This window comes from Hyla sarda, chromosome 2 (assembly GCF_029499605.1).
Source record: "Hyla sarda isolate aHylSar1 chromosome 2, aHylSar1.hap1, whole genome shotgun sequence".
Lineage (NCBI taxonomy): Eukaryota > Metazoa > Chordata > Amphibia > Anura > Hylidae > Hyla > Hyla sarda.
This window is the reverse complement of record NC_079190.1, coordinates 216,170,776-216,242,864: the sequence shown is the minus strand read 5'-3', so window position 1 is coordinate 216,242,864 and position 72,089 is coordinate 216,170,776.

Sequence of the window (72,089 nt, the reverse complement as noted above, 5' to 3'; positions counted from 1 at the left end):
CAAAATCTTCATTTTTTACACTCGCATGTTCTTGTAGACCCAGTTTTTGAATTTTTACAAGGGGTAATAGATGAAAAATCCCCCCAAAATTTGTAACCCAATTTCTCTCGAGTAAGGAAATACCTCATATGTGTATGTCAAGTGTTCGGCGGGTGCACTAGAGGGCTCAGAAGGGAAGGAGCGACAATAGGATTTTGGAGAGGGAATTTTGCTGAAATGGTTTTTGGGGGGCATGTCACATTTAGGAAGCCCCTATGGTGCCAGAACAGCAGAAAACCCCAACATGGCATACCATTTTGGAAACTAGACCCCTCAAGGCACGTAACAAGGGGTCCAGTGAGCCTTAACACCCCACAGGTGTTTGACGACTTTTCGTTAAAATCGGATGTGTAAATGAAAAAAAAAAATTTTTCACTAAAGTGCAGTTTTTCCCCCAAATTTACAATTTTTACAAAGGGTAATGGGAGAAAATGCCCCCCCAAATTTGTAACCCCATCTCTTCTGAGTATGGAAATACCCCATGTTAGGATGTAAAATGCTTTGCGGGCAAACTACAATGCTCAGAAGAGAAGGAGTCACATTTGGCTTTTTGAAAGCAACTTTTGCTGAAATGTTTTTTTGGGGGCATGTTGCATTTAGGAAGCCCCTGTGGTGCCAGAACAGCAAAAAATACCCACATGGCATACTATTTTGGAAACTACACCCCTCAAGGAACGTAACAAGGGGTCCGCTGAGCCTTAACACCCCACAGGTGTTTGACGACTTTTCGTTAAATTTGGATGTGTAAATGAAAAATTATTTTTTTTTAACTAAAATGCAGTTTTTCCCCAAAATTTTACATTTTTACAAGGGGTAATAGGAGAAAATGACCCCCAAAATGTGTAACCCCATTTCTTCTGAGTATGGAAATACCCCATGTTAGGACGTAAAATGCTCTGCTGGCGAACTACAATGCTCAGAAGAGGAGGAGCGCCATTGAGCTTTTGGAAAGAGAATTAGTTTGGAATGGTAGTCAGGGGCCATGTGCGTTTACAAAGCCCCCCGTGGTGCCAGAACAGTGGAACCCCCCACATGTGACCCCATTTTGGAAACTACACCCCTCACAGAATTTAATAAGGGGTGCAGTGAGTATTTACACCCCACAGATCTTTGGAACAGTGGGCTGTGTAAATGAAAAAGTTTATTTTTCATTTTTACGGACCACTGTTCCAAAAATCTGTCAGACATCTGTGGGGCGTAAATTCTCAATGTACCCCTTATTACATTACGTGAGGGGTGTAGTTTCCAAAATGGGGTCACATGTGTCGGGGGTCCATTGTTCTGGCACTATGGGGGCTTTGTAAACACATGTGGCCTTCAATGCCGGACAAATTTGTTCTACAAAATCCCAATGGCGCTCCTTCTCTTCTGAGCATTGTAGTTCGCCCGCAGAGCACTTTAAATTCACATATGGGGTATGTTCTTACTCAGAAGAGATGGGTTTACAAATTTGGGGGGGCTTTTTTCCTATTTCCCGATGTGAAAATGAAAAATTTAGGGTAACACCAGCATTTTAGTGAAAAAATATAATTTTTTTCATTTTCCCATCCAACTTTAATGAAAATTCGTCAAACACCTGTGGGGTGTTCAGGCTCACTATACCCCTTGTCACGTTCGGTGAGGGATGTAGTTTCCAAAATGGGGTCACATGTGGGTATTATTTTTTTTTTGCGTTTGTCAGAACCGCTGTAAAATCAGCCACCCCTGTGCAAATCACCAATTTAGGCCTCAAATGTACATGGTGCACTCTCACTCCTGAGCCTTGTTGTGTGCCCGCAGAGCATTTTACGCCCACATCTGGGGTATTTCTGTACTCAGGAGAAATTGCGTTACAAATTTTGGGGGTCTTTTTTTCCTTTTACCGCTTGTGGAAATAAAAAGTATGGGGCAACACCAGCATGTTAGTGTAAAAAAATAAAAAATTTTTACACTAACAGGCTGGTGTAGCCCCCAACTTTTCCTTTTCACAAGCGGTAAAAGGAAAAAAAGCCCCCCAAAATTTGTAGTGTAATTTCTCCCGAGTACGGAGATACCCCATATGTGGCCCTAAACTGTTTCCTTGAAATACGACAGGGCTCCGAAGTAAGAGAGCACCATGCGCATTTGAGGACTAAATTAGGGATTGCATAGGGGTATTCTACGCCACTGATTCCCAAACAGGGTGCCTCCAGCTGTTGCTAAACTCCCAGCATGCCTGGACAGTCAGTGGCTGTCCAGAAATGCTGGGAGTTGTTGTTTTGCAACAGCTGGAGGCTCCGTTTTGGAAACCCTGCCGTACAAGACGTTTTAAATTGTTTATTGGGGGGGGGGGACAGTGTAAGGGGTGTATATGTAGTGTTTTACCCTTTATTAGGTGTTAGTGTAGTGTAGTGTTTTTAGGGTACAATCACACTGGCGGGTTACGGTGAATTTCCCGCTAGGAGTTTGCACTGCGGCAAAAAATTTGACGCAGCCCAAACTTGAAGCAGGAAATTTACTGTAAACCCACCTATGTGAATGTACCCTGTACGTTCACATGGGGGGGGGGGGGGGGCAAACCTCCAGCTGTTTCAAAACTACAACTCCCAGCATGTACTGACAGACCGTGCATGCTGGGAGTTGTAGTTTTGCAACAGCTGGAGGCACACTGGTTGGAAAACCTTCAGTTAGGTTCTGTTACCTAACTTAATATTTTCCAACCAGTGTGCCTCCAGCTGTTGCAAAACTACAACTCCCAGCATGTACTAATCACCGAAGGGCATGCTGGGAGATGTAGTTATGCAATAGCTGGAGGTACCCAACTACAACTCCCAGCATGCCGAGACAGCTGTTTGCTTTCTGGGCATGCTGGGAATTGCAGTTTTGCAACATCTGGAGAGCTACAGTTTTTAGACCACTGCACAGTGATCTCCAAACTGTGGACCTCCAGATGTTGCAAAACTACAACTCCCAGCATGTCCAGACAACAAACAGCTATGTGGGCATGCTAGGAGTTGTAGTTTTGCAACATCTGGAGGGATATAGTTGAGAGACCACTATATAGTGGTCTCAAACTGCAGCCCTCCAGCTGTTGCAAAACTACATATTCCAGCATGCCCAAACAGCTGTCTGGGCATGCTGGGAGTTGTAGTTTTGCAACATCTGGAGGGCTATAGTTAGAGACCACGGTCTCAGACTGTAGCCCTCCAGATCTACTTACCGGCTTCCGTAGGATCCCGGCAGCCGTCCTCTTCAGACGCACGTGACGCCTCCCGCCGATCAACGTCGCCGCAGCCTCCGGACGGGTAAGTGGACGTCGGCGCCCGGTCCCCTTCGGTTCCCCGTTCTGCCCCGCCTATTGTGGGAGGGCAGGACGGGGAAAACGAAAGTTAACCCCCCCGCCCCCGGTCTGCTATTGGTCGTCGCCTCTGACGATCAATAGCAGTCCAATAGCAGGGATAGGAGGGGTGGCCCCCCTGTCACCTCACTCCTATGCCTACAGGGGGATCGTGGGTGTCTTGGACAACCGCGATCCCCCTTCTATTCCGGGTCACCGGGTCACAATAGACCCCTATGACCCGGAATCGGCGCAAATCGCAAGTGTGAATTCACTTGCGATTTGCGCCGATCGCCGACGTGGGGGGGTCTGATGACCCCCCTGGGCATTTGCACGGGCTGCCTGCTGATAGATATCAGCAGTCACCCCGGCCCGGTCCCCACCCGGCGCGCGGCGGGGACCGAAATTCCCACGGGCGTATGGATACGCCCTGGGTCCTTAAGTACCAGGACGTCAAGGCGTATCCATACGCCCTAGGTCCTTAAGTGGTTAAGGACGGACCACTGTGTCTAGGAAATTCACCTTTTCTTGACTTTCTGACATTGTCAATTTCAACTCGGGTCTTACATCATTTTTCATCCCCAACAACATAGGATTGACAAAATCATAAGAGAATACTGGCCGATCTTACAAAAATCGTACCCTAATATAGAGGAATTTAAAACACCCCCGCTCATATGCAATTAAAGACCACCTAATTTAAGAGATCATCTAGTAAGAGCCAACGTGGGCAGTAATAAAAAGATACAGAAACAACATTTTCTGAAATGCCAAAAACATGGGACATTCCCATGCTTACAGTGTGGCCAATGTAGCAATGTTGCTAGGGGAGATTACATCTCCCATCCACATACAGGTAAGAAGATAGCAATTAAGGGTTTTTTCACCTGTAAAAGCCGGAATGTCATTTATGTTATAAAATGTCCATGCGGTCTCCTGTACGTTGGAGAAACGGTACAATGTATAGGAGACCGCATAAACCGTCACAAGTCCACGATCCGCTGCGAAAATCTTCTTTTTCCTATACCAGCACATTTTAAAAATTGGGGTCATAATATATCGCAATTGAAATTTCAGGTGGTAGAGGAAGTCCATTTACCCAGAAGGGGAGGTAACATAAAAAGATTATTACGTAAGAGAGAGGCCGCATGGATTCACAAATTAAACACACTGGAACCGAAAGGTTTAAACAGGGATTATGAGTTGACAAGTTTTCTGACATAATTTATAATATAATTTTTTACTGCTTCACTTTTTGTTTCATATACCGCCGTATAGTATCTGCTCACATATTGTCATATTATGCTCTCATATTTACTTACACATAGCTGCATTTAAATATTCATATATCGTCATATTGTAATAACACTTTATATCTTTTTTGCATTTCAGATACATAGTACAATTACATAGTACGGGGCTTGCGGAAGTCTAACAGGTCATCCACGTGTACTTCAGTCTTTTGTTTTTATTTACATTTGTATCTATTGGTTTGTACACCTGTCAATCATAATTTAGCTCAGCTGATGTCCGTGAGACAGGAAGTGACACTATATAAGATTGTATTTGCTCAGTATGGTTTATGCAACTGAAAAAGGCTAAGCAGCCGAAACGCGTCTTGGGTTTATAAGTTATATGCACAATAAAGCATTTGAAAAGAAGCCGGTGCCGGGAGTTTTTCTACGACTAAATCTAGAAATTAAACTTTCCTGCTTTATTAGGTGGTTATATGTTGCAATAAAATAGTACATAAGGCGAATAACTCATCAATGGGTTTATTTTAATAATTAAATATTTTTTACAAATAAAGAAAAATATAATTAAAGAGGTGAGTATACTTACTTCTTTGAAGAAGCTTGTGCGAAACTTACATTGAGGGCGTGGTCCTCTTGGTCGGTAATGATATTCGTTTAACCCCTTAACGACCACAGATGTATATTTACGTCCATGGCCACCTCCCGTTATGTGAAACATGCTCAGGAGCTGAGCACGATTCATACCCAGCAGGTCCCGGTTGCTAACAGCAACCAGGACCCGCGGCTAATACCGGACATCGCCGATCGGGCTGATGTCCGGTATTAACCCTCAAAAATTGGATGAAATCACTGCCGGTTAGCTCAGCGTAGCTGTTCGGGACCGCCGCAGTGAAATTGTGGTGTCTCAAACAGAGTACAGTGGGAGGGTGCTTACCTTCCTTCCCGCTGTCCGATCTTCACTCTATTGCTCCAAGCCTAAGATCCAGGCTTGAGCAATCGAGCACAGATAACACTGATCAATGCTATGCTATGGCATAAAATGCTTTCCACCGGAGTACCCCTTTAAAACTGTGCTGAAGACCTGTTAAGGCGTGATCATAGGGATTGCTATTGTTTCAATACAGATCTCTAACTTAATGAATCATCTTTTTCATTAAAGAAAATAGATAGATATTTCTGCAACTGAACATCAATATCATTAATCTTAAATTATTTTGGTGGCAAGCACATGGATTTCGCCAAGCACTTCTACCCTTACATTTTTTTTACATTCTGGTAAACTGGTTATTAATTCTATTTCTTTTTACTGTGTTTTTTTCAGAAGGCATATGCTGAAATTCAGATAGGGTATTATCTCTATTACTTAGAGCAGCTCTAAAGGGGCAAGCAAAATATCCAGATATAAACCAGGCAACTGAATGGGTGTATGCTGCAGTTCAAGAGAAGTACAGAGACCAAAACTAGTGTTGCTCGCGAATATTCGCAATGCGAATTTTATTTGCGAATATCGCATATTCGCGAATTCACAAATATTCGCAAATATAGCACTATATATTCGAAATTAAAAATATTCGTTTTTTTTTCTTTTCACAGTACACATCACAGTGATCACCCCTCTCTGCTTCCAGCTTGTGTGGTGTAAAGAAGGCTCTAATACTACTGTGTGAGACTGGCGTGTGAATTTTCGCATATGCAAATTTTCGGTAATGCTAATTTTTGTGTATGCTAATTTTCGCATATGCTAATTTTCACATACACGAATTTTCGCATAAGCGAAAATAAAACGCGAATATTACGAATATGCGAATTTAGCGAATATAGGGCGAATATTCGTCCATATATTCGCAAAATATCGCAAATTCGTATATGGCCTATGCCGCTCAACACTAACCAGAACCCCACCATTTAGAATGTTATAGAATGTCCTAGCTATATGTTATAACATCTCAGAAGGGAAGACCCCTCTAAGATATTTAAAAAAAAACACACAAAAAAGGCAATTAAGTACAAATGCAAAGGCAGTGCTAATAAAGGGGTTATCCAAAGATAGAAAGTTATTCCCTATTCCCAAGATAAGGGATAACAAGTTGACAGGTGGTGCTCCTAAGGCCCCACCAATTATGACAATGGATGTCCCATGTCCCCTGAATAAATACAGCAAAAGCATGCATGCTCAGACACTGATACATATACTATCAGCGTACACAAGTCCAATAGAGAATGAATAGAGGGTCAAGTGAGTAGGCATGCTGATGCTTCATTCACTCACTGACCTCCGTTCTTCTTGTATCTCCGTCTCTCCCATAGAGATACATGGAGGGGCATGTCGCCCACTGCTTCGTGCCATGGTTGACAGTAATCCATGCATGGAGCAGAGGTCGCTCCATGCATGGAGAGAGCTGCGGTGCAGGTAGGAGATTGTGGGTGGTCCCAATGGTCAGACCCCACTCAGATCAGCTAGTTATCTCCTCTCCTGTGGATAGGGGATAACCTTTATTTTTGTTATAAACTCTTTAACCTCTTAAGACCTAAGCCCATTATGGATTATGGAGAGAAAAAGGAGGCCCTTAGGTCCGGCGCTGCTTGGTCCTCTCTCCATTTTTTTCTCTCTCTCTACTTTAAGCCCATTATGACCTTGAAGGGGAACTCCACTGGAAAACATTTTTTTTTTATCAACTGGTGCCAAAAAGTTAAACAGATTTTTAAATTACAACTATTAAAAAAACTTTATCCTTCCAGTACTTTTCAGCTTCTGTTATGATTCACAGGAAGTTCTTTTCTTTTTTAATTTCCTTTCTGCTTGACCACAGTGCTCTCTGCTGACACCTCTGTCCATTTTAATAACTGTCCAGAGTAGGAGCAAATCACCATAGACAATCTATCCTGCTCTGGACAGTTCCTAAAATGGACAGAAAGCACTGTGGTAAGGCAGAAAGGAAATTCAAAAAGAAAAGAACTTCCTGTGGATCATAACAGCAGCTGATAAGTACTGGAAGGATTACGATTTGTTTAATAGAAGTAATTTACAAATCTGTTTAACTTTCTGTCACCAGTTGATTTAAAAATTTTTTTTTTAGTGGAGTACCCCTTTAATGACCAGAGGATTAGTGGTAAGTTTTTGCCGATACTTGCATCATTTCTTGGTGAAAAATTCCCAAATTTCATAAAAAATTTGAAAATGTAGCATTTTTCTAACTTTGAAGCTCTCTGTTTGTAAGGAAAATAGACACACCAAATAAATGATATATTGAGTCACATATACAATATGTCTACTTTTTGTTTGCATCATAAAGTTGACATGTTTTAACTTTTTGAAGACATCAGAGGGCTTCAAAGTTTAGCTGCAATTTTCAAATTTTTCAAGTATGTTTCAAAATCTGAATTTTTCAGGGACCAGTTCAGTTTTGAAGTGAATGTGAGGGTCTTTATGTTAGAAATCCCCCAAAAATGAACCCATTTTGAAAACTGCAACCCTCAAAGTATTCAAAATGACATTCAGAAAGCGTGTTAACCCTTTAGGTGTTTCATAGGAATAGCAGCAAAGTGGAGTCGAAAATTCTAAATCTTCATTTTTTTTACACTAACATGTTCTTGTAGACCCATTTTTTTCCATTTTACAAGGGTTAAAAGGAGAAAAAGCCCCCAAAAATGTGTAACCCAATTTCTCTTGAGTAAGGAAATACCTCATATGTGGATGTAAAGTGCTCTGTGGATGTACTAGAGGGCTCAGAAGGGAAGGAGCGACAATGGGATTTTAGAGAGTGAATTTTGCTGAAATGGTTTTTGAGGGGCATATTGCATTTAGGAAGCCCCCATGGTGCCAGAACAGCAAAAAAAAAAAAAAACTGGCACACTATTTGGGAAACTACACCCCTCAAGGAACATAACAAGGGGTAGAGAGAGCGCCTTAACACCCTATAGGTCATTGATGAACTTTCGCTAAGTGTGACATAAAAATTAAGCAAAATGCTGGTGTTACCCCAAATTTTTCATTTTCAAAAATGTCCCCTAAAAACTAAATTTTTTTCACAAAAATGCTGGTGTTACCCCATTTTTTTAATTTTCACAAGGGGTAATAGGAAAAAATGTCCCCTAAAATTTGGAACCCCATTTCTCTCGAGTAAGGAAATACCTCATATGTGGATGTAAAGTGCTCTGTGGGTGCAAGGGAAGGAGCGACAATGGGATTTTGGAGAGTGAATTTTGCTGAAATGGTTATTGGGGGGCATATCACATTTAGGAAGCCCCCATGGTAACAGAAAAAAAAAATGGCACACTATTTGGGAGACTACACCCCTCAAGAAATGTAACAAGGGGTACAGTGAACCTTAACACCTCACAGGTGTGTAATGAATTTGCAGTGAAAATTTCTCATTTTCACAAGGGGAAATAAGAGAAAAAGCCCCCCAAAATTTGTAACACCAAGTATGGAAATACCCCATATGTGAATGTAAAGTGCTCTGCGGGCGCACTACAACGCTCCGAAGAGAAGGAGCCGCATTGGGATTTTGGAGAGAGAATTTGGTTGGAATGGAAGTCTAGGGCCATGTGCGTTTATAAAGCCCCCATGGTGCCAGTGGAAAAGTGGGCTGTGTAAATGAAAAATATTTTTTTTCATTTTCACAGACCACTGTTCCAAAAATCAGTCAAACACCTGTGGGGTGTAAATACTCACTGCAACCCTTATTACATTCCATGAGGGGTGTAGTTTACAAAAAGGGGTCACATGTGGGGGTGGGTCCACTGTTCTGGAACCACGGGGGCTTTGTAAACGCACATGGCCTTCAATTCCAGACAAATTTTCTCTCCAAAAGCCCAATGGCACTCCCTCTCTTCTAAGCCCTGTAGTGTCCCCACAGAGCACTTTACATCCACATATGAGGTATTCCCATCAGCCACCCCTGTGCCAATCACCAATTTAGGCCTTAAATGTACATGGTGCGCTCTCACTCCTGAGCCCTGTTGTGCGCCCACAGAGCACTTTACGTCCACATATGGGGTATTTCCGTACTCAGGAAAATTGTGTTACAAATTTAGGGGGTCTTTTTTTCCTTTTACCTCTTGAGAAAATGAAAAGCATGGAGCAACACCAGCATGTTAGTGTAAAACATTTTTATTTTTTACACTAACATGCTGTATAGACCCTAACTTTACCTTTTCATAAGGGGTAAATGGAGAAAAAGCCCACCAAAATTTGTAACGCAATATCTCCTGAATACGGAAATACCCCATATGTGGCCCTAAACTGTTGCCTTGAAATATGACAAGGCTCCCAAGTCATAGAGCACCATGAGCATTTGATGCCTAAATTAGGGATCTTCATAGGGGTGAACCCGGATGCAAGCATGGCACTTGCCTCCTCCACCAAAAATAGCCTATGACAGTATTTCCCAAACAGGGTGCCTCCAGCTGTTGTAAAACCCCCAGCATGCCTGGACAGTCAATGGCTGTCCGGCAATACTGGGAGTTGTTGTTTTGCAACAGCTGGAGACTCCGTTTTGGAAATAGTGCGTTTCCAATTTTTATGGGGGGGGGGGGGTTACTGTATTATGTAAGGGTGTGTGTATGTAGTGTTTTACTCTTAATTTTGTGTAGTATAGTATAGTTTTTTTAGGGTACATTCACATGGGCAAGGGTTCCCAGTGAGTTTTTCCCGCTGGGAGGTTTGAGCTACAACGGAAAATTTGCCACAGCTCAAACTTGAAGCGGGAAACTAGCTGTAAACCCCCGCCCATGTACATTCACATGGGGGGGGGGGGGCAAACCTCCAGCTGCAGCAAAACTACAACTCCCAGCATCCACTGTCTGTCAGTGCCTGCTGAGAGTTGTAGTTTTGCAACAGCTGGAGGCTAATTGGTTGTGCCTTGTTAGGTAACAAACATGTGCCCTGTTAGGTAACAAACCCTAACCGAGTGTTTCACAACCAGTGTGCCTTCAGCTGTTGCAAAACTAAAAATCTCAGCATGCACTGACTGCCGAAGGGCATGCTGGGAGTTGTAGTTGTGCCTGTAGTTGTAGTTCTAATTCATCGACGATTAGGACAATCGTGAGGTGGCACCAGTGCCACCTCATTCCTGCTGGTAAAGGGTGATAGATGTTGTCTCGGACAGCACCTATGATAGGGTAATAGATGCTGTCTCAAACAGCACCTATCACCCTTTTTTTCGATTGATCTGGAATCGCCGCACATTTGCGGTGATCACCAACATTGGGGGGTCTCAGGTCTGCCCCAGGGGTTTTCACGGGGTTCCTACTGAATGATTTCAGCAGGCATCCCGTTCCGTTCACCGCTGGATTAAGTAAACGGTGAACGGAAATGCCAAGGGGGCGGACATGTACGCCCTTGGTCCTTAAGTCCCAGGATGCAAGGGCATACCTGTACTCCCTTGGTCCTGGTGGGGTTAAGATTTGTTATACTATTGATCAAGAGAGGCTGTAGTGCCAATCCATCTTTATGTTCAGAAGAGTAAAACAACATTTATAAAGAAATGTTGCTGAGAACTACAGCACTTATTCACAAGGATCTATGGGATCTTGGCTTTATGCTTTGCTCTACAACACTGTTTTTCTAATACATTCTAATGTCTTAAGGACTTGCAGGTGTTGAAACAAGCTAACAAAGCTAACAAAACTATTTCCTTGCATCATTTGCTTCATGATGGGCTATGAAATGAAGAACTAGGAATGCAAATTCCAAGCCGCTTACAAAAATAACATTTATGAATATATTCCAAAGTAGAAACATGTACATTTTTTCTTAGAGCTGGGCGGTATGACCAAAAATGTGTATGGCAGGATTTTTGTAAGTTATGGCGGTTCAACGGTATTTCCCTCCCATCATGTGACCCGTGGTAGCCGGCCGGCTCCTTACATGACAGTGCGCTCAGCCTATCACTGGCCGAGGCGGGACATTGCTGCGGCCGGTGAAAGGATGACGGCTCTGTGACGTTCCCATCCCTAGCGTGAGGCGGATACCAGAGCAACGTATTCAGAAGGTCTGATAAAAGCAGGAAGACAAAAGGCAGATAAGAGAGAAAGAGGGGAATTGTTGGTAAACAAAGAGCATAATGTAAAGAAAAAAGAAAGAAGATTTACATTTACGTTCAATAATTCACAGATGAACAGAATCATAGAACAAGCGATTAGAAAGAACTGGTATATAATAGAAAGTGATGAAGACCTGAGTTTAATAGCAAAAAGAAAAATAAGACAATAAGTGACATCCTTAAAAGTAATAAGAAAAATCATGAAAAGGAGAATGAATCATGGATAGCTAAGATGATACCTAAGGGAAACGTACAGTGTAAGTCATGTAACTTTTGTAAATTTAATCTGAATGCCAAAACCCTGAGGATAGGAGGGATTTCCCCTACAGTGAATGAGTTGATTACATGCCACTCAAAATATATTGTATATGCAATTTTTTGCCCATGTGGGTATTATTACGTGGGCAAGACGACATGGCAATTAAGGATCTGAGAGCATTTTTATTCTTTCCGAACAGGAAAGGGGTCACCTCGCCTCTTTTCCCACTTGAATGATACCCATGGAGGGTATCCTGAAATACTCAGGTTTGTCGGTCTCGAACAGGTGTGTGCCAGCCCAGACACACAAAGAAATGGCTGCAGAAAGAAATGAGCTCGATCCTGAAGAATGAAGACTAGGGTTAAGCGATCGTGTGGACTTGAGTTCCTTTGTTTGAGACCTACCTCTTAGTCATTACGTCTTTTAGTCATATGAGGTCTAACTAATGGTAATTGGTTTATTTGTTAATGAACACCTGTCTTATGTGTACCTTCTTTCCTCACTGAACTAGAGGCCAGTTGAAGCATGCAAGAGTGCAAAACAGTGCTGTCGCCTTGTGGAAGCCCCCCCCCCCCCCCCCCGCTTGTCATCCTGTCCTGCATGATATGTGAGTATTTCGGAACAAAAGGAGATACTCTGAAGACGTGGTGAGTGCCGACTTTCTTTTTTCCTTCTAATTTCTACATGTGAAGTTTTGCCACATACTGTCAGAGCACCATGAAACGTTTCGTACTTTGAAGGTATACTGTCGAGCGTGAGCAAACTACGAGTCCCATTGTTGCAGCAGTGCCGAACTTCAACTCTTTTTGTATATGTTTGTAAACATTGTTGTACCTATGGCTAAGTATGGAGCTCCAAGTCATCTGCTGGCTCTGGCAAACAGATCTTTCCCTAATTTGGTATATGGGACTGAGCTGTAGTAAGCTGCAGTAGCAGGCAGTGCCAAGGCAAGTGCTAAGACACTATAATAAGCTGATTGCTGGGGGTGGACGAAGTCGAATGAGCACACTGACTTTACTGACTAAAAAACCCTTTATTGATGAAGGGGGTCATTTTCATTCATATTTTATAAAATTTTTATTCTAATTATGGGTTTTAAATTCATAATATTTAAATGCACATTTATTAAATAAAATACTATATGTAAGCTTTGTTTTAAGTATTCTTATTGAAACTGTTTCATTAATTGGTGCTCAGCATTAGATACCGTATTTATCGGGGTATACCACGCACCGGCCTATAACACGCACCCTCATTTTATCAAGGATATTTGGGTGAAAAAAGTTTTTTACCCAAATATCCTTGGTAAAATGAGGGTGCGTGGGTGTGCATGTGTTTACCCCGATACACTGTTTCTGACCCCGCAGAAGCCCCCAGGAACGGCAGGGGGAGAGAGACAATCGCTGCCCGCTTCTCTCCCCATGCCTTTCCTGGGGTCTAGAGCCCTACTGCCGCTGCTTCTCTCCCCCTGGCTATCAGCGCTGCTGCCCTATTGCCTCCCCCCATCCACGGTTGTATAATTACCTGTTGCCGGGGTCGGGCCCACGCTGCTTCTGGCTCCAGTGCCAGTCTCCTGTGTCGTTGCTATGCGCGGTGCAGCGTAATGACGAGTGACGTCTTCAATGCGACGTCACTCGTCATTACGCCGCGCTGCGCATAGCAACGACGCAGGAGACTGGCACCGGAGCCAGAAGCAGCGCGGACCCGACCCCGGCAACAGGTAATTATACAACCGGGGATGGGGGGAGGCAATGGGGCAGTGGCGCCGGCAGTCTCTGGACCCCAGGATAGGCAGAGGCAGAGAAGCCGGCAGCGACGGCAGTTCTCTGGACCTGCAAAAGCCACTGCAGTTCATTGATTTAAAGCGCCCGCTTTAAATCATTGAACTGCAGCGGTTTATCGGCGTATAGACTTTAGGCTAAAAATTTGAGCCTAAAAATGCGTGTTATACTCCGATAAATACGGTATGTTTATGCTGGAAATAAAGAATTTAAACCGCTGGATTCACATTTATTAATTGTGTTATGTACGGTATTTTACACCAGCAAAATTATAACCTCTTAAGGACTCCGGGCGTACCTGTACGCCCTAAGCCCGATCCCGGTGTTTAAAACCGTGACCCCACATCACACCGGGTCGGTCCCGGCTGCTATTCATAGCCGGGACCCTGGGCTAACAGCGCGCGGCACAAATCATTGTGCCGCGTGATATTAACCCTTCAGACGCGGCGATCAAAGTGGACCGCCGCTTCTGAAAGTGAAAGTAAATGCTTCCCGGCAGCTCAGTCGGGCTGATCGGGACATTGCGATAAAATCGTGATGTCCCAATCAGCTAGGACGCGAGCGGAGACACCCTTACCTTGCTCCGTCGCGTCCGATCTGGGTTTGATTGCTCCAAGCCTGAGCTATTGGCTTGAGCAATCGAGCCCCTATCTCGCTGATCCATGCAAAGCTATGGCTTTTCAGGGATCAACATCAGAGATCAGTGTGTGCAGTGTTATAGGTCCCTATGGGAGCTATAGCACTGCAAAAAGAAAGTGAAAAAAAAAAAAAAGGTTAACAAAGGTCATTTAACCCCTTCCCTAATAAAAGTTTGAATCACCTTTTCCCATAAAAAAAAAATCTGTGTAAATAAAAATAAACATATGTGGTATCGCGGCGTGTGGAAATGTCCAAACTATAAAAATATATTGTTAATAAGTCTCACGGTCAATGGCGTACGCGCAAAACAGCGTATTTTTGGTAACTTTTTACATCATGAAAAAATGAATAAAAAGCGATCAAAAAGTCTGATCAATACAAAATGGCGCAAAAAATCATCATACCAGCCCGTACGCGGAAAAATAAAAAAGTTATAGGGGTTAGAAGATGAGAATTTTTAACATATAAATTTTCCTGCATATAGTTATGATTTTTTTCCGAAGTACCACAATATCCAACCTATATAAGTAGGGTATCATTTAAACCATATGTACCTACAGAATAAAGAGAAGGTGTTATTTTTACCGAAACATGCACTGCGTAGAAACAGAAGCCCCCAAAAATTCCAAAATGAAATTTTTCTTCAATTTTGTCGCACAATGAATTTTTTATTCCGTTTTGCCGTAGATTTTTGGGTAAAATGACTAATGTGACTGCAAAGTAGAATTGGTGGCGCAAAAAATAAACCATCATATGGAATTTTATGTGCAAAATTGAAAGCGTTGTGATTTTTAGAAGGTTATGAGGAAAAAATGTAAATGCAAAAATGGAAAAACGCTGAGTCCTTAAAGGGGTACTCCGGTGAAAACCTTTTTTCTTTTAAATCAACTGGTGCCAAAAAGTTAAACAGATTTCTAAATTACTTCTATTAAAAAATTGTAATCCTTCCTGTACTTATTAGCTGCTGAATACTACAGAGGAAATTCTTTTCTTTTTGGAATTCTCTCTGATGACATCACGAGCACAGTGCTCTTTGCTGACGTCATTATAATAATAATAACAATAACTCTTTATTTATTGTTGTCCTTAGTGGGATTTGAACCCAAGGCCCCAGCGCTGCAAGGCAGCAGTGCTAACCACTGAGCCACCATGCTGCCCTTAGCATACATCTGCTATGCACGGTTGCTAAAATGGACAGAGATGTCAGCAGAGAGCACTGTGGTCGTGATGTCATCAGTGTTCCAAAAAGAAAGGAATTTCCTCTGTAGCATTCTAGCATTCAGCAGCTAATAAGTACTGGAAGGATTAAGATTTTTTAATAGAAGTAATTTACAAATATGTTTAACTTTCTGGCACCAGTTTATTTAAAAGAAGAAAGGTCTTCACCGGAGTACTCCTTTAAGGGGATAAAGCATAGTTATAAAAACATTTTGCTTAACCCCCTTCTTGACCTCCCCCCCTCAATATAACTTTTTCAATTATGTGTTTTCCCTCTTCACCTTCTAAGACCCAAAGTGATTTTATCTTTTCACTAACAGATTTTTTTTTTTTGCGGGAAAAGTTTCATTTTAATTGCCACCCTTCATTTTACCATATAATGTATGGATTTATTGGGTATAGTGTAAAAAAATGCAATTGCACAATTTTGTGGGGAAATAATTTCTTCAGTTTGTGATGTGACCAAAAATCTGCAAATTTTTACATTTGGTGTTTTTTTCTGCTTATGCCATTCATCATGCTGTTCGCATGATTTCTTGTACTTTCAAAACAATTTTTTTCCCGCTTTTTTTGCCAACAACCCCCCCACCCCCTCTCCCCCCGGGACTTTTATAAGTAATCATTTGATTACATAGATCAGTGGAATGCACATACATTGCATTGATCTATTTTATCAGCACTCTACTCATACAGTAGGTTTGTCACGGCAGCCACGTAAGCCTATAGAAGGCCCCAGGCTTCCATAACAACTGGTCTGCGACTGCGATTACATTGCAGGTTTCTCTCTACCAATGATACATCTCAAAATAGTTTAGAGGCTGCAATCACTATTGATCATGGCATTTAAACAGTTAAATGACCAGCATCCGTGTAATATGGTGTATAATAGCATCAAATACACCATGTGGGTATTTCCCCAATTCTTCACTGGAAATCCTTAAGTCACATGATGAAAGAATTACATGATGCAGGGAAAAGAACGCTTTAGAATGGTTAGCCAGTCAAACTCACCTAACAGTAGTTAGAGCAGACAAGGGAGGAGAAATTGTTGTGGTGAAAACTGAGCCGTATGAAGAAGAAGCCCTGAAGCAATTATCTGACCAGACTACCTATGAGGGTCTTACATCAGACCCTACTCAAAAAATTTTAAACCAGTTGAGAACGCTGCTTAGAAGTTTTGTGGAAAAAATACTTAAAGGACTCTAATGATGTCCTCCAATTCCTTAACAGCTTCCCTTGGTGCAACACCTTTAAACTGGCTAGAAAGCTTATACACCCGCATCCCTATGGATGCGGGTGTGCAAGCCAAATCCTTTCTTTCTTTAGCAGACGAATAAGTCCCCAGCCTTCGTGGATTTTGTGTGTGATGTGATCGTTTCATACTTTCTCACAATACTTTCCAATATAGTCAACAGTGGTACAACATCTCATGTACTTTTGCAAATGAATTTTTAGCAATTTTTGAATACAGGTCTATTTTTTCCATCAATAATCCATACACAAGCAATATTAAAGCTTTTAAGAGATATGTGGATGATATATTAATTATATGGAAAGACTCTGAAGAAAGATTTGAGTTTTTTAGGTTTTGTTAACCATTGGAAAGAAGTGACATGAATATGCGGTTTACTAGTGTCCTCAGTACTTCATACCTTGAGTTTCTGGATATCAATATTTAAGCTATACCGGATGGTTTAGCAACTGAAGGCTACAGGAAAAGCATCGCAAAAAACTGCATATTGCACTACTCGAGCTATCACCCGATCCACACGATTTTAGAGATTAAATAGTGATCCCGCCACATATAAAGAACAAGCTAAAGACCTAAAAAAGAGACTTCTGGATAGAGGATACCCCTGTGCTATTCTGGACACTGCACAAAATAAAGTTGAGAAAATGGATAGAAAATAAATTATATCAGGATGCAATAAAAAGAAAAGTAACAATGAAAAAATATTCACCCTCTCCTTTGGGAACTCCCAAATGAATTAATTTATAAATAGTACAATCAAAAAACATTGGCATATTCTGGGGAACAATAGTGATCTCAGGCAAGTTGCTGAACGCCCCCCACTTATCACCTACAGAAAAAACAAGACCATCTCGAATCATCTTAAACATCTTGGTAGAACTCACTTAACTAAAATATCTAAGCCTGAAAATTGACTCAATGATCTGAGCATGATAGGGAACTTTAGATGTGGTAACTGCAGGTATTGTCGTTACAATACCTGCGATAAATCCTGTATTTTGGGAGGTGTCTTCCACTCTATTACCCAGTTGATCATCTGTAAAAGCACTTGTGTAGTGTACTACTTGATATGTCCATTTTTACGCTTTTATATAGGGAAAACCAAATGCCAGTTATGCGTTCGGTTTAGAGAACACCTCTACTCCTTGAAAAAAGGTCAGGGTGCCCCCAGGTTAGCTGAGCACTTATGATTATGTCCAGGGGTCAAGTCCTGGGAAAAAAAAGGTGGAAACTCACCCAAGATTTCTAATACACCCCCCCCCCCAGTTTGCACAAAAAAACAAACCAAAACTTCCAAGCTAAAACTTGACATCCTGCACAGTTCCAGGATTCTTACAGGCCGCAGGCATACAGCTGCCTACAGTTTACAAGAGTTTAGTAACAGGGCAAGACTCATTGCTTAGTCACAGGTTTTAACTGTTATACACATTTTTTTTTTTATAACAGGTTAATCCTCTGTGTTATCCTACTAGGGGGCTGTTCACATCACCATTTAAACTTAAGCTTAGAATATACATAAAGGGTTGCCAACACATACTGTGGTGTATTGGCAGTGGTCTAGTTCACTTTAATGGCCTAAATGTAGTCAACTAGTGACTAAGTTTTAGTCCATTCCCTGCATGTATGTTTACTTTGCAGCACTGAAAAGCACAGCAGACCGCACTTTTTAGTCACACTAAGTAAACATATACATGCAGAAAATGGACTAAACATAGACACTAGCCCTTGACTATGTTTAGGCCACTAAAGTAAATGGGGGCATTGCCACTACACCGCAGTATATGACATCTCTGTTTGACAGAATATACTGTATAACCTAAGTGTAAGGTTAAATCATGATGTGAATATATAGGACCATATATAGTAGCCAGAGAAGGAGAGAACAGGAGTAACTACTGCCCCCTACCCCCACTTCTACAAATATTCCCACATATGGTGACCATATAATGGTAGATATGAGCTGCACACATGCTCTTCAGACCATATAAGCGATTACATACAGTTATATCAGGTGACTCGCGAGTGACATCTTCGCTGATCAGAGTCGGTTACTTTCCTTTTTCTTCTTATTCCAGACACAACTCGTCTTCACATGACCTGCAAGACAAACATTTTAGGATCTGCACTTTTACGGCACCTATAGTGCCCCAAACAGTAATAATGCTCCCCTGTAGAGATCACCAGCCCTCCTGTATAGCCCCTATATGGCAGTAGGCCCCAATCGAAGTTAGTTACCATCACAGTCCGACTCCACAATAGTGGCTCATTGGCCGGCAGCGGAGGACCCGGTGTATTCTAGCAGACGTGACTTCCTCAGCATGTCTACTCCCAGCAGCTATTGCTTTGTCGAAGTGGTAGTGGGCGGCTGCATTCCTAAAGTGGTGGTGGCCCTGGGTCACTCAAGAATACACAATGTAACAAGGAGAAATGGGACTACTTAAAAGACGCATAATTGAAGGCAACAGAAAATTGCATTCGACTTGTCAGTAAAAGCAGAAAAAGGAAGAGACCACTGTGGTACTCAGCAGAAGTGGCGAAAATCATAAAAAACAAAAAGCTAGCATTTAGTAATTATAAAACAACCCAGAGCAATGAAGATAGGAAAAATCTACAAGACTAGGCAGAAAGAGGCCAAGCAAGTTATGAGAACTTCTAAAGCGCAGGCAGAAGAAAAAACTAGCTCAGTCTGTGAAAAAGGGGATAAGACATTCTTCAGATATATAAATGAAAAAAATTAAATTAAAACAAGGAATAACTAAATTAAAAACAAAGGAAGTGTTACGCCGAGCGCTCCGGGTCCCTGCTCCTCCCCGGAGCGCTCGCGGCGTCTCTCTCTCTGCAGCGCCCCGGTCAGACCCGCTGACCGGGAGCGCTGCACTGACACTGCCGGCGGGGATGCGATTCGCATAGCGGGACGCGCCCGCTCGCGAATCACATCCCAAGTCACTCACCTGTCCCAGCCCCCGGCTGTCATGTCCTGGCGCGCGCGGCTCCGCTCCTTAGGGCGCGCGCGTGCCAGCTCTCTAAGATTTAAAGGGCCAGTGCACCAATGATTGGTGCCTGGCCCAATCAGCCTAATTAGCTTCCACCTGCTCCCTGTCCATATTACCTCACTTCCCCTGCACTTCCTTGCCGGATCTTGTTGCCTTGTGCCAGTGAAAGCGTTCAGTGTTGTCCAAAGCCTGTGTTCCAGATCTCCTGCTATCCTCTTTGACTACGAACCTTGCCGCCTGCCCCGACCTTCTGCTACGTCTGACCTTGCCTCTGTCTAGTCCTTCTGTCCCACGCCTTCTCAGCAGTCAGCGAGGTTGAGCTGTTGCCGGTGGATACGACCTGGTTGCTACCGCCACAGCAAGACCATCCCGCTTTGCGGCGGGCTCTGGTGAAAACCAGTAGCAACTTAGAACCGGTCCACAGACACGGTCCACGCCAATCCCTTGCTGACACAGAGGATCCACATCCAGCTAGCCGAATCCTAATAGTAGATCCGGCCATGGATCCCGTTGAGGTGCCTCTGCCAAGTCTCGCTGACCTATCCACGGTGGTCGCCCAGCAATTTGCCCAACAAGGACAGCAGCTGTCGCAGTTGACCGCCACGTTACAGCAACTTCTGCCACTGCTACAGAAGCAACCATCTCCTCCGCCAGCTCCTGCACCTCCTCTGCAGCGAGTGGCCGCTCCTAGCCTCCGCTTGTCCCTGCCGGACAAATTTGATGGGGACTCCCGACTCTGCCGTGGCTTCTTGTCTCAATGTTCCCTACATATGGAGATGTTGTCGGACCAATTTCCTACAGAACGGTCTAAGGTGGCGTTCGTAGTGAGTCTTCTATCTGGAAAGGCTTTGTCTTGGGCTACACCGCTCTGGGACCGCAATGATTCTGCCACAGCCACTGTCCAGTCCTTCTTCGCTGAAGTCTGTAGTGTCTTCGAGGAAGCAGCCCAAGCTTCTTCTGCCGAGACTGCCCTGCTGAACCTGGTCCAGGGTAATTCTTCAGTAGGCGAGTACGCCATCCAATTTCGTACTCTCGCTTCCGAATTATCTTGGAATAACGAGGCTCTCTGCGCGACCTTTAAAAAAGGCCTATCCAGTAACATCAAGGATGTGCTGGCCGCACGAGAGATTCCTGCCAACCTGCAAGAACTTATACATTTGGCCACCCGCATTGACATGCGTTTTTCTGAGAGACACCAGGAGCTCCGCCAGGAAAAAGATCTTGATCTCTGGGCACCTCTCTCACAGTATCCTTTGCAATCTACCCCTGTGCCTCCCGCCGAGGAGGCTATGCAAGTGGATCGGTCTCGCCTGACCCATGAAGAGAGGACTCGCCGTAGGGATAACAATTTATGTCTGTACTGCGCCAGTACCAAACATTTCTTGATGGATTGCCCTATTCGTCCTCCACGTCTGGGAAACGCACGCACCCAGCTCACGTGGGTGTGGCGTCTCTTGGTACAAAGTCTGCTTCTCCACGTCTCACTGTGCCCGTGCGGATTTCTCCTTCTGCCAACTCCTCCTTCTCAGCCGTGGCCTGCTTGGACTCTGGTGCTTCTGGAAATTTTATTCTGGACTCTTTGGTGAACAAGTTCTGAATCCCGGTGACCCGTCTCGTCAAGCCGCTCTACATTTCTTCGGTCAACGGAGTGAAGTTGGACTGTACTGTGCGTTACCGCACAGAACCCCTCTTAATGTGCATAGGACCCCATCACGAAAAGATTGAATTGTTCGTCCTTCCCAACTGCACCTCTAAAGTCCTCCTCGGTCTGCCATGGCTCCAGCATCATTCTCCCACCCTTGACTGGACCACCGGGGAGATCAAGAATTGGGGCCCTGCTTGCCGCAAGAAATGCCTCAAGTCTGCTCCCAGTCCCGTCAGGCAAGCCTCAGTGCCTCCTCCTACACGTGGTCTCCCCAAGGCCTTGCGAATCGCATCCCAAGTCACTCACCTGTCCCAGCCCCCGGCTGTCATGTCCTGGCGTGCGCGGCTCCGCTCCTTAGGGCGCGCGCGCGCCAGCTCTCTGAGATTTAAAGGGCCAGTGCACCAATGATTGGTGCCTGGCCCAATCAGCCTAATTAGCTTCCACCTGCTCCCTGTCCATATTACCTCACTTCCCCTGCACTTCCTTGCCGGATCTTGTTGCCTTGTGCCAGTGAAAGCGTTTAGTGTTGTCCAAAGCCTGTGTTCCAGATCTCCTGCTATCCTCTTTGACTACGAACCTTGCCGCCTGCCCCGACCTTCTGCTACGTCTGACCTTGCCTCTGTCTAGTCCTTCTGTCCCACGCCTTCTCAGCAGTCAGCGAGGTTGAGCTGTTGCCGGTGGATACGACCTGGTTGCTACCGCCGCAGCAAGACCATCCAGCTTTGCGGCGGGCTCTGGTGAAAACCAGTAGCAACTTAGAACCGGTCCACCGACACGGTCCATGCCAATCCCTCGCTGCCACAGAGGATCCACATCCAGCTAGCCGAATCCTAACAGGAAGGAAGGTATGTAAAAGTGAAGAAAGGGCTAGCCAACTGCCTTAATCAATACTTCTGTTCAGTTTTTACAGAAGAAAAAGAAGGAAAAGGACCTCCATTAGGGAGGAAGACTAATGAATTGTTTGATGCATGTGTCTTTACAGAGGAAGAGGTTCTACATTTGCTGTCTAAAGTGAAGACAAATAAGTCACAGGGGCCTGATGGGATACACCCAAAATTATTAAAAGAGCTTAGTGGTGAGCTAGCAAAACCGTTAACAGATTTATTTAACCAATCACTGGTAACAGGAGTCGTCCTGGAAGATTGGAAATTAGCAAATGTTGTGCCCATTCACAAGAAAGGTAGTACGGAGGAATCAAGCAACTATAGGCCAGTAAGTCTGACATCAATAGTGGGGAAATTAATGGAAACCCTACTAAAGGATAGAATTGTGGAACGTCTAAAATCCCATGGATTGCAAGATGAAAAACAACATGGGTTTACTTCAGGGAGATCATGTCTAGTGTTGAGCGGCATAGGCCATATTCGAATTCGCGATATTTCGCGAATATATGGACGAATATTCGTCATATATTCGCTAAATTCTCATATTCGTAATATTGACGTTTTATTTTCACGTATGCGAAAATTAGCATATGCGACAAATTAGCATATGCAATAATTATCATATAAACAAAATTAGCATAAGCAAAAATTTGCACGCCAGTCTCACACAGTATTATTAGAGCCTTCTTTACACCACACAAGCTGGAAGCAGAGGGGTGATCACTGTGATGTGTACTGTGAAGAAAAAAAAAAAAACGAATATTCGTAATTACAAATATATAGTGCTATATTCGCGAATAAAATTTGCATTGCGAATATTCGCGAGCAACACTAATCATGTCAAACAAATTATTGATCTTTTTGACTGGGTGACTAATAATAATAAAATAATAGATGGCAGAGGGGCAGTAGACATCGCATATCTAGATTTTAGTAAGGCTTTTGACACTGTCCCACATAGAAGACTTATCAATAAACTGCAGTCATTGAGCATGGACTCCCATATTGTTGAGTGGATTAGGCAGTGGTTGAGTGACAGACAACAGAGGTTTGTAGTCAATGGAGTTTATTCAGAGCAAAGTCTTGTCACCAATGGGGTACCTCAGGGATCTGTACTGGGACCAATTCTGTTTAATATCTTCATTAGTGATAACGCAAAAGGTCTCAATGGTAAGGTATGTCTTTTTGCTGATGACACAAAGATATGTAACAGGGTTGATGTTCCTGGAGGGATATGCCAAATGGAAAAGGATTTAGGAAAACTAGAAGAATGGTCAGAACTCTGGAAACTGAAATTTAATGTGGATAAGTACAAGATAATGCACCTGGGGCATAAAAACCCTCGGGCAGAATATAGAATATTTGACACAGTCCTGACCTCAGTATCTGATGAGAGGGATTTAGGAGTAATTATTTCAGAAGACTTAAAGGTAGGAAGACAATGTAATAGAGCAGAAGGAAATGCTAGCAGAATGCTTGGATGTATAGGGAGAGGTATAAGCAGTAGAAAGAGAGAAGTGCTCATGCCACTGTACAGAACACTGGTGGGGCCTCACTATATTATTGTGTGCTATTGTGTGCAGTACTGGATACCGTATCTCCAAAAGGATATGGATACTTTAGAGATAGTTCAGAGAAGAGCTACTAAACTAGTACATGGATTGCAGGATAAAACTTACCAGGAAAGCTTAACCCCTTAAGGACTCAGCCCATTTTGGCCTTAAGGACTCAGACAATTTAATTTTTACGTTTTCATTTTTTCCTCCTCGCCTTCTAAAAATCATAACTCTTTTATATTTTCATCCACAGACTAGTATGAGGGCTTGTTTTTTGCGCGACCAGTTGTCCTTTGTAATGACATAACTCATTATATCATAAAATGTATGGCGCAACCAAAAAACACTATTTTTGTGGGGAAATTAAAATGAAAAACGCAATTTTGCTAATTTTGGAAGGTTTTGTTTTCACGCCGTACAATTTATGGTAAAAGTGAGATGTGTTCTTTATTCTGAGGGTCAATACGATTAAAATGATACCCATTATTATATACTTTTATATTATTGTTGCGCTTAAAAAAAATCACAAACTTTTTAACCAAATTAGTACGTTTATAATCCCTTTATTTTGATGACCTCTAACTTTTTTATTTTTCCGTATAAGTGGCGGTATGGGGGCTCATTTTTTGCGCCATGATCTGTACTTTTTTTTGATACCACATTTGCATATAAAAAACTTTTAATACATTTTTTATAATTTTTTTTAATTAAAATGTATTAAAAAAGTAGGAATTTTGGACTTTTTTTTATTTTTTTTCGTTCACGCCGTTCACCGTACAGGATCATTAACATTTTATTTTAATAGTTCGGACATTTACGCACGCGGCGATACCAAATATGTCTATAAAAAATGTTTTTTACGCTTTTTGGGGGTAAAATAGGAAAAAACGGACGTTTTACTTTTTTATTGGGGGAGGGGATTTTTCACTTTTTTTTTACTTTTACTTTTACATTTTTTTACATTTTTTTTTACACTTGAATAGTCCCCATAGGGGACTATTCATAGCAATACCATGATTGCTAATACTGATCTGTTCTATGTATAGGACATAGAACAGATCAGTGTTTTCGGTCATCTCCTGCTCTGGTCTGCTCGATCACAGACCAGAGCAGGAGACGCCGGGAGCCGCACGGAGGAAGGAGAGGGGACCTCCGTGCGGCGTTATGAATGATCGGATCCCCGCAGCAGCGCTGCGGGCGATCCGATCGTTCATTTAAATCGCGAACCGCCGCAGATGCCGGGATCTGTATTGATCTCGGCACCTGAGGGGTTAATGGCGGACGCCCGCGAGATCGCGGGCGTCGGCCATTGCCGGCGGGTCCCTGGCTGCGATTAGCAGCCGGGATCAGCCGCGCATGACACGGGCATCGCTCCGATGCCCGCGGTTATGCTTAGGACGTAAATGTACGTCCTGGTGCGTTAAGTACCACCTCACCAGGACGTACATTTACGTCCTGCGTCCTTAAGGGGTTAAAAAATCGATTCTGTGGTTGTTTTTTGTTTACATTTTTTAGGTCGTTCGTCATGCGGTATAAATGACATGTTAACGTTACACTGCAGGTTGATATGATTACAGCTATACCAAATTTTTATACTTTTTTTTTAGTTTTTAGTTTTAGTTACTTATTTTAGTTCATTTATGGCTTGAAAACAATTTTTTATAAAAAAAATCATGTTTATAAGTCGCCGCATTCTGTGAGCTGTAACTTTTTTATTTTTTCCCTGACGCAAGGACTGTGTGAGGACTCTTTTTTTCGGCATGTATTATACACATTTATAATTTATTTTATTTTTTTATAATTTTTTTCACTTGATTTTTTTTTTTTTTATAATTTTTTTAGTAAAATTTTTTTTAATTGTTTCCACTTTTTTCACACTTTATTTTTTTTACTATTATAAACATAATTCAATGGAGTACACATCTGTACTCCATTGAATTATGCCTATGTCTGTCAGTACTGGCATAGGATAGATCAGTCCTTACCTTAGGTATGGACTGATCACTCATGTTGCCATGACAACAGAGGCCACTGTCAGGCCTCCGGTTGCTATGGCAACCATCGGCGGTCTGCTTTCACTTTGCAGAGCGCCGATCAGTGACAGAGGGAGCTACTTCCCTCTGTTGCCCTAATAGAGGCTGTGGTCTTAGTGACCGCAGCGTCTACAGGATTAACAGGGTTAACCCACCGATCGCTTCACACACGGAGGAGAGGGGGTGGGAGGAGATCCGCATCAGATCCCTGCTATCAGATCCCCGCTGCGATTGGTCCCTGGCCGCCTTCAGGGAGGCTCGGCTGTCCAGCACAGCCGGGCTCAATAAACTGTCACAGCGCCCGACGGTTCTGTGACAGTTTATTCTTATCAGGTACATGTACGTGGTGTTGCAGGAAGTCGTCCCTAATCACCACGTACATGTACCCGATTTTGCGGGAAGGGGTTAAAAGAAGAAAAACTACCACAAGAGGACATAGTTTTAAATTAGAGGGGCAAAGGTTTAAAAGTAATATCAGGAAGTATTACTTTACTGAGAGAGAAGTGGATGCATGGAATAGCCTTCCTGCAGAAGTGGTCACTGCAAATACAGTGAAGGAGTTTAAACATGCATGGGATAAGCATAAGGCTATCCTTCATATAAGATAGGGCCAGGGACTATTGATAGGATTCAGATTATTGGGCAGACTAGATGGGCCAAATGGTTCTTATCTGCAGACACATTCTATGTTTCTATGTTAACAAATTACTTTTTTGATAAACTGTAACAAACCCTTCATAGAATTAAGGACACCACCTTTTTTGGCCTTGAAGATACAGAAAGTTAACTTTTTTTTGCATTTTGATTTTTTTCCCTCCTCGCTTTCTAAAAGCTATAACTAATTTTGCCATCCACAGACCTATAAGAGGCTTGTTTTTGCACGACCAATTGTACTTTGTAATGACATCACTCATTTTATTATAAAGTAAAGTGTATGGTTTGTTTATTTGGAGTGCACTTTATGGTAAAAATTATATGCCATCATTATTCTGTGGGTGAATAGGATTAAAATTATACCCTTGTCTACATGTTTTTCTATTATTGTACTGCTTTAAAAAAAAAGTTAAGCATTTTTTTTTATTGTATTCTGACCCCTATAACTTTTTTTTAACCTCCTCTTCATGTAATCACCTTACTTCTGGGGTGGCACACTGTAACAAACCTCCTCCTCATGTAATCTCCTTACTACTGGGGTGACACACTGTAACAAACCTCTTCCTCATGTAATCTCCTTACTTCTGGGGTGACACACTGTAACAAACCTCTTCCTCCTCTAATCTCATTACTACTGGGGTGACACACTGTAACAAACCTCCTCCTCGTGTAATCTCCTTACTACTGGGGTGACACACTGTACCAAACCTATTCCTCATGTAATCTCATTACTACTGGGGTAACACACTGTAACAAACCTACTCCTCATGTAATCTCATTACTACTGGGGTGACACACTGTAACAAACCTATTCCTCATGTAATCTCCTTACTACTGGGGTAACACACTAACAAACCTACTCCTCATGTAATCTCATTACTGCTAGGGTCACACACTATAACAAACCTCCTCCTCATGTAATCTTCTTACTACTGGGTGACACACTGTAACAAACCTCCTCATGTATTTACCTTACTGGAGTGACATGTGACCTCTCCTCCAGCTCAGCCCCGCCTCCTCCACAGCATCGCACAGGTCCTTCAGCCACTATCTCTCCTCTCCTCCACAGCTAAGCTCCGCCCCCAACATGTGATGGTGGCATCATCACAGGTCCTTCATCTCCAGCATCTAGCAGTCCGGGCCAGGGGAGGAGACGGAGGGAGGGTAAGAACAGAGGTCTGTCCTGTAGGACTAATGTAACAGGGAAGGCGTTCCTGTGCATTCCTGCAGGACTCAATTTTTTTTAATTGTATTCTGACCCCTATAACTTTTTTTTAACCTCCTCTTCATGTAATCACCTTACTTCTGGGGTGGCACACTGTAACAAACCTCCTCCTCAAGTGATCTCCTTACTACTGGGGTGACACACTGTAACAAACCTCTTCCTCATGTAATCTCCTTACTTCTGGGGTGACACACTGTAACAAACCTCCTCCTCCTCTAATATCATTACTACTGGGGTGACACACTGTAACAAACCTCCTCCTCGTGTAATCTCCTTACTACTGGGGTGACACACTGTACCAAACCTATTCCTCATGTAATCTCATTACTACTGGGGTAACACACTGTAACAAACCTACTCCTCATGTAATCTCATTACTACTGGGGTGACACACTGTAACAAACCTATTCCTCATGTAATCTCCTTACTACTGGGGTAACACACTAACAAACCTACTCCTCATGTAATCTCATTACTGCTAGGGTCACACACTATAACAAACCTCCTCCTCATGTAATCTTCTTACTACTGGGTGAAACACTGTAACAAACCTCCTCATGTATTTACCTTACTGGAGTGACATGTGACCTCTCCTCCAGCTCAGCCCCGCCTCCTCCACAGCATCGCACAGGTCCTTCAGCCACTATCTCTCCTCTCCTCCACAGCTAAGCTCCGCCCCCAACATGTGATGGTGACATCATCACAGGTCCTTCATCTCCAGCATCTAGTAGTCCGGGCCAGGGGAGGAGACGGAGGGAGGGTAAGAACAGAGGTCGGTCCTGTAGGACTAATGTAACAGGGAAGGCGTTCCTGTGCATTCCTGCAGGACTCAAGCCTTGGTTATGTCATGATAATGACAATGGAGTACTAAAAATTGGAGGCCTCCAAAAGATTGCCTTACCAGATATTGGAGGTAATAAACAGAATCTTCTTTTGCAATGCGAGGCTCACTGGATCCTTAAATGTAATGCCCAACTACCTGCAGGTCTGAATGACCGTTTAGAATTGTTTCAATTCGCTTGCCTTACCTTATTGTTGATACGTTACTTTTCTAGCCACTCAAGCTTAAAGACTCGGCCGGAAGAAGCACGCACTGATGTGCGAAACTGCCGGCGTTGCCTCTGAGCGCTCTTACCATGTGTCTGAACTGAGGATCCCATAGCCCAGACCTGGGAACGCTTTGACACCTGCCTAGCGGTGAGTGCATATACGCTTCTTTTCTTGTTTTGTTTTTTGAAAAAGGAATAAAAACTCACAATTTTTGAAAATACGCCACAAAAAAAATCCTGGGAATACAAAATGACAAAATGTAACCTTAGCCTTAGAGTAGGGATTTGTAGCTGGATCTTGCTTACACATAAATGTCTCCCTAGAATCCATACTAATGAATTGTGTGAGAAGGACAATATGCCAGATATCCAGATATCAACAATCGGCACAGCATTGTCGTGTACCATGGGATGGTTCTCATAGACTGGCATTGTGTATCAGCTTAGGCATTTAGCTGCAATAACCAACCCAGCACTGGCACTAGGCTTCTGGTCCCATTCATTGTGTATATGCCACAGCTCTGTCAAACAAGTGAACCGCAGGGATGCCGGATGTTAGCTCCCTGCCAATCAGACATTTACTGCTCATTCTGAGCATAGGTCATTAAAAACCGGTTATCTTGTTGGATCACAACATCACCGGTACATTAAGATGTGGTACGTGCAAGGCCTGTGATTTCATAAAAGTGTCCAAAACCTTTAGGAGTTACAGTGACAATCATGAGTTCAAAAACTATACCAACTGTAAAACCACGGGCGTGATCTATCTAGCCACATGTCCGTGCCTAAAAGGCTATGTGGGTAAAACCCCCAGAGAACTGAGACATCGTGTCCTAGAACATGTGAAGGATATAAAGAACAGAAGGGACAACACCTTATCCATCCATATGCATCTCCATCATGCTGATTCTCCCCTCAATATTTAGTTTCAGGCAATTTAAACCCTCAAAAAGAACATAAGAGGAGGCAATATAAATCAACCGCTTCTTCAAATGGAGGCAAGATGGATCTACCATTTACAAACTGTCACCCCCCTTGGATTAACTGATGCCTTGTCATTTTCATAATTTATCTAACAACTATGGTAGAGTTTCTCCTTCCTCCTCCTTTTCTTGCCCTCTGAATGTCAAGTGGTACTTATTCATGAAAATTAAAAACTTGTCTCTCATCCTACTTATCAACTTTGGGCTTAGCGGCCCAATAGTATATCCCTTTATCTACTTCTGATCAGTTCTTAGATGTCATCTTTCCCGGTTTGTTTTGCCTTTACCTTCTATTGTGTTTCCATCTCAAACCTGCCCGTGGTCACTATGATTACATAAGTCTTGGTTAAAAATCAGTCATGCCATGCCTAATATTTATGATGTGTAATATTTTCATTCTCAGAGCTAGTCATATATATATGTACAAACTTAGTCTACAATCTTATATCTTACTATCCCAGGTCTTTATCTGGTTTTGAGTTAGTATGTCTGATTGACTGCCTTATTACGCTCTCTCTCCATTGTTGGAACGGATCTGCATTCCACTGCACCATTATTCGGACATGTGACTATACATCATATGACTTGGCACCTCCATTAGTTCACTCTGGTGCAACAGCGCAATCCAGGATGTGGAACGCACCTAACCGGAAGTTACGCACATCTGTGTTCCATCCGACCGGAAGTGACGAACTTTGATGCGACTCCTGGTGTTCCATCCCCGGACATTTAAAGTGCAGGGCGCACTGGTTAAGATCAGCGGCGTCCTCGGCGGACTCGTGGCCATCACTCGCTCCCTTTATCCTGTATCAGGGTAGTACAACCTTTCCTTACATAGCAGTACACATCCGTGCTGTTATTAGTGCTGCTCATTGGGCGCAAGCATCTAACAAGGGTGTCTATTATCTATTATAGCATACAGCACCTCTGTCTATGTGAGCCGGGTGCTTCAGTTTCCTTTTAGCCCCGAGCCATTTCTTATCTCCTCTATCAGGTCAGTAAGTCTTACTTTATATAGCATTGCTCATCTGTTTTTACTGGCATTTGGGGCGCATATGTGATCAAGGTTCTTTGTTTTATTATAGCACACAGCACCACTATCTGTGTGAGCAGAGTGTTGTATCTGTTCTAAGGCCCCTAGTCACATTATATCAAATCTATGATCTTGTCTCACTAGGTGAGTGGCGAGTTGTGATATCATCTGAATTCCACTTGTCTAGTACTTTGTAGTGACCAAGTTTTCAAGGTTACTGAAAGCCTGTGTCACGATGCCGGCTGGCAGGTAGTGGATCCTCTGTGCCAGAGAGGGATTGGCGAGGACCGCGCTAGTGGACCGGTTCTAAGTCACTACTGGTTTTCACCAGAGCCCGCCGCAAAGCGGGATGGTCTTGCTGCGGCGGTAGTGACCAGGTCGTATCCACTAACAACGGCTCACCTCTCTGACTGCTGATGATAGGCGAGGTACAAGGGAGTAGACAGAAGCAAGGTCGGACGTAGCAGAAGGTCGGGGGCAGGCGGCAAGGTTCGTAGTCAGGGTGGATAGCAGAAGTTCTGGTACACAGGCTTTAGACACACAAAACGCTTTCACTAGGCACAAGGGCAACAAGATCCGGCAAGGAAGTGCATGGGAGGAGGTTAGATATAGTTAGGGACCAGGTGGAAGCCAATTAAGCTGATTGGGCCAGGCACCAATCATTGGTGCACTGGCCCTTTAAGTCTCAGGGAGCTGGCGCGCGCGCGCCCTAGAGAGCGGAGCCGCGCGCGCCAGCACATGACAGCAGGGGACGGGAACGGGTAAGTGACCTGGGATGCGATTCGCGAGCGGGCGCGTCCCGCTGTGCGAATCGCATCCCCAACGGCCATGACAGTGCAGCGCTCCCGGTCAGCGGGACTGACCGGGGAGCTGCAGGGAGAAAGACGCCGTGAGCGCTCCGGGGAGGAGCGGGGACCCGGAGCGCTAGGCGTAACAGTACCCCCCCCCCTTAGGTCTCCCCTTTTTTTTGTCCGGTGACTGCCTCCCCTGGGATGAGGACACCGGGAAGGAATGGATGGTTTCCTCAATGACAGGCAGTACAGCAGGAGTAGGAATGGGGAGGGAGGGCAGAGGGTGAAGCTTGGCACGGGGCAGGGAGACACAAGGACGGGAGCCATGAGGGGACACAGAGGCTTGCCTGAAGGGACTGGGAGGGGGGGAGAGGCATTTCCTGTGGCAGGCAGAGTCCCTAACGACCTTAGGGGGACCGGATACAGGAGGAACCACAGGGTCACGGCAGGGAGTACTGGGAACTGGTTTAAGGCAGTCCTTGGAACAAGAGGGACCCCAACTCTTGATCTCCCCAGTGGACCAGTCCAGGGTTGGGGAATGGTGTAGAAGCCAGGGTAGTCCAAGGAGAATTTCGGAAGTGCAATTGGGAAGGACCAAAAATTCAATTTTCTCGTGATGAGGTCCGATGCACATTAGGAGGGGCTCCGTGCGGTAACGCACGGTGCAATCCAACCTGGCTCCGTTGACCGCGAAAATGTGGAGTGGCTTGACAAGACGGGTCACCGGAATGCGGAATTTATTCACCAAGGACTCCCGAATAAAATTCCCAGAAGCACCAGAGTCCAGGCAGGCCACGGCTGAGAGGGAAGAGCTGGCTGAAGTAGAAATCCGTACAGGCACCGTGAGACATGGAGAAGCCGACTTAGCATCAAGAGACGCCACACCCACGAGAGCTGGGTGCGAGCGTGCGTTTCCCAGACGTGGAGGACGGATAGGGCAATCCACCAAAAAATGTTCGGTACTGGCACAGTACAGACAAAGATTCTCTTCCTTACGGCGATTCCTCTCTTCCAGGGTCAGGCGAGACCGATCCACTTGCATGGCTTCCTCGGCGGGAGGCCTAGGCGCAGATTGCAGTGGAGACTGTGGGAGAGGTGTCCAGAGATCTAAGTCTTTTTCCTGGCGGAGCTCTTGATGTCTCTCAGAAAAACGCATGTCAATGCGAGTGGCTAGATGAATGAGTTCATGCAGGTTAGCAGGAGTTTCTCGTGCGGCCAGAACATCTTTAATGTTGCTGGATAGGCCTTTTTTAAAGGTCGCGCAGAGGGCCTCATTATTCCAGGATAGTTCAGAAGCAAGAGTACGGAATTGTATGGCGTACTCGCCAACGGAAGAATTACCCTGGACCAGGTTCAGCAGGGCAGTCTCAGCAGAAGAGGCTCGGGCAGGTTCCTCAAAGACACTTCGAATTTCCAAGAAGAAGGAGTGTACAGAGGCAGTGACGGGGTCATTGCGGTCCCAGAGCGGTGTGGCCCATGACAGGGCTTTTCCAGACAGAAGGCTGACTACGAAAGCCACCTTAGACCTTTCAGTAGGAAACTGGTCCGACATCATCTCCAAGTGCAGGGAACATTGCGAAAGAAAGCCACGGCAAAACTTAGAGTCCCCATTAAATTTGTCCGGCAAGGACAGGCGGAGGCTAGGAGTGGCCACTCGCTGCGGAAGGGGTGCAGGAGCTGGCGGAGGAGATGATTGCTGCTGAAGTTGCGACTGAAGTTGCTGCACAATGGTGAATACTTCCGACAGCTGGTGGGTTAGATGGGCGATCTGTCGGGATTGCTGGGCGACCACCGTGGTGATATCAGAGATATAAGGCAGAGGGACGTCAGCGGGATCCATGGCCGGATCTACTGTCACGATGCCGGCTGGCAGGTAGTGGATCCTCTGTGCCAGAGAGGGATTGGCGAGGACCGCGCTAGTGGACCAGTTCTAAGTCACTACTGGTTTTCACCAGAGCCCGCCGCAAAGCGGGATGGTCTTGCTGCGGCGGTAGTGACCAGGTCGTATCCACTAGCAACGGCTCACCTCTCTGACTGCTGATGATAGGCGAGGTACAAGGGAGTAGACAGAAGCAAGGTCGGACGTAGCAGAAGGTCGGGGGCAGGCGGCAAGGTTCGTAGTCAGGGTGGATAGCAGAAGTTCTGGTACACAGGCTTTAGACACACAAAACGCTTTCACTAGGCACAAGGGCAACAAGATCCGGCAAGGAAGTGCATGGGAGGAGGTTAGATATAGTCAGGGACCAGGTGGAAGCCAATTAAGCTGATTGGGCCAGGCACCAATCATTGGTGCACTGGCCCTTTAAGTCTCAGGGAGCTGGCGCGCGCGCGCCCTAGAGAGCGGAGCCGCGCGCGCCAGCACATGACAGCAGGGGACGGGAATGGGTAAGTGACCTGGGATGCGATTCGCGAGCGGGCGCGTCCCGCTGTGCGAATCGCATCCCCAACGGCCATGACAGTGCAGCGCTCCCGGTCAGCGGGACTGACCGGGGAGCTGCAGGGAGAAAGACGCCGTGAGCGCTCCGGGGAGGAGCGGGGACCCGGAGCGCTAGGCGTAACAGCCTGTATCTATACAAAGAAGTTTACCCCCATTACCTATGGGCTGTCATGCTCTGAGGAGGTAGGATGTCACATGTTGTACCAGGTTTCCATGCTTTTAGGAGTGTTCTATTGTTGGTAAGCCTTCCACCATTATTGTGTATATTTTTTTGTGTTATATCATCAGCAAAGGGATACATAGTGACCCCCGTACTTTTCTGTTTGCTTTACAGCGCTGATATCATCAAACTGGGCATGACGTCTATACAGAAACTTAACACGTGTCATATGCTTATTGCCTCTTTGAATATGTACACCTCCCCTCTGGATGCTGTTTTATAATTGAACTCCTCTTTATCTTGCAACCTATCCTTTATCTCCCTCTGACCAACATTGACAAACACTCCTACTATGGGTTTAACATAACACATAACTACAATATACTGACGGACATCTACTAACCTGCTCTATTAACACTAATAACATAATTTATTTTGATGTATTTTCCTATGTGTTATCTTTGCAAACAGCAGTATCTCATGAACCAAATTGTGGTTTCCTCTTATTCCCTGATGAGCCCACAGAAATGAGTGGGCGAAACGCATTGGCAAGAGAGGTCTGCCACATACTGTATATATTTTTATTCTGCTGTATCCCAATTATGTCCTCACTCCCTATCCACACTTAGAATAGGAGTTATCTCTAGGTAGGGTTTTGTTAGTATAGGTACTCACGTGTATCTGTTCCCCTCCCAATTGGCATCCAATGGTGCTTTTCGTATGAATCACAATTTAATCTGTATTGTATCTTAATTCTTGATCTAACATTGATTGTCTCTTCTCCAAATAAAGAGACTAGATAATCCCTTTAGGGTATGTTTATACATGTGTATTTTGCTGCTGATTTTTCTACCCATTGACTTAAAAAAATGTGAGTGTGAAACTTAAGTAGTAAATCATAACAAAAACAATATACATTTGACATTGGCAAAATCATATAAAACACACATTAACAATTGTGCAATTTTTTAACATGCTTGTAAAACAATCTCTCATATAATTGAGTTGATAAAGCACAATGAATATTTGAATTATTATAATTAGAGATGAGCGAACTTTTTCAAAATTCGATTTGGCCGAATCGCCGTATTTATTCGCGGCAAATCTATATTAAAAAAGGCTATTTCTAGCCTACATACAGCCTCTATAGGGGTATAGAACACTTTGCTGTGTTCTAAAACGCATATGGAGTGTGCTTGGTTAGTGAAATAATACTGTTATTCAGAATAACATGCAGATTACCGGCATCGCTTTTAGAATCACTGCCGCACATTAGCATAATGACAGAGCCTGGTGGTGGCATCAGTGTCAGAAGACCATATAGTAACTGAATGACAGCGTGGAGGTGTTGGCCGCATGAGGAGACCATTTAGTGGATGAATGGCACTGCCCGGAGTTGCCAGCAGCATGAGTAGGCACTAGGCCTTCACAATCCCTAAGATTAAAAGATGAATTAAGAAATTTAAACCGAAGATTTTGGATACCGGGTGCCACCTATGAGAAAATTTGAAATTCCCAGACCCAGGCCCAACAGCGGCATCAGTAACCCATATATTGCCTGAATTACACAGCTTGGATGAGGCTGAAGCATGAGGAGACCATATAGTGGCTGAATGGCACAGCGTGGAGGTGTTGGCAGCATGAGGACACCATATAGTGGATGAATGGCACTGCCCGGAGATGCCAGCAGCATGAGTAGGCACTAGGCCTTCACAATCCCTAAGATTAAAAGATGAATTAAGAAATTTAAACCAAAGATTTTGGATAGCGGGTGCTACCTATGAGAAAATTTGAAATTACCAGACCCAGTCCCCACAGTGGCATCAGTAACCAATATATTGCCTGAATGACACAGCCTGGAGTTGGCTGATGCACAAGTACACACCAGGGCTTCACAATCCCCCCAAAAAACACCACAATTTTAGAAATTTTTGAAAAAGATTTTGGATAGCGGGTGCTACCTATGAGAAAATTTGAAATTACCAGACCCAGGCCCCACAGCGGCATCAGTAACCCATATATTGCCTGAATGACACAGCCTGGAGTTGGCTGATGCACGAGTACACACCAGGGCTTCACAATCCCTCCCAAAAAACACCACAATTTTAGAAATCTTTGAAAAAGATTTTGGATAGCGGGTGCTACCTATGAGAAAATTTTAAATTACCAGACCCAGGCCCAGCAGCGCCATAATTTTTTTCTTTGAAAATCAAAACAAACTTTGAGTGTCCCGGACCCCATCGTGTGGGTACGAAGGACCAAATCCAACAAGCCCCCACAGGGCTCATGTGGCCGTGAGATTTAGGCGAATTGCTCTGACCGTCCATTGTTTCCAAGACTTCTCGCCAAGGCAAACCATGTGAAGAACAGCGTGACACCGCCGTGACCTGCACACATGGTATGCTGAAGGGCCACTGAGACTTGTCCGGGCAGTGGAGGCTTAAGACACAGTGGAGGATGTGGAGGCGGAGTAGCACACTGTCGCAGGACCAACGGGCTGACAGAGTGTAGCAGGAAGCAGCATTGAGTACACACCAGGGCTTCAGAATCCCAAAGAAAAAACAACCATTTTTAAAATAATTTTAAGAATATTTAGGACAGTGGGTGCTACCTATATGTTGCCTGAATGACACAGCCTGGAGTTGGCTGATGCATGAGTACACACTAGGGCTTCACAATCCCTCCGAAAAAACACAACAATTGTAGAAATTCATGAAGAAGACTTATGGATAGCGGGTGCTACCTATGAGAAAATTTGAAATTCCCAGACCCAGGCCCAACAGCGCCATCAATAAACCATATATTGCCTGAATGACACAGGCTGGAGTTGGCTGATGCATGAGTACGCACCAAAGCTTCACAATCCCTAATAAAAAAGACAAACATTTTTGTTGAAAAATTTTAACGAAAATTTAGGACAGCGAGTGCTCTCTATATATTACCAGAATGACGCAGCCTGGAGTTGGCTGCAGCATGAGGAGACCATTGAAATGCGTGATTTTTTTATTTGAAATTGAAATAAAAATTTGTGTCCCGGACCCCGCCGTGTGGGTACAAAGGACCTAATCTCACAAGCACCCACAGGGCTCATGTGGCCGTAAGATGTAGACGCAACGTCTCCATAGCCCTGACCGGCCATTTTTGGTTTTTGTACCTTTGTTTAAGAACAAGCGCATATCCAAGAGTCCAGAAGACTCTATAATGCAGGACGGTGGACCACCAAAAGACATTCTTCTATAAAATAATTTTTTATGAAATAAAGAAGCAGAGTTCATCCCTCTGCGTATTTATTTTGAAAATTTTACTTAAAAAATCACACGCAACAACCGTTCAATGGTGTAATGGTTATTATTGTCAGAAAATTTGAAAAAAACACTACCCAAGAGTGTTTAATAACCCCATACATTGCACCATAAATGTTGAAATTTAAATTAAGCATGTATGTATGTATTTCAAAAATCCTAAAATTAAAGGCCCAAGCCCAGAAGCATCATGAAGTCAAGTAGTTCCTGAAAGACACAGGAGCAGTCAGGAGTAGGCATCAGCACGATCACTCTCGAGATCGAGCAATAACAGGTGTGTTATGCCCTCAGATGTCCGGGGCTGCACGCGCGCTACACTGAACGGACCAACGTGTGTCTATCTTTCACTGACAGGTGCGGGTAACCCGCTGAACCCCGTTCGCGATAGGGATCAGGGATTGCAATTATTTGCCAGGAAAGAAGAATCACAACTAAGCGCTGGTCATAAGCTCGGGTTCATTAAGTCCCTGCCCTTTGTACTGCTAAACTTCCAAAAATGTAAGGCCCAAGGCCTGAGGCATCAGGGAGGCAATTATTTCCTGAAAGACACAGAATGAGTGAGGAGCAGTCATTCGCAGTACCCAAGAGGGTCTCATAACCAACCCCTTACATTTAAAAATCAATGTTGAAATTTGCATTACGCATGTATTTAGCTACTGCAAAACATCCAAAAATTGAAGGCCCAGGGCCTGAGGCATCAGGGAGGCAAATAGTTCCCGAAAGACACAGAATGAGTCAGGATCAGTCAGCAGCAGTACCCAAGAGGGTTTCATAACCATCCCCTACATTTAAAGATCGATGTTGAAATTTGCATTAAGCATGTATTTAGCTACTGCTAAATATACAAAAATTGAGGGCCCAAGGCCTGAGGGCAGGGAGGCAAGTAGTTCCTGAAAGACACAGAATGAGTATGGAGCAGGCATTCGCAGTACCCAAGAGTGTTTCATAACCCCTTACATTTAAAGATCAATGCTGACATTTGCATTAAGCATATATTTAGCTACTGCTAAACATCCAAAAATTAAGGGCCCAAGGCCAGAAGCATCAGTGAGGCAAGAAGTTCCTGAAAGACACAGGATGAGCCAGGATCAGGCAATCGCAGTACCCAAGAGGGTTTCATAACCAACCCCTTACATTTAAAGATGAATGTTGAAATTTGCATTAATCATGTACTTAGCTAATGCTAAACATCCAAAAATTGAAGGCCCAGGGCCTGAGGCATCAGGGAGGCAAGTAGTTCCCGAAAGACACAGAATGAGTCAGGATCAGTCAACAGCAGTACCCAAGAGGGTTTCATAACCATCCCCTTACATTTAAAGATCAATGTTGAAATTTGCATTAAGCATGTATTTAGCTACTGCTAAATATACAAAAATTGAAGGCCCAAGGCCTGAGGGCAGGGAGGCAAGTAGTTCCTGAAAGACACAGAATGAGTATGGAGCAGGCATTCGCAGTACCCAAGAGTGTTTCATAACTAGTGTTGCTCGCGAATATTCGCAATTCGAATTTTATTCGCGAATATCGCATATTCGCGAATTCGCGAATATTCGCGAATATAGCGCTATATATTCGTAATTACGAATATTCTTTTTTTTTTTTTTTTTTTTTTCTTTTTACAGTACACATCACAGTGATCATCCCTCTCTACTTCCAGCTTATGTGGTGTAAGAAGGCTCTAATACTACTGTGTGAGACTGGCACGCGAATTTTCGCATATGCGAAAATTTGCATATGCTAATTTTCGCATGTGCGAATTTACACTTATGTAAATTTTTGTGTGTAAATTTTCGCATATGTTAATTTTCGCACACGTGAATATTCGCGTATGCGAAAATAAAACGAGAATATTACGAATATGCGAATATTCGCGAATATGACGAATATTCGTCCATATATTCGCAAATATTCGCGAATTCGAATATGGCCTATGCCGCTCAACACTATTCATAACCCCTTACATTTAAAGATCAATGTTGACATTTGCATTAAGCATATATTTAGCTACTGCTAAACATCCAAAAATTAAGGGCCCAAGGCCAGAAGCATCAGTGAGGCAAGTAGTTCCTGAAAGACACAGGATGAGCCAGGATCAGGCAATCGCAGAACCCAAGAGGGTTTCATAACCAACCCCTTACATTTAAAGATCGATGTTGAAATTTGCATTAAGCATGTATTTAGCTACTGCTAAATATACAAAAATTGAAGGCCCAAGGCCTGAGGGCAGGGAGACAAGTAGTTCCTGAAAGACACAGAATGAGTATGGAGCAGGCATTCGCAGTACCCAAGAGTGTTTCATAACCCCTTACATTTAAAGATCAATGTTGACATTTGCATTAAGCATATATTTAGCTACTGCTAAACATCCAAAAATTAAGGGCCCAAGGCCAGAAGCATCAGTGAGGCAAGTAGTTCCTGAAAGACACAGGATGAGCCAGGATCAGGCAATCGCAGTACCCAAGAGGGTTTCATAACCAACCCCTTACATTTAAAGATGAATGTTGAAATTTGCATTAAGCATGTATTTAGCTAATGCTAAACATCCAAAAATTGAAGGCCCAGGGCCTGAAGGCAGGGAGGCAAGTAGTTCCTGAAAGACACAGAATGAGTATGGAGCAGGCATTCGCAGTACCCAAGAGGGTTTCATAACCCCTTACATTTAAAGATCAATGTTGACATTTGCATTAAGCATATATTTAGCTACTGCTAAACATCCAAAAATTAAAGGCCCAAGGCCAGAAGCATCAGTGAGGCAAATAGTTCCTGAAAGACACAGGATGAGCCAGGAGCAGGCAATCGCAGTACCAAAGAGGGTTTCATAACCCTAATTGATAACCCAAGAGGGTTTCATAACCAACCATAATTGGGAAATGTTGGTGTAGCAGCATGGTCAATCTACTCTGAGGCATCTGGCATTGGTGGTTGGAAATCCTGGCTGATCCATCCCTGATTCATCTTGACAAATGTCAGTCTCTCCACATTTTTGGTGGACAGACGAGTTCGCCTTGGGGTGACTATAGCCCCGGCCGCACTAAACACCCGCTCTGATGGCACACTACTGGCCGGGCAGGACAGCTTTTCCAGGGCAAACTCTGCTAGTTGTGGCCATAAATCAAGTTTGGCTGCCCAGAAGTCCAGCGGATCTTCAATGATTGTTGGCATGGCCATGTCAAGGTATGCCACCACCCGCTGGTTCAGGTCCTGCTCCATGTCTACCTGCTGCTGATGAGTTGCTTCACAATGCGGGTGAAGAAAGCTACTCATCAGCGACTGTAGACTCAGGCTGCTGCTGTTTGAGCTGGTACTGCTCCTCCCACCCCTCCCCTCCCCAGCAGCCATGGCAGTGGAAGGTGAGTGCAGAGCGCCCCCCGAGTCAGACCTGCGAGTGGATGGACCATGTGGCCGATAGGCATCAGCCAACTGACTACGTAGAATCTCTCTGTAGTAGGTCAGTTTGTCCTCCCTCTCAGTGGGTGTAAAAAAGGCCCCCATTTTGGGATGGTAGCGAGGGTCTAATAAGGTGGAGATCCAGAAGTCATCCCGCTGACGAATTTTGACAATTCAGGGGTCACTACGCAAGCAACTGAGCATGCATCGTGCCATTTGCGCCAGTGACTCGGAGGGACTACCTGCCTCCATCTCCACTGCATACTGCCACGGTGTGTCTGGGTCCTCTGTCTCAACTTCCTCATAACCCTCCAGCTCCTCTGGCTACTCCTGCTCCTCCTCTCCTGTCCGAAGACTAGAAACACCGGCCATCTCATTCAACCTAAACTGTGCTCCGCTCTGCCCCTCATCATCCTCCTCCTCCAGTTCAGCCCCCACAGGGCTCATGTAGCCTTGAGATGTAGGCGCAATGTCTCCATTGCCGTGACCAGCCATGGTTTCAATCATTTGTTGTAGGAAATGTAGGAGTGGAATTACGTCGTATATGGCGTAATCCAGGCGACTCACAAATAATGTGGCTTCCTCAAAGGGCCTCAGCAAATGGCAGGTGTCACGTATGAGCTGCCACTGGTTCACATTGAAGTTACACAGGGGAGTACTCCTATCTGCTTGGATCATCAAGAAATCGGTGATGGCTTTTCTTTGTTCGTATAGTCTGTCCAACATATGGAGGGTGGAATTCCAACGTGTGGCAACGTCACAAATAAGACTATGTTGTGGGATACCGTTCTGACGCTGCAGCTCAAGGAAGGTGTGCTTGGCGGTGTACGAGTGGCTGAAGTGCATGCACAGTTTCCTTGCCATTTCAGGATGTTTTGTAAATGGGGCAAGACTTGAGGAAGTGCTTGACAATCAGATTCAACACGTGTGCCATGCAGGGCGCATGTTTCACACTTCCTTGTTGCAGCACGGACATGATGTTCTTCTCGTTGTCGGTCACCATGGTTCCAATTTCCAGATTTTGTGGAGTAAGCCATACTCGGATTTCTTTACGAATGAACTTTAGCAGTTCCTCCCCTGTGTGACTCCGTTCGCCAAGGCAAACCATGTGAAGAACAGCTTGACACCGCCGTGTCCTACACACATGGTACGATGAAGGGCCACCGAGATTTGGACGTGCAGTGGAGGCCGAGAACACAGTGGAGGATGAGGAGGCGGCGTCACACACTGTAACAGGACCAACTGCCTGGGAGCGAGAGTGTGGAGGAGGAAGCAGTGTGACCTGTCCAAGTTGCTGTTGTGGCTGTGCAGGAACCACATTTACCCAGTGAGCCGTAAAGTATTGTCCCTGCCCGTAGTTACAGCTCCACACGTCGGCGCTGCCGTGCACTTTTGAACACACCGACAGGCTCAAGGACTGGCCCACCTTCTCTTGTACAAACTTATGCAGGGCTGGTACTGCCTTCTTCGCAAAGAAAAGACGGCTTGGGACCCTCCACCTCAGCTCAGCACGAGCCATCAATTCTCTGAAAGGTGCAGAGTCCACCACTTGAAAAGGGAGGGACTGCAACACCAGCAACTTGGACAGGAACACATTCAACTTCTGCGCCGTTGGATGAGTGGGCGCATACTGTTGTCTCTTGTACATGGCTTCGCCGATGGATTGTTGGCGGAATGGCTGACTAAAAGCGGGAGAAGCAGGAGCGACAGAAGGAGGGTGTGACACACAGCTCCCTTCGGCTGAGGTAGTGGAGCCTTGGCTGGATGAAGGAGGGAGCGGATGGCCACTGGGTGGTGCAGCAGGCTGGACCACTACATCGGAGCCACGGTTCTCCCAGGCCGCTTTATGGTGGCAAAGCATGTGTTGACGCAGGGCTGTGGTGCCAACATTGGGACCCTGCCCACGCTTCACCTTCTGCCGACAGATCTTGCATGTGGCTACTTGAACCTCCTCCGGATGTCTTATGAAAAACTTCCACACCACCGAGTAGCTGATTCTCCCACCTGCAGTCCGCACTAATTGACTGCTATTGGCGCCGTCTCCAGGAATCCCTGTCCAACTACCTTCCGGAAAGATAGGCTGCCGCGAAGCAGGTGGTCTCCCCCAGGCACGTTTGGCTCCTGAATTTCCACTCCTGCCACCACGCTGACTGCCAACCGTGCTACCGCCTTGCTGCCTCAATGGCAACCTGCAACTCTCTTCTCCTGATGATGATGAAGCCCCTTCTGCACCCGGCTCCCAATTGCGATTGGCTTCATCATCATCAACAGGTGTGTGCACGTCACTGATGTCCTCCTCAGGTTCCCCAACAGTGTCTGCTTCAGGACCCTGAACACTTGCAACACCACCTCCCACATCACTCTCCGCATCACTACTTGGCCGCCTAGCGGAGCAAGCGGCGCATGTCTCCTCCCCTTCTTGGCTGTCCAGTAGCTGCTGACTGTCCTCTATTAGATGGTCCTCAGTAAATAGTGGAGCTGAACCCATAGCATAAGATACTTCTTTAGGAGAGGGAACAGCATAGGACAATGGCAATGGGAGGACAGGGACTGCTCCCGGGCCATGCCAACTGAGGGTTGTGTCTGAGGAACCCACCGACTGTTGACTGGGGGTGTCAGATGTCACTTGTGATGAAGTGGATGAGCGTGTTAACCAATCGACGATGGCAGATGGGTTGCTGGTGGAGACACGACCGCTGGCTGATAACGGGAGCTCAGACCTCTCCCTGCGACTCGCTGCCACTCGCCCCAAGTCTGCTGCCAACTCTGCCTGAAGTATTTAGGCCTCTGCCACTCCTCTGTGCACGTCCTGGCACTTCTCTGCCTGACATACTTAGTGCGTATATGAGGGGAGTACAATACACACCAATACGCTTAAAACAGTATTTGTGTACAACACCAGCCAGTGTGTACTTTTGGCTGGCCTTTCACAGTATCTAGGCCCTTAAGACTTTAACAGGAACAAAATAGTACACCACTTAGATGTACTTATGTGGTATGCACTTATGAGGGGAGGACAATGCGTTCCAATACGCTTAAAACAGTATTTGTGTACAACACCAGCCGGTGTGTACTTTTGGCTGGCCTTTCACAGTATCTAGGCCCATAAGACTTTAATAGGAACAAAATAGTGCACCACTTAGATGTACTTATGTGGTATGCACTTATGAGGAGAGGAGTATGCGCTCCAGTACGCTTAAAAAAGTATTTTTGTACAACACCAGCAGTACACACCAGTGCTGCAGCACACAGTTGCTGTGTACTACACCCAAAATTGCACTTTCTCTCTCAATCTCACTCCCTTCCCTAGCAGTGCTTCTAGGCAGGATTTGGGCTTGAGGGGAATCGCTGCTGTTCTGTGCAACACACTGTGCAACACACTGCTCTCGGCCCCTCTCTGTAATAGAACGCTGTAGTGACTGGGAGGTGAATCGCTGCTGTAAAAAGTGCCCCTCTCTATCTCTCTGCAATAAAAGGCGAAAGTGAATGGCTACTGCCGATTATATAGGGCTGTGACATCACAGGGGTGGCTGGCTGCTGATTTATGAGTGCGTTTATGAGGGTATTACAATACGCTACACTACTCTTTAAACAGTATTTGTCTAGAACAGCAGCAGGTGATTACTTACGGCTGTCCTTTCACAGTATGTAGGCCCTTGACAGATTAACAGGTACTAGATGGTACAATACTTGGATGTACCTATGCGGTCTGCACTGATGAGGGCAGTAATATGCGTAACTATACGCAGAAAAAACTCTATTTTTGTAAAACACCAGCCGGTGGATACTATTGTTTGGACTTTGACGGTATGGAGCACCTTGACAGCTTAACAGGTACTAGATGGTACAATACTTGGATGTACGTATGCGGTATACACTGATGAGAGCAGTAATATGCCTAACTATTAGTAGAAAAAAATCTGTATTTTTGTAAAACACCAGCCGGTGGATACTATTGTTTGGACTTTGACGGTATGGAGCACCTTGACAGCTTAACAGGTACTAAATGGTACAATACTTGGATGTACCTATGCGGTATGCACTGATGAGGGCAGTAATATGCCTAACTATATGCAGAAAAAAATCTGTATTTTTGTAAAACACCAGCCGGTGGATACTATTGTTTGGACTTTGACGGTTTGGAGCACCTTGACAGATTAACAGGTACTAAATGGTACAATACTTGGATGTACATATGCAGTATGCACTGATGAGTGCAGTAATATGCCTAACTATACGCAGAAAAAAATCTGTATTTTTGTACAACACCAGACGGTGGATACTATTGTTTGGACTTTGACGGTATGGAGCACCTTGACAGCTTAACAGGTACTAGATGGTACAATACTTGGATGTACGTATGCGGTATACACTGATGAGAGCAGTAATATGCCTAACTATTAGTAGAAAAAAATCTGTATTTTTGTAAAACACCAGCCGGTGGATACTATTGTTTGGACTTTGACGGTATGGAGCACCTTGACAGCTTAACAGGTACTAAATGGTACAATACTTGGATGTACCTATGCGGTATGCACTGATGAGGGCAGTAATATGCCTAACTATATGCAGAAAAAAATCTGTATTTTTGTAAAACACCAGCCGGTGGATACTATTGTTTGGACTTTGACGGTTTGGAGCACCTTGACAGATTAACAGGTACTAAATGGTACAATACTTGGATGTACATATGCAGTATGCACTGATGAGTGCAGTAATATGCCTAACTATACGCAGAAAAAAATCTGTATTTTTGTACAACACCAGACGGTGGATACTATTGTTTGGACTTTGACGGTATGGAGCACCTTGACAGCTTAACAGGTACTAAACTGTACAATACTTGGATGTACCTATGCGGTATGCACTGATGAGGGCAGTAATATGCCTAACTATTAGCAGAAAAAAATCTGTATTTTTGTAAAACACCAGCCGGTGGATACTATTGTTTGGACTTTGATGGTTTGGAGCACCTTGACAGATTAACAGGTACTAAATGGTACAATACTTGGATGTACGTATGCGGTATACACTGATGAGGGCAGTAATATGCCTAACTATTAGCAGAAAAAACTCTGTATTTTTGTAAAACACCAGCCGGTGGATGCTATTGTTTGGACTTGGATGTACCTATGCGGTATGCACTGACGAGGGCAGTTATATATGCGTAACTATACGCAGAAAAATACGCAGAAAAAACTATAAAAAAAAAAAAAAACAGCCGGTGAATACTATTGTTTGGACTTGCACAGTATGTAGCCCCTTGACAGATTAACAGGTACAAAATGGTACAAATGCACTACAGTCCACTGAACAATCACGTATTTCGGAACAGCAGCAGGACCCAACAGTGCAGCACCACAAAAAAAAATCTAGGGATTAAACCCTAAATAGCAATTCTGAGCAGCAGAAGATATGTGGAGCAAAAAAAAAAAAAACTCAATTGGGCTGAAAAATGAGGAGATAAGATGCTTCAGAAAGTTCAGACAGCTTGGAGATTTGTACGAGGCAGCTGACAGCTATCTGCCGCTCTCTGCTGCAATGCTCAATAACGTGAATAGGAGGTTTAGCAATCAATGATCCTTCTCAGTGTTAACAGTAAAGTACTCTGCACTCCTGCCTTTCCCTAATGCTGATGTGACTAGCAGTTGCAGTGTAACGCTGTGGTATGAGCTATTCACACACACGCAGCCCCATCCTCTCCATCTGAGTGCATAGATTAAATGAAGATAGGCAAGATGGCCGCCGATTATATAGGGGCTGTGACATCACAGGGGTCAGTGAACACTGATAGGCTGCATCTCACATGTGATTCAGGGTCAGCCCGCCTACCTTCATTCCTGCCGCTGTTTCCCGCCCTCCCATAATCCCCTGCCCCATGTACTCACATGTGGATCCGCCATCTTAGGTCTCCAATAGCATGGAACGCTGTAAAATGGAGTTTAATTAAGTGATTCGCGCGATAGAATCGCGGCGATATTCGTATTCGTTGCGAATCAAATTTTTCATGAAATTCGTAACAAATTCGGGTTCGTCAACTTCGATACGCTCATCTCTAATTATAATCACCATTATCCTAGATTTATTTTTGAGTATATAGATATAACTTTTGTATATTCAAGTTTACAAACTGTGAAGTCAAAAACAAATTTGTAAGGGAGGAAATGAACATACTGGTGGTCTTTTTGGTAGGAAATTGTTAAGCAGTCTTCTGATACATTCCTTTATCTGGTAATTAAAGACAGGCAGGAAACCTATATGTTGGCTTTGAAACTTTTTTAATGTTACCCTTTCTTTTGAAACTGAAGCAGCCAAAGCAGAAAATGTAAAATCAGTTGTAACCTTTAAACTTTTGAACAATTGCACATCTGGAGCAAGCAGGCTATTAAAGACTTTGTACAATTATGTTACTAAATCCTTCTTTATTTCTTTGTAACGTTCCTTCTTCAAGCTTCAACATAGGCTTTAGTAGTCATAAAAATCAATGGAGTTTGAAAAGCTGAGACCTTGACCTATACTACCAATAGCCCTGCATTAATTGTAGCACAGCTGGACTTTTTGCAGCATTAGGACCTTACTGACCAGTGAAACTTACTTTATGTGGTGACTGGCTAACTGTTTTGCAGTTTTCAAAGTTGTATTCTCCATAGAATAAATGATCAATATTAACAGCTTTTCATTGGGTTGTTAATAAACTCTTAAGTAATAGGTTAGGAAAAAATTGGTTACAATAGAACAACATATTATATACCGTACTGTGACTACTGCAGTAAAACTGTGTTAAAAATATGGAAGACATTCCAAGGACTTGATGTAATTTAACATGTTTATAAAATATATAGGTGGAGAATTGGAATGCACAGGAGGCATGGTGTGGTGGAGCAGTGGACGTGCATTGTTTGTTGGTTGGCTGTGTGTCTGGGATCCCTGACTGGGAGACATACCAGGGGGAGTCTTGTTTTCATGTGAGGGATTTAGTTGGAGTGTTGTTATGTGGTGTCATGTTTCCCGTTTGGGGGCTTTGGATGTATAGGTGGCTGTCAGGTGGCATTTGGCACAAAGGGAAAGGGAGAAGGGGCTAGGTGGGGGGGGGGCATAACAACCTACCTAGACAGGGGAAGGTTACCTGTCTGACTGTCTACCTACCTACCTACCTACCTGGGAGGGCAGAGGATACCTACTAACCTACCTAGTTACCTAGCTACCTGCCTACCTGTCTGACTGACTACCTGCTTGCCTACCTGCTTGGCTACCTACCTAGTTACCTACCTTGCTATCTACCTACCTGGCTATTTATCTAGCTAACAACCTACCTGGCTACGTACCTGATTATCTACATGCCTGCCTATTTACCTAGTTAACAGCCAACCTAGCTACCTACCTATTTGACTACATACCTACCTAGCTAGCTTCCTAGCTGCCTACCTACCTGGTTATTTACCTAGCTAGCTAAGTACCTGGCTATCTTTCTATATAACAACCTAACTAACTACCTACCTGGCTGCCTTTCTACCTAACTTACAATCTTCCTAGTTACCTACCTGGCTGCATACCAAACCTATCTACCTACCTGACTATCTACCTACCTGGCTAGCTACCTACAGACATATTATCTCATTGGGGAAAGGGTGTGTACTGGGCACTGGAAAAATGCAGAGGATAATATGTTTGTCCTGCAGATGCAAAAGATGTGTTTAGGCTGAAAGAAGTCATCCTGATGATCTTAGATGTAGAAAGAAGAAAAGGAAAATGTACAACTGAGATCAGAAAACACATCATTTGTGAGTCACTGGATGTAACTCACAGGTGACATCTTCTTTACTTCTGTATAGTAATTTTTTTTCTTTTCCATATGGTCCAGCTACATCTTCCAATGCAAAGTTTCACACCCAGACATTATCAGCTCTTTGCTTTAGCAGATCCTCCTCCTCTTTTAGTATTTATCACAGTACAGGGTGGGCCATTTGGTGATATTAACTTCCTGTTTGTGGCACATTAGTATATGTGAGGGGGGAACTTTTCAAGATGGGTGTTGACCATGGCGGCCATTTTGAAGTCGGCCATTTTGAATCCAACTTTTCTTTTTCAATAGGAAGAGGGTCATGTGACACATCAAACTGATTGGGAATTTCACAAGAAAAACAATGATGTGCTTGGTTTTAACGTAACTTTATTCTTTCATGAGTTATTTAAAAGTTTCTGACCACTTATAAAATGTGTTCAATGTGCTGCCCATTGTGTTGGATTGTCAATGCAACCCTCTTCTCCCACTCTTCACACACTGATAGGAACACCGCAGGAGAAATGCTAGCACAGGCTTCCAGTATCTGTAGTTTCAGGTGCTGCACATCTCATATCTTCACAACATAGACAATTGCCTTCAGATGACCCCAAAGATAAAAGTCTAAGGGGGTCAGATCGGGAAACCTTGGGGGCCATTCAACTGGCCCACAACAACCAATCCACTTTCCAGGAAACTGTTAATCTAGGAATGCTCGGACCTGACACCCATAATGTGGTGGTGCACCATCTTGCTGGAAAAACTCAGGGAACGTGCCAGCTTCAGTGCATAAAGAGGAAAACACATCATCATGTAGCAATTTTGCATATCCAGTGGCCTTGAGGTTTCCATTAATGAAGAATGGCCCCAATATTTTTGTACCTCATATACCACACCATACCATCAATTTTTGTGTTCCAACAGTCTTGGAGGGATCTATCCAATGTGGGTTAGTGTCAGACCAATAGCGGTGGTTTTGTTTGTTAACTTCACCATTCACATAAAAGTTTGCCTCATCACTGAACAAAATCTTCTGCGTAAACTGAGGGTCCTGTTCCAATTTTTGTTTTGCCCATTCTGCAGCACCTAAAACTATGGATACTGGAAGCCTGTGCTAGCATTTCTCCTGTGGTGTTGCTATCAGTGTTTGAAAAGGGGGAAAAGAGGATTGCATTGACAATCCAACACAATGGGCAGCACATTGAACACATTTTATAAGTGGTCAGCAACTTGTAAATAACTCATGAAAGAATAAAGTTATGTTAAAACCAAGCACATCATTGTTTTTCTTGTGAAATTCCCAATGAGTTTGATGTGTCATATGACCCTCTTCCTATTGAAAAAACAAAAGTTGGATTCAAAATGGCCGACTTCAAAATGGCCACCATGGTCACCACTCATCTTGAAAAGTTTCCCCCCTCACATATACTAATGTGCCACAAACAGGAAGTTAATATCACCAACCTTTCCCATTTTATTAAGATGTATCCATGTTAAATGGCCCACCCTGTACAATGAGAGAACAAGTGTAAGGTAGCAGATCCTCATCCTCTATATGAAGACAATAATTAATATAACCCTGACAGACACCGTTCCCTCTGAATATAATGCTGCCCAACTTGGTACTCTATGAATATAGTGAATATAGCCCTGCCAAACACTATACCCTCTGAATATAACAGTGCCAGACACTGTGCCCCTGAATATAACCGTGCCAGACACTGTCACCTAAATATTTAAATGCAATACACTGTACATATAACACTGCCAGATATTGTACTGATAATGTACTGTTTGAATATAACCCTACCAAACACGGTACCCTTTGAATATAACCCTGCAACACACTGTGCCCTTTTAAAACAACAGCTCTACACAATGTGCACCCTGAATATGGTACTGCCAAACACTGTGCCCTCTGAATACAAAACTGTCACATACTGTAGCCCCTGAAACCCTGCAACCCAAGAAATTATTCACAATATACACCATATCCCTAAAGGTCAAAACACAATGGCCCTATTATAAACCCGACCTGTTTTGTCGGGTTGGGTGCCAAAATGTGTTACATTGTGCCACAAATTGTGTCTGCACCAGAATTTGTGCCAACAATCTAAAAAAAAACTGTCCAACTCTCCATTTTTACTTGAAGACACAAAAAAGGGCGTGGTCGCTTCCAAGGAGGCTGTGACCGCCAAAACAAACAGAGGGTGTGTTCCTGACATTTTCAAAAAATCCTAACATATTTATTAATGTTTCAACAGAAAATGTGGTGGATTTAAGCTCTGGAAAACACAACAGCTCAGGGCAGTTGAGAAAAAAAGCTAAACTAGGGGAAAGAGCAAAACTTAGGGAAACATTAGTAAATATTGTGGAAAAATATCTGTCGGGAAACAAAACCAACAAAGAAAACTACACTCCACTAATAGTAAATAAGGGCCAATGAGTCCCCTGAAATCTATTATAATACACAATTGGATTGTCTGGTGAAAATGATCTTATAGTGGAACATTTTTCAGTCCCAGTCTCAAGTCAGAGGTGCTTGAAAAATTACCCAAACGTTGTGACTAGCTGAGTACAGTCGGGTCTGTGCTGGCCATAGGAGTAAATATATCCATGCTGTCCTGTACATGTCTGTGATCAGATACGATTGCAGCCGTTTTGAGTTTCTAAAATGGTATCTGTTTCACAGAGGCACTAATCACTAATCACCCTGGTGCCAGGGTTCGGCATGTGGTGGAAAGGGTGGACAAATTACTAGGGGGGGCTGGGGATGACCCAGCTGTCGTGGTCCATGTGGGAACCAACGACAGAATACATGGTAGGTGGAGGTCCTTGAAGAATAATTACAAGGAACTAGGTGCCAAGCTGAAGGGAAGGACCTCTAAGGTTGTGTTCTCTGGAATACTTCCTGTGCCATGTGTACGCAGGAAAGACAGTGGGAGCTTAGGGAGTTAAATGCATGGCTTAAGTCGTGGTGTGAGGGGGAAGGGTTTGGGTTTTTAGAGCACTAGGCTGACTTTTCATTGGGGTACAAACTCTATTCTACGGATAATTTGCACCTGAATGGAAGGGGGTCTGCTGTGCTGGGGGAGAGAATCCTGGAAGGGGTGGCTGAGTATTTAAACTAGGTGAGTGGGGGGATGATAATAAAGCAAAGAAAGCAGACAGTGGGATGGATAGGTTAGAGAGGGGTCAGGACATAATGGCGGGTGGAGAGGAGTCCTGTGGGGGGAGGTTAAGAGCAGTGGATAAGGAGATTCATGCGTTACAAACCAGCTGTAAAAATAAATGTAGCCCGAAAAATTGTAATCCCAATAATTCAAAAAATTCCATTAGCCCCAATAACTCAATAACTACAATAAGCCCCATTAACTCAAAAAATACCGTTAGCTACAATAACTTAAATAACAACGTTAGACGCAATAACGCAAAAAATCCCATTAGCCCCAATAACTTAAATAATAACGTTAGACCCAATAACTCAAAAAATCCCATTAGCCCCAATAACTTAAATAGTACAATTAGCCCTTATAACTCAAAAAATGACATTAACCCCAATAACTCTGAAAATCCCATTAGTGAGACTATATGTGTAAAACTTAATGGAAATGTAAAGAGTATGTTCACAAATGCCAGAAGCCTAGCAAATAAAATGGGGGAGCTTGAGGCCTTGATACTGGAGGAACATATTGATATAGTTGGGGTCACTGAGACATGGCTGGACTCCTCGCATGACTGGGCTGTTAATCTGCAGGGGTTTACATTGTTTCGCAAGGATAGAATGAACAGAAAAGGTGGTGGAGTCTGTCTGTATGTTAGAAGTGGTATGAAAGTCAGTGTGAACGATGCCATAGTGTGTGATGATTCTGAAGATGTGGAATCACTGTGGGTAGAATTACAAAAGGAGGGAAATACTGAAAAAATTATATTTGGTGTAATCTACAGACCCCCTAATATCACTGAAGAGATAGAAGGTCGGCTGTATAAACAAATAGAGAGGGCCGCCCGGGCAGGTACAGTGGTAATAATGGGAGATTTTAACTATCCAGATATAGATTGGGGCCGGGGGTTGGCTAAAACTACAAAGGGGAGAAAATTCCTAAATTTATTGCAGGATAATTTTATGGGCCAGTTTGTGGAGGACCCAACAAGAAGTGATGCCTTGTTGGATCTGATCATTTCCAACAACGCAGAGCTGGTTGGTAATGTAACTGTGAGGGAAAACCTTGGTAATAGCGACCACAATATAGTTACTTTTGACTTAAAATGTAGAAAACAAAGACAGACAGGGAAAGCAAAAACATATAACTTTAAAAAGGCAAACTTCCCTGGGCTGAGGGCTGCACTACAGGACATAGACTGGGGGGAAGTGTTCTCAAATACTGATACAGAAGGTAAATGGGACATCTTTAAATCAACTCTAAATAACTATACAGCTAAATATATACCAAAGGGGAACAAATATAAACGATTAAAACTAAATCCTACGTGGCTGACAAATGAGGTTAAAAGAGCAATAAACAACAAAAAAATAGCCTTCAAAAAATACAAATCTGATGGGTCAGCTATAACATTTAAACAGTACAAGGAGCTTAATAAAATCTGTAAAAATGTAATAAAAAAAGCAAAAATTCTAAATGAGAGACAGGTGGCCAAAGAAAGCAAAACTAATCCTAAATATTTTTTTAGATATATAAATACAAAAAAACCAAGGACAGAGCATGTAGGACCCCTTAATAATGATAATGGGGAGGTTGTCACGGGCGATCAAGAGAAGGCGGAGCTACTGAATGGGTTCTTTAGTTCTGTATATACTATGGAAGAAGGAGCTGACATTGGCCAGGTCAGTGCTGGTAACACATCATATAATGTATTGAACTGGCTTAATGTAGAGATGGTACAAGGTAAGTTAAGTAAAGTAAATGTAAGCAAATCTCCAGGGCCGGATGGACTACACCCAAGAGTTCTTAGAGAGGTAAGTTCAGTAATATCTGTACTCTTGTTCATGATATTTAGAGATTCTCTGGTGTCTGGTATTGTGCCAAGGGACTGGCGCAAGGCTAATGTGGTACCAATCTTCAAGAAGGGCTCTAGGTCTTCGCCAGGCAATTATAGACCGGTAAGTCTAACGTGCATTGTGGGTAAATTGTTTGAAGGACTTATAAGGGATTACATACAGGAATACATAGGGGATAATAGTATTATAAGTGATAGCCAGCATGGGTTTACTAAGGATAGAAGTTGTCAAACCAATCTAATTTGCTTTTATGAAGAGGTGAGTAGAAGCCTTGACAGAGGAATGGCTGTGGATATAGTGTTTCTGGATTTTGCCAAAGCGTTTGATACTGTCCCTCACAGACATCTGACAGGTAAGTTAAGGTCCTTGGGCTTGGAAACTTTAGTTTGTAACTGGATTGAACACTGGCTCATGGATCGTACCCAGAGAGTGGTGGTCAATGATTCGTACTCTGATTGGTCCCCGGTTATTAGTGGTGTACCCCAAGGTTCAGTACTGGGCCCGCTGCTGTTTAATTTATTTATCAATGATATAGAGGATGGTATTAACAGCTCTGTTTCTATCTTTGCAGATGACACCAAGCTTTGTAGCACGGTACAGTCTATAGAGGATGTGCATAAGTTACAAGATGACTTGGATAGACTAAGTGTCTGGGCATCCACTTGGCAAATGAGGTTCAATGTGGATAAATGTAAAGTTATGCATCTGGGTACTAATAACCTGCATGCGTTGTATGTCTTAGGGGGGATTAAACTGGCAGAGTCACTGGTAGAGAAGGATCTGGGTGTACTTGTAGATCACAGACTACAGAATAGCATGCAATGTCAGGCTGCTGCTTCCAAAGCCGGCAGAATATTGTCATGTATAAAAAGAGGCATGGACTCGAGGGGCAGGGACATAATACTACCCCTTTATAAAGCATTGGTACGGCCTCACCTGGAATATGCTGTTCAGTTTTGGTCGCCTGTTCATAAAAGGGACACTGCGGAGTTGGAAAGGGTGCAGAGACGCGCGACTAAACTAATATGGGGCATGGAACATCTTAGCTATGAGGAGCGATTAAAGGAGTTACAATTGTTTAGTCTTGAGAAGAGACGTTTAAGGGGGGATATGATAAACGTATATAAGTATATAAATGGCCCATACAAAAAATATGGAGAAAAACTGTTCCAGGTTAAACCCCCCCAAAGGACGAGAGGGCACTCCCTCCGTCTGGAGAAGAAAAGGTTTAGTCTAAAGGGGCGGCACGCCTTCTTTACCGTGAGGACTGTGAATTTATGGAACGGTCTACCTCAGGAACTGGTCACAGCAGGAACAATTAACAGCTTTAAAACAGGGTTAGATACATTCCTGGAACAAAATAACATTAATGCTTATGCAGAATTATAAAACTACATCCCTTTCCCTTATCCCCTTACATCCTTCCCTTCAATCCCCTGGTTGGACTTGATGGACGTATGTCTTTTTTCAACCATACTAACTATGTAACTATGTAACTTTGATGTGAACACAGCCATACAGTTACAGTCTTAGCATAGATATTAGAAGTTGTTACAGAAACACCTGTGGGTTCCTCTAACAGGTCTCAAACATTTAACTGAAGTGTTCCATATGTATAAGCTCTCTAAGATGATTTATTTAAGTATCCAGAAATGTTGGATTTTCTATGTTTAAATAACGCATGAATTAAGAAGAAATGGCTTAAATGCTGGCACTGGATGCATTACTCATCTCATTATGTTTACATGTTAGGAAAGGTTCTATCACTCACCTCTGACATCCAGCGTTCTTAACAGCTGCTAATTTATGCTAATCCTCTTCAGTTCCCACTTGAAGTTTTCCTATAGAATTCATATCCACCTGAGCACTTTAAGATGCATAAGCGTTCCTTAGAGGCAACTTAATAGTTTTTAAATGCTTCCCATATGTATATATATTTTTTTCAAATTCAAAAAGAGAGTTTATTGAGAAACAAAAAAAACATATACGTACAAGGTATGCAATAAAAAAGGAAAACAATTAAAGGCCCAGTGGCCAGGGGAAGCCAGAAGGGATAAAGACATAATCATCAAAATGAGGCTTCACATAATGAAAACAATGCATAAGTAGAGAAGGAATAAGGAAGGCAATGAGAGTGGTAGGAAGGGCGACAGGGCAAGCATAGCAGATGGCACAGGATGTCCGGTAAGGGAGCAGATAAGGAACAAGCTAGGCAGGAGGCCCGTACACAATACCTAGAGCTTAGAAAAAACGCAAGCACATTGCCATGTATGGTAGACAACCAATGAGAGACAAAATAAAGAAATAGATAGAGAAAACACAAAGGACAAAGACCAGGGGAAATTAGGAACATGGGACAAAAGGAGAAGAGACACAACACAAAGAGTAGGGAGCCGACAGGAGATATGCCGCCAGTGAGGGAAGTGGAGGACAACATAGCCGCCCAGTCATAGGAGAGCTATCTCAGGGACCTATACCTATGGGAGGAACAAAATTGCGACCATGGAAGCCAAGTGGTTTCCACACGAATGGCGTCTGCCAGGAGGACAGTCATTAATTCCACCATATCGTGAGTGTGAGCCACCTCCGCGAACCATTCCTCCAGGGTGGGATGGTCCGTAGACTTTCACCTCCGAGGGATGACTGTTTTCGCAGCCTGAAGGAGGTGCCGCACCAAGGACCTCTTATAACTCGCTTGCACCATAGGGAACATGAAAAGCAAGGCAGCTTCAGGAGTATGAGGGACATGAACACCTGACACTTCCGAAATAACCTGTAGGACTGTGCGCCAGAATGGGACATGTGCGGGGCATTCCCACCAAATGTGTGTCATTGTACCCACTGCATCCCCACACCACCAGCAAGCCTTCAAGACTGAAGGATACCAGCGATGGAGGGTCGCTGGCACCCTGTACCAGCAGGACAAAATTTTGTCGCAGGTTTCCTTTGCTTTAGTGGCAATCGTAGCTTTATGAGTCAAGTAAAAGCACCTGGCCCAGGCCTCCGGGGAGAACGTTTTACCTAGCTCAGATTCCCAAGCACGGCAATATGCAGGGAAAGATAGAGATCTAGGGGACAGTAACATGTCATAGAGAATAGAGATTAATGTCTAGGGTATGATGAGGCAAGACAAAGACGCTCAAATGGTGTCAGTTCTCGGTGCAGCTCAAAGCTAGCCGGGAGAGAGGAGTGATGCATTTGAAGATAGGCAAAGGGGGCCTGTCTAGAGGATGGCCTCTCCACCAGTAGGGTCTCCAGGGGTTTAAGCTGGCGTGCAGCTAAAACGTGGCAAGAGCGAAGGGGATGAGACCGTAAGGCACCAAGAAAAGCACCCTCAGAGGAAGCCCCAGGTGGAAAGCCCGGATGGTCAGTTACTGGAAGAAGAGGACCCTAACGGTCAATTAAGCAGCCTCCCACCCCAGTAGAGTGCAGGGAAGTGAGAGTATGACGGGTGGAATAGGAAGTCGGGTAAGAAGACAGCTGGACCGGAGACCAGGTCCAAATTAGGGTGGCCTGGGTTTTAGGACAAATATCTTGGGCGAGGCTGACTAACAGCTTGGAATTGGAGTAGTGTGACCAGTCAAGGACATGAGCATGTACACAAGCTAAGAAGTACAAGCCACAGTCAGGCAAGCCTGCTCCCCCAGATTTTTTAGACCTGGAGAGGAGGAGACGGTTCAATGAGGGACGTGTCGATGACCAAATGAACAACCCAAAACATTGCTGTATGAGACGCTAAAAGGAAGTGGGAAGGTGAATAGGGATGGTTTGTAGGAGATACAACAGGCAGGGTAAGAGGTTCATTTTTAGAATGCTCATCCGACCAAACCAAGAGAACTCCCTCTTGTTTCAGGTGGTCAAGTCCACACGAAACTGTGCCAGTAGGGGAGAAAAGTTAAAGGAGAACAATTGAGATAGGTCAGACAGCATTCTAGTTCCTAAGTAAGTAATGCCTCGGGGGGGCAAGTAAAAAGGAAGGCCAAGCGGAGAGTCTACTGTACGTCCTGGCAAAGAGACATTAAGCACTTCCGATTTAGCAAAGTTAATTTTCTAAAGGGACTTATGGATAGCTATGGCCACAGAACCAAACCGGGTAGTGTCAGTTTTTAAGGGCAGGGGCATGACCAACCTTGAAATGAGTTTCCTGAAAGCAAGTGATGTGTACCTTGCGTTTGTCGAGATGGTGCAAAATCTGCGTCCGCTTCCCGGTGTGTTGAGTCCCTTCGCATTGAAGAAGGCTATATTGAGCTCCGCCATGCAGGGCCAGATTAAGACTGCCTGGAAGACGGAGCACTTCATTATGATGGGGCCCCGCCCCCCGATAGTCCCCCTTCCCTTCCACTGAGACCTGTTGCGGGCCTGTCAAGTAAGGAACAGACTGAGACCAAAAATAGGCCTGGGTATATTAGACTATGTCCCCCTTTTTTTTTTGGTGGGTGTCACAGGAGTCAGGCCCCCGTTAAAATAAAATGGCTGCATGGTCTAAAATCACTTCAGTTCAAGTCACTCTTTCCAGCTGTTGCAAAGCTACAACACCCATTATGTCTGGAGAGCTTCAGGCGTTATAGGAGTTGTAGTTTTGTAACAGCTGGAGCCTCAAATTGGGGTACAGTGTCATCCATTAGTACAGCAAAACTTAGAAGTGACAAGAGATCTAATGGAACAGTCAGGAGAATACACAAACATAAAATGACTCACAGGAGACGTCTTCTCTGTTGTCTTTTCTTCTTCATCTGGTCCAGACGCCAGCTCAGCTTCTTCCAGCTCCATCTACCTCTGTAAAGTTCGACGCCTGGACATCATTAGTTCCTCACTTTGCCAGCAGCTCCTCACCCTCTGTATAAAGACAACAATCATTATAACCCTATAAGAGAATGTGCTTCCTAAATATAATACTGCCAAACCCTGTGTACTCTGTATATTATACTGCCAAACACTGTGTACTCTGTATATTACACTGCCAAACATCATGCCCTCTAAAAATAATACTACAACACACTGTGTCTTCCGTAGTGTGCACAGAGCAGCAGCATCCCATTGAAAACAAGCAAAATTCTGCTGGTGGAAGTTTGTAGTGTGGACGAGCCCTAATTCCCCCAGACCCCTCTGCCCCCCCAGACCCCTAAGTCCTCCTCCAGACTCCTGCTCCCAGAGACCCCTAAGGCTAGGTTTCCCGCTTTTTACCTGCAAAAACGCAGAAAAACTGCTACTGCTTTTTCCAGTGTTATGGTAATTTTTTTGGCATTTTTTTTCTTGTGCTTTTGCCTTCTCTGGAAACTTAGCCTTACTACTCCCCTTTAACTCCCCCCTTCAACATTCCTTGTCCTTCTCCACTATTCCACTTTTCTGCACCCCCTACCCCCCCCCCCCTCAGTCACCTTCACACTCCTCTGCCCCCTTTACCAAACCCACACTTACCTTACCTCACCCCCCACCCCACCCCCCCAAACAACCTCACTTCAGCCCCCCATGCCCTCCTGGTCCTTCTCCACTACACTTTTCTCCACCAACCCCCCCCCCCCAGTTCCCCCACATTAGGTTGTAGTTCCCCCACTGTAGGTTGCAGTTCCCCCGCATTAGGTTGTAGTCCCCCTACATTACATTGGCAGTGTCCCCCACAGACATACAGCCTCCAGTCATATACAGTGTATGGCTGGAGAACTGTATGTCTGTTTACTGCCCACTTCAGTGCTCCGACCACCGCTCCTCTGGTCTTGGGTCATGATCTACTGCTATGGCGTGTAGGCAACTTACCATGCGTGCATCCTCGTTGCTCTGCTCCTATGAGCGCACGCAAGGGACGTCAGTGATGTCCCTGCGTGCGCTACCTCCCTGCGTTTTAAAGTTATTGCGGGGCCAAAGAAAGGTAACCGAGATATCCTTGTGTCCTGAAAAGATCTTTCAGGACACAGGAATGTCCTGCTGAATGTGAGGGGGGGGGGGGGGGGGGGAGGGGGAATTACAGTATTTATCTGCGTATAACACACACTGGCATATAACACGTACCCTCATTTTCACAGGAAGATTTGAGGGGAAAAAATAAATGGAAAATAAACGACTATAGCTCTGAACTATATGCCTCATCATCCCCCCAACTTTGATTCCTCTTGATCCTCAGTTTGCCCCCCCCCCTCCATCCTCCCCCTTTTATTAGCCTTTGTGCCATATTTAAACCTCCCCCCCCTGTCTCCTTTCCCATGTTTTCCCCTGCTCATCATTCTCCCCCCTCCTGCTCATCATCCCCCCCTACTCATCATTCCCCTCCTGCTCATCATTAACCCCCCCTGCTCATCATTAACCCCCCCTGCTCATAATCCCCTCCCTGCTCATCATCCCCCCCTGCTCATCATTCCCCCCCTGCTCATCATCCCCCCCTGCTCATCATTTACCCCCTGCTCATCATTCCCCCCCTGCTCATCATTCCCCCCCCCTGCTCATCATTCTCCCCCCTGCTCATCATTCTCCCCCCTGCTCATCATTACCCCCCCTGCTCATCATCCCCCCCCTGCTCCCCCCCTTGCTCATCATTCCCCCCCTGCTCATTATTACCCCCCTGCTCTTCATTACCCCCCTGCTCATCAATAACCCCCCTGCTCATCATTAGCCCCCCCTGCTCATCATTAACCCCCCTGCTCATCATTAACGCCCCCTGCTCATCATTAACCCCCCTGCTCATCATTAACCCCCCTGCTCATCATTAACCCCCCTGCTCATCATTAACCCCCTGCTCATCATTAACTCCCCCCTGCTCATCATTAAACCCCCCTGCTCATCATTAACCCCCCTGCTCATCATTAACCCCCCTGCTCATCATTTACCCCCCCTGCCAATCATTCCCCCCATCATTGCTCCCCCCTCTTCCTCCTTTTTCTATTTCTCATATTTCCTTACCTGGCCGGGCTTGGCAGGCTCAGGTGATGCGTCGGGTCTTGTGGGCTGTGAGAGTGACTACTCCTGCGGCTCCTCTGCACAGCATCAGGGACATCACTCGTCATTTCCTGCAGCGCTGGGGTGTAATGAAGAAAACTGTGCCCTGCAGGAAATGATGAGTGACGCCCCTGATGCTGTGCAGAGGAGCCACAGGAGACGTCACTCGTCACGTCACAGCCCACATGACCCGACACATCACCTGAGCCTGCCGAGCGCGGCCAGGTAAGAAAATATGAAATATAGAAAAAGCAGGATTAGTCTGGGGAGGGCCCACAGGAGCCGCCGCTGGTCACTGTTTTAAAGTGGCCACGGCCGGGCTATTGAGGGGGGCCCGATCCGCTACTGAGCAGCCCGCAGGGATGTCCCGAATGTGATGGGGCCTCCTTCGGGCACGGGGCCCAGAGCAGGTGCTCCATGAGTGCCAATGATGATCCGGACCTGGCGCCATGGTGGGTCAATGGAGGAGTGAGCACACGACTGTCGGCTCCCCAGTAGATGAAGAAGATGAAAGATGAGACGAATAAGGAAACCACAAAGGATTTGGGGGAGGGAAAGGAGAAGGCAAGAAAGAGGGGAAAAACACAAAAATAGCATCAGAAATACTGCTGCAGCACAAGCTACCGAAGATGCAGTCAAAGACCAGGGAGACAAACACAGCGAAAGGAGCCCAGCTGTGTCCCCACCCTATGTGGGGGAAGTGGGAAGTAGGCAAGCAGGAGAAGAGCCCAAGCCCGGCACCCTATAGAAAGCCAAATAGAACAAGGACATTGGAAGAGAGACCTCTAGAGGAATAAAAGAAGTAGTGAGGAGGTGCAGAAATGAACCAGGGAAAGGAAGACCAGTGAGAGCAAGTCAGGAAAGTACAGAAATGGGGAAAAAGCTAAAGAAAGTCATGGTGGGGAAAAGGGGAAGGAATGGAGAGTAGCGCAGCGCACTTGAAAAAGTCACATAATAAACCGCCAAACATCAGCATGAGCCTGCAAAACAAGAGGGAGAAACAAGAATAAACAGCAGAACATTATAACAATCAAGTATCAGAGGAGGGCCCCAGATGGGATGAGGAGGGGACAGATTCCCAACGGGTGATCAGCCATTGGGGGCAGGAGCCTCATGGTGGTAGTCCAGAACGAGCTTGTTTAGGAGACTTCTGTGGCGACTGTTGGACGGGTCGCTTAGGGGTTAGGGGAGCAATCATGGCCCAACTCGTAAGGGAGAGAGATGGAATGTCCAAGTCCTGGAGAAAGCCGGGAAGGTCATCCGGGGAACATAGTGTGTAGGCCTTGCCATCCTTTCGCACCATGAGGGCGAACAGGAATCCCCAGCGATAAATCAGACCTCTCTCCTGAAGCACTTCCAAAAGCATCTGAAGGGCTGCCTGCTGAGCCAAAGTATTGCGGGACAAGTCCGGGTATAGTTGCACCTCAACATCCTTGTAAAGGCTCCGACGTCGAGTGCAAGCCACACGTAGAAAGACCTCCTTAATAGCATAGAAATGGATCCGACATATCACATCCCGGGGGCGTCTATCATCAGGATGAGGGGGGCGGAGAGCCCAGTGGGCCCTATACAACTCAATATGCGCATCTGCCGATCTCTCAAAAAGATCATTGAAAATCGCCAGCAGGGCAGGATACAGTTCATCAGGGCCTACCATTTCAGTCAAGCTACAGATGTTGTCGCGCCTGTTACGATTTTCTACGTTGCCCAAGTGCTGTTGTAAAACAAATAGCTGGTCACTATGTTTCTTGGAGAGCTTGGAGTGAGACAGCAGAGGAATCTTGAGCAGTGACAACCGTGTCCACCCGGGATGATAAGGTGGACACTTCGGAGCGAAGTTTAGCAAATTCTTGTTGGCACTCCGTCACCTCTTGTTTAGCCAGAAATGAAAAGTCCTCTCTAGTAGGTAATGAAGCAATTAAAGACCATAGGTCATCCAGTGTAACCTGGCAGTCCATCCCAGCAGCAGGAGGAGAAACAGCAATGAAGGCTTCCCCCAGGGAGTGGGATGGTGGAGAGGGGTCAGGTGGGGGGTGCGGAAAACAGGCGGTGTGCCCCTCAAACTCATCGGAGGCTCCCCTGGCATAGGGACATCCACTGCAAGGCCCTCCTTGGTCATAACCATTGTGGGTTGAGGCGTCAGGCTTCTGCCAGCGGGAGGAAAGGCGGAACCCTGGATTGGGGAGTCTCAGGAGGAGCCAGAGGACCATTGTGGGGAGGGGGGTGCCAGGACAAGCTGGGGCGCTGAACCTGGCAAAGGCACTGCATAGAAGACCAGCATTGGTGAGGGACACTGACCTGGCAGTGGGGGCCAATCCGAGGGTGCCTGAGGGGGGCCCACCAGAGATCCCCCTGTAGTGGCAGCAGGGGATGGAGCATTAGGAGGGCACTGTAAGAGAGGAGGCCAGGGGGTGACCCCATGGGATGGAGGGACTGAAGCAGGAGGAGGTGCAGGGGCCATAATCATGATGTGAGCAGGGTTCCCCAGGGAGGGGGGAGTAGGACAATCAGCAGGAGGTCCCCGTCGCAACTGAGAGACACTGAGGACCAGAGGCATGTGGAGTCCCGCTGCAGTGGAGCAGAGGGCCAGGGCCTGCACTGCACCTCCCGCAGGCACAGTGTGGACAACTCTGGGGGCCTCCGGCACAGCAGTGGCAGCAGCGACTGTAGAAACAGGTAGCATGGGTCCGGAGATGAGTGACAGCTGGCCGGGAGCTTGAGCAGGAGACAGGTTAGGTCTGGAGGAGGAGTGCGGCCCACCCACAGGCCACACTGTAGGAGCCAGCATATGAGAGGAGGAGCCCGCCATTTTGCCGGCGGCAGAGATGAGCTGCGGCGCGGCTGTGAAACATCCCGTAAGATCACGCTGGGGGGAAGATGGACAGGTCTGGGCCCCTTTCCGCTGCTTCTTCCTATTGTTCCCCATAAAAGTCCACAGAGGTCTCCAGATATTCAGGGGTGCAGGACCAGAGCTCGAGCCACACACGTCCTCACACCAGCATAGCTAGCCCCCCCATGTGTACATTTTTAAAGTGGTCTTCTCTTGACACACTATCACACCTGTCTAATATAAAACTGTATTTTCCTATCAGTCACCATTGTATTATAATCACCCATATAAATTAACTTTATTCTAATATTTCGATAATTCTTTTTTTTGCTGAGAATAGATGGTGCACCTGTTTTGTATGGAGACAAGAGACCAGTGGGAATGCCAGTACATTAAATTAAATAACACATTAGGCACTTTATGAAATGTGGTATTATCCATTATTTCCATCTTTAGAATTAAAACGACTTATCCTATAGGGATTTATTATAATGATACATTTGTCGAAAATACAATTTCCTTCTAATACTGTTGGAAAAAGGTAGTTAAATGTGTGACAAGGCAAATTAGATCTACCAGTCAAATGTTTGCAGTCTGAAATATGTTCCAGTAAAGTGAGAATTGCTTTGAAAGTGGCTTCAATGAATTAAAAGCTAGTCATCTATGAATGTGGTGCTAAAACATACGACACATAAAATGTAAACACAGCAGCAACTAGCTTTAATACACTGAGACAATGTACAATTTTACAGGCAGGTCAACAATTAAAAAAATTCTATCTAAGTGAAATTCAGTCAAGCCCTTACCAATGCAGTCTGCATGGGCCGTTCTTAAGAGCTCACTGAAATCCAGCGTGGTTCTATAGTAAGATGCCACATGTGCAACAAGTCAGATTGTGAGATTTCTTTCCTCCTACATCTGCCAAAATCAGCTTTTAACCCCTTAAGGACACATGACGTTCTCATATGTCTCCATTTCCGAGTCTTTAAGGACACATGACGTATGAGAACATCATGTGTTTTACCGGCCCCCGCAACAATCTGGAGCGGAGCCGGTGCCCGATGCCTGCTGAAATCGTTCAGCAGGCATCGGGGCATATCGCCCAGGGGGGTCATTATGACCCCCCATGTCGGCGATGGCCGCAGATCGCTGGACAATTCAGTTGGAGATGAGTGACAGCCTCCTGCTGTTGCTTAGCAACAGCTCCCAGCATGCAAAAAGGGCATGCTGGGAGCTGTAGTTATGCAACAGCAGGAGGCAGATCACCACAACTCCCAGCATTCCCTTATGGGCATGCTGGGACTTGTAGTTTTGCAACAGCTGGAGGCACATTCTTTCTATGGAAAAGTGTACCTTCAGCTGTTGTATAACTACAACTCCCAGCTTGCACAATCAGCTAAAGTGCATGCTGGGAGTTGTAGTGGTGCATCTGGTGGTTGCATAACTACAACTCCCAGCATGCCCGTTGGCTGTCGATGACTGCTGAGAGTTGTAGTTTTGCAACAGCTGAAGGCACACTGAGTTAAGTAGCAAACCAGTGTGTCTCCAGCTGTTGCATAACTACAATCCCCAGCATCCCCAGCCAAAGTAGTATGCCTCCAGCTGTTGCATAACTACAACACCCAGCATGCCCTTCCGCTGTCCGTACATGCTGGGGGTTGTAGCTTTTGCAACAGCTGAAGGCACACTGGTTGCAAAACACTGAGTTTGTTACCAAACTCGGTGTTTCACAACCAGTGTGCCTCCAGCTGTTGCAAAACTACAACTCCCAGCATGCACTGATAGACTGTACATGCTGGGAGTTGTAGTTTTGCAACAGCTGGATGTTCCCCCCCCCCCCCAATGTGAATGTACAGGGTACACTCACATGGGCGGAGGATTACAGTAAGTATCCGGCTGCAAGTTTGAGGTGCGGCAAAATTTCGGCCGCAGCTCAAACTGCCAGCGAGAAACTACTGTGAACCCCCGCCTGTGCGACTGTACCCTAAAAACACTACACTACACTAACACAAAATAAAATGAAAAGTAAAAAACACTACATATACACATACCCCTACACAGCCCCCCTCCCCAATAAAAATGAAAAACGTCTGGTACGCCACTGTTTCCAAAACGGAGCCTCCAGCGGTTGCAAAACTACAACTCCCAGCATGCACTGATAGACCGTACATGCTGGGAGTTGTAGTTTTGCAACAGCTGGATGTCGTCCCCCCCCCCCCAATGTGAACGTACAGGGTACACTCACATGGGCGGAGGATTACAGTAAGTATCGGGCTGCAAGTTTGAGCTGCGTCAAATTTTCTGCCGCAGCTCAAACTGTCAGCGAGAAACTAATGTGAACCCCCGCCCGTGTGACTGTACCCTAAAAACACAAGTCCCTAATTTAGGCCTCAAATGCGCATGGCGCTCTCTCACTTTGGAGCCCTGTCATATTTCAAGACAACAGTTTAGGGCCACATATGGGGTATCGCCGTACTCGGGAGAAATTGCCTAACAAATTTTGGGGGGTATTTTCTGCTATTACCCTTTTAAAAAATGTAAAATTTTTGGGAAAACAAGCATATTTTTTTACATATGCAAAAGTCGTGAAACACCTGTAGGGTATTAAGGTTCAAATTACCCCTTGTTACGTTCCCCGAGGGGTCTAGTTTCCAAAATGGTATGCCATGTGTTTTTTTTTTGCTGTCCTGGCACCATAGGGGCTTCCTAAATGCGGCATGCCCCCAGAGCAAAATTCGCTTTCAAAAAGCCAAATGTGACTCCTTCTCTTCTGAGACCTGTAGTGCGCCAGCAGAGCACTTTTCACCCCCATATGGGGTGTTTTCTGAATCGGGAGAAATTGGGCTTCAAATTTTGGGGGGGTATTTTCTGCTATTACCCTTTTTAAAATTGTAAAAATTTTGGGAAACCAAGCATTTTAGGTAAAAAAAATATATATTTTTTTACTTATGCAAAAGTCGTGAAACACCTGTAGGGTATTAAGGTTCACATTACCCCTTGTTACGTTCCCCGAGGGGTCTAGTTTCCAAAATGGTATGCCATGTGCTTTTTTTTTGCTGTTCTGGCACCATAGGGGCTTCCTAAATGCGGCATGCACCCAGAGCAAAATTTGCTTTCAAAAAGCCAAATGTTACTCCTTCTCTTCTGAGACCTGTAGTGCGCCAGCAGAGCACTTTTCACCCCCATATGGGGTGTTTTCTGAATCGGTAGAAATTGGGCTTCAAATTTTGGGGGGTATTTTCCGCTATTACCCTTTTTAAAAATGTAAACATTTTGGGAAAACAAGCATTTTAGGTAAAAAAAAATTTTTTTACATATGCAAAAGTCGTGAAACACCTGTAGGGCATTAAGGTTCACGTTACCCCTTGTTACGTTCCCCAAGGGGTCTAGTTTCCAAAATGGTATGCCATGTGTTTTTTTTTTGCTGTTCTGGCACCATAGGGGCTTCCTAAATGCGACATGCCCCCAGAGCAAAATTTGCTTTCAAAAAGCCAAATGTGACTCCTTCTCTTCTGAGACCTGTAGTGCGCCAGCAGAGCACTTTTCACCCCCATGCGAGGTGTTTTCTGTATCGGGAGAAATTGAGCTTCAAATTTTGGGGGGTATTTTCTGCTATTACCCTTTTTAAAAATGTAAAATTTTTGGGAAACCAAGCATTTTAGGTAAAAAATATATATATTTTTTTTACATATGCAAAAGTCGTGAATCACTTGTAGGGTATTAAGGTTCACTTTAGCCCTTGTTATGTTCCCTGAGGGGTCTACTTTCCAAAATGATATGCCATGTGTTTTTTTTTTTTGCTGTCCTGGCACCATAGGGGCTTCCTAAATGCGGCATGCCCCCCAAAAACCATTTGTCGCTCCTTCCCTTCTGAGCCCTCTACTCCTTTTTACCCCTTGCAAAAATTCAAAAATTGAGTCTACAAGAACATGCGAGTGTAAAAAATGAAGATTTTGAATTTTCTCCTTCACTTTGCTGCTATTCCTGTGAAACACCTAAAGGGTTAATACACTTACTGAATGTCATTTTGAATACTTTGGGGGGTGTAGTTTTTATAATGGGGTCTTTTATGGGGTATTTCTAATATGAAGACCCTTCAAATCCATTTCAAAACTGAACTGGTCCCTGAAAAATAGTGAGTTTGAAAATTTTGTGAAAAATTTCAAAATTGCTGCTGAACTTTGAAGCCCTCTGGTGTCTTCCAAAAGTAAAAACTCATAAATTTTATGATGCAAACATAAAGTAGACATATTGTATATGTGAACCCAAAAAATATATTTTGAATATCCATTTTCCTTACAAGCAGAGAGCTTCAAAGTTAGAAAAATGCAAAATGTTCATTTTTTTCATCAAATTTTGGGATTTTTCACCAAGAAAGGATGCAAGTTAACATAAAATGTTACCACTAAGTTAAAGTAGAATATGTCACGAAAAAACAGTCTCGGAATCAGAATGATAACTAAAAGCATTCCAGAGTTATTAATGTTTAAAGTGACAGTGGTCAGAATTGCAAAAAACGCTCCGGTCCTTAAGGTATAAAATGGCCTGGTCCTTAACCCCTTAACGACGCAGGACGTATATTTACGTCCTGCGCCGGCTCCCGCGATATGAAGCGGGATCGCGCCGCGATTCCGCATCATATCGCGTCGGTCCCGGCGCTAATCAACGGCCGGGACCCGCGGCTAATACCACACATCGCCGATCGCGGCGATGTGCGGTATTAACCCTTTAGAAGCGGCGGTCAAAGCTGACCGCCGCTTCTAAAGTGAAAGTGAAAGTGACCCGGCTGCTCAGTCGGGCTGTTCGGGACCGCCGCGGTGAAATCGCGGCGTCCCGAACAGCTGATCAGACACCGGGAGGGCTCTTACCTGCCTCCCCGGTGTCCGATCGACGAATGACTGCTCCATGCCTGAGATCCAGGCAGGAGCAGTCAAGCGCCGATAATGCTGATCACAGGCGTGTTAATGCACGCCAGTGATCAGCATTAGAGATCAGTGTGTGCAGTGTTATAGGTCCCTATGGGACCTATAACACTGCAAAAAAAAATGTAAAAAAAAGTGTTAATAAAGGTCATTTAACCCCTTCCCTAATAAAAGTTTGAATCACCCCCCTTTTCCCATAAAAAAAATAAAACAGTGTAAAAAAAATAAAAAATAAACATATGTGGTATCGCCGCGTGCGTAAATGTCCGAACTATAAAAATATATCATTAATTAAGCCGTACGGTCAATGGCGTACGCGCAAAAAAATTCCAAAAAAGCGTTTTTTGGTCACTTTTTATATCATTAAAAAATGAATAAAAAGTGATCAAAAAGTCCGATCAAAACAAAAATCATACCGATAAAAACTTCAGATCACGGCGCAAAAAATTTGTCCTCATACCACCCCATACGTGGAAAAATAAAAAAGTTATAGGGGTCAGAAGATGACATTTTTAAACGTATAAATTTTCCTGCATGTAGTTATGATTTTTTCCAGAAGTGCGACAAAATCAAACCTATATAAGTAGGGTATCATTTTAACCGTATGGACCTACAGAATAATGATAAGGTGTAATTTTTACCGAAATATGCACTGCGTAGAAACGAAAGCCCCCAAAAGTTACAAAATGGCGTTTTTTTTTCGATTTTGTCGCACAATGATTTTTTTTTCCGTTTCGGCGTGAATTTTTGGGTAAAATGACTAATGTCACTGCAAAGTAGAATTGGTGACGCAAAAAATAAGTCATAATATGGATTTTTAGGTGGAAAATTGAAAGGGTTATGATTTTTAAAAGGTAAGGAGGAAAAAACGAAAGTGCAAAAACGGAAAAACCCTGAGTCCTTAAGGGGTTAAGGGGTTAAGGATCACAGCAACTCAGCCACAGGGTGAAGACCACATAAAGTTACAAAACAGTGCCACGGAGTGCTGAGATGCATGGTCCATAAAAGTCACCAGTTCTAAACCTCATGGCATGGCATTAAAACCAGCACAAAAACTGTCCCAAGAGCTTCTTGGCATGCAAGCCTCAAAAGAACAATGCTAAGTGTTAGATGGAGTGGTGTAAAGCACAAGGCCATTGGACTCTGAAGATGTGGACATGTGTTCTGTGGAGTGATGAATCCTGCTTCTCTATCTGGCAGTGTAATGGACAAGTTTCGGTTTGGCAAATGTCAGTAGAACATTGCCTGCCTGGCGGCACTGCTATGGAGTTGATTTTTAGGGTTGGCCTAGACCCCTTTTCCCTAGTGAAGGGAAGTTTTTACATTGAAGCATACCAAGAGACACTTTGGACAATTGTATGCTGTCACGATTCGGCAGGCTGGAGGTGGATCCTCTGTGCCAGAGAGGGATTGGCGTGGACCGTGTCAGTGGACCGGTTCTAAGTTGCTACTGGTATTCACCAGAGCCCGCCGCAAAGCGGGATGGTCTTGCAGCGGCAGTAGCAACCAGGTCGTATCCACTGGCAATGGCTCAACCTCTCTGACTGCTGAGATAAGCGCGGTACAAGGGAGTAGACAAGAGCAAGGTCAGACGTAGCAGAAGGTCGGGACAGGCGGCAAGATTCGTAGTCAATGGTGGAATAGCAGGAGATCTGGAACACAGTATGGGTAACACAGTAAAGCTTTCTCAAGGCATAAGGCAACAAGATCCGGCAAGGGAGTGCAGGGGAAGTGAGGTATAAGTAGGGCAAGGAACAGGTGCAAGCTAATCAGGGTGATTGGACCAGGCACCATCATTGGTGCACTGGCCCTTTAAATCTCAGAGCGCTGGCGCGCGCGCGCCCTAGAGAGCGGAGCTGCGCGCGCCAGAGCATGACAGCCGGGGACCGGGACAGGTAAGTGACCTGGGATGCGATTCGCGAGCGGGCGCGTCCCGCTATGCGAATCGCATCTCCGCCGGCAATGTCAGTGCAGCGCTCCCGGTCAGCGGGTCTGACCGGGGCGCTGCAAGGAGAGAAACGCCGCGAGCGCTTCGGGGAGGAGCAGGGACCCGGAGCGCTCGGCGTAACATATGCTTTGAACATTGTGGGAACCGTTTAGGTTTGGCATTTTTATGTTACAGCATGGCTGTGCCCCAATACAAAAAGCAAGGTTCATAAAAGCATGGACATGCAGACCACTATGAGAGTTTACAAAGCATGCTCTATGACCTGTACAGATATCATTGTGTGTGTGTGTGGGGGGGGGGGGGGAGTAAACTGCAGCTGTCACCTATTATACTAGAAGGACAAATAAAAAAATATCAGGGGGATATATCATTTAGAGTGCAAACGTGCAAAATATTTGAAAAAGTTACGTTCTTGCAAAAAAAAAAAAATTACGTAAAGTAGGAGTTTGCTCAATGTTTATGCATAAAGACTGGGCTTGCAGAAAAATTTTGTTCACATTTGTCTTTCTGCGCTGGTGCAGGAAAAGATAAATTCCCCCCATAGTGTCTACCAAATTTTTTATAAATTTTCCAGAAATAGTTTACGTTATTGCTCCTTGAATTTTTTTTAACATTAGATTTTAAGTTTTACAAAATTCTTGTTTATATTTAACATAATGCATAATGATAAGACTATAAGGGTGCATTCACACTGAGGAATTCAACAGGAATTCACGAGGAATAATTTCGGTCAGGAAATTGTTGCCTTCTGTCATTTTATCCATCAAGCGTAATTAAAGTGTAATCCGCTTGAATTCCGCTTGAAAACCATGTCGGGCAGAATTTTTTTTTTACCATTTACTTCTATTGGATTCTGCTCGCAGATTCCGCTTGAAACATGAACATGTTCTTTCTTCAAGTGGAAAGGAATTCAACGTCAGAATTCAACGGAATTTCCGCATAGATGAACAGGACAGCAGAAAAAACATTAAAGTCAATGTACAGAGGAGATGTGCATTCATTTGGAGCAGAGAATTCAAGAGGAATTACTCGAGTAAATTCCTCTTGAATTACTCAGTGTGAACGGGCCCTAACAAGTCACCCATGAGTTCTATGTTCTATGACCCCATTGAAGCCCATATAAAGCCACATGCTAAGTGCATTCATACAGGTCAAAGAACTCTGACATTCATATCATTAGGGGAGGTGCTATTCCTTATAATACCCTAGCTGCTGCTCTTTTGGAAGATTAAGGCAGAGTTTCTTGATTGATATGAAATGTCCAAAGGGTAATGTATTATGCTGTTTTGCAGTTGTTGGGACACTTTATATTATAACTAGCTGAGTACCCAGCGTTTCCCGGATTTTTGTGGAGGAAAATGGACAAAGGAGGAAGCTTTTGACTTCATATCCTATCCTAATATTTTGTTGTCATATCCCAACCCCATATCCCGACCTCATATCCCGTTCTTATATCCTGTCCTCATATCCCGACCTCCTATCCCAACCTCCTATCCTGTCCTCATATCCGGTCCTCAAATCTCAACCTCATATCCCATCCTCATATGCCGACCTCCTATCTCGACCTTCTAACCCGTCCTCATATCCCGTTCTCATATCCCGACCTCCTATCCCGTCCTCCTATATCGACCTCCTATCCCGTCCTCATATCCCGACCTCCTATCCCGTCCTCTTATCTCGACCTCCTAACCTGTCCTCCTATCTCGACCTCCTAACCCGTCCTCATATCCCGACCTCCTATCCCGTCC